The following is a 72,089-nucleotide window of genomic DNA, read 5'->3' as shown; positions in this document are numbered from 1 at the left end:
AAAGTGTGCGAAGAAAGCCCGTGCTGTGCCCCGCCCCTGGGCGTGGCTATCAAGTGAGCGTATCACAACCGAAAGAGAACTTAAAATCACAGTTGTTTCCGGGGGGACAGAAAGTAGGGGCTACACCGATGACGTTCTTCCGGCCAGCAGCCATTTTGGTGAAGCCCAGTATAAAGGGAACCCTGCACAGCGACCTCTTCAGTCTGCACAAAGGAGAGCCGTAAGGTACAGACATGGCAGAGAGCAGCGTTCCACGTGGCATGCACACTAAGATGGCACCGGAACAAAGGAAAGTTGCGGCGCTCGCAGCCCAACTGTTCCACGATCTTGCCGACCGTTTGCAGTGGTTGTCATTGGATGAATAGGGGGCCTGCAATCTTCCCCCACTGCCCGATGATAACGACGACTGGCAGAATACCCCTCCAGGGGACACTGCAGGGACACCTGGGTGGTCCCCTCATCACCGAATTTGGGGTTCGTGGGCTGAGATCCCGTTGGAGGAATCCTCTGTAAGCACCCCATCAGAGGCAGCTTTCTCTTCCTCCACCAGCCCTGAGCCAGAAATACCCCTGTCCGTCCTGCAGAATGCACGACCTTGCTCACCAAAATTGCCCCAATGGGTCTTTGGGGATGAACCTGACTTCATTCAATACATGCATGATGTGCTTCAACCCCTGCCTGGGAAGCCCCTTCCATCAGTTCCTAAGGCACAGCAAGAAAGGGCCCATCAGGAGGCCGAAATAGCCGACTTGATGGACAAGCTAAAGGCCCGACACCGAGAACTTCATGCCCCCAAGCATGTACATCTGCCTCTTGAGAAAAAGATCCGCTACCAAGAGAACACCATAGAGATGGAGGCACTCTTCATTCGCAAGTGGGATCATCCCCGAGAAGATGAGAAGCCCTTGGAACGTCGTAGAACAACAGTGGCAAAGTTCAACAAGGTCAGAGGTTATGGTACCCTCATTGATTGCCACACAGGCTATACCATCCTTGTGAACCGGCGAGCTGTACAGATGTCATATCTTCACAAAAAGTTCCATTTCCTGGTGGTGGCTGAGCTAGTGGAATACACCCCCATCTGGGGCCTGCAAGGAGAGTGGGCAGCCGCAGTCACCAGGCCAACCGCTCTAACCCAGTTGCCCTTCAAGTACTTTCCCTCTGATGATTGGGAAGCGGACCCCTTCCATCTGAGGCCGAAATGGCCTGCTCCTGATGCCTCCACCAACATACTCAAGGAGGAGGAGTCTCTACAGCAGCAGCCACTTCCTTCTGCCTTCAACAAAGTACCCTGGCCTACTCCTATCCAGGAGATTTGGCCTTTACCGCGGGTACCAACCGAAGTACCAGGGCCTACTCCCGACAAGGAGGTTTGGTCTGCCCACCAGGTACCAACGAAAGTGCTGCGGCCCACTCCCGACGAGGAGGTGGGGCCGAATCAACCAGCACCAACTGTTAACCTCAATCCTTCAGTGTCACACTCTACCCTTACTAATGTGGTGTGGGAGAGCCACATTAAAGGGGTATTCCAGGCAAAAACTTTTTTTATATATATCAACTGGCTCCGGAAAGTTAAACAGATTTGTAAATTACTTCTATTAAAAAATCTTAATCCTTCCAATAGTTATTAGCTTCTGAAGTTTTCTGTCTAACTGCTCAATGATGATGTCACGTCCCGGGAGCAGTGCATGATTGGAGAATATCCCCATAGGAGCTGCAAAGCTCCAGGGACGTGAGTCATCAGAAAGCAGTTAGACAGAAAACAGCAACTCAACTTCAGAAGCTAATAACTATTGGAAGGATTAAGATTTTTTAATAGAAGTAATTTACAAATCTGTTTAACTTTCTGGAGCCAGTTTATATATAAAAAAAAAGTTTTGGCCTGGAATACCCCTTTAACTCTTTGCCTGCTCATGATCCTGAGAGGGGTAGATTCTCTAAGCGAGGAGCAGGACAACATCGCAAGAGTTTCATCTGAGCTGTGACACCAATCTTGCTTTAAAATTTTCTTTTTGTTATCTTTACAGACTTTTCTGCAACAGTTCAAGAAGTGTGCCTAGCAGGACTTTGCTAAGACTGTTCAAGTTGTAACGTAACCATCAAGCTTTTGTGCCTGGTCCTCAGACCAAGAGACTCCTAGCGGTAGGAGATTCGTAAGTGTGTGCCTGGCTACAGCTAGTAGCCATGAAGTTTAGACTCTAAGTGAAGGTGGACTGCGGATCCTTGCTTGCTTACGTGTATATACCTCAATAGTATCATGACATTCTTCGTGAAAGTTGCACTTATCAGGTGAATGCACCTGAACCCTGTTGGAGTGTTTAATAAATGTTTATGCTAGAGTAACTAAATGTAAATGGTTATTGTACACAGAAAAATTAGCCTTGTACACATGTACATTAAAAAATGTAAATAATAGGTGTTGTAGTAGTTTCTAGTAGGTGACTTCCTCAGCTCCTCTTGGGGATAGCATTTCTGTCACCCATCACTAACACCTTCTCAAAGGTCCACTCAAGGGAAACTACCCCTAAGGTATCAAGACTGACCTTACACATAATACTACACACATAGTACCTCAAAAAAAAAAAATCACTTAAGTGTTCTTACATCACTTAAACTTAGTACACCAAAAAATAAACAAACAAAAATGTCTCACATTAAAGTAAATGCCTTGAGAATTGTAGCTAATGTAATTTTCCAATTCCTGCCACTGTTATGTACACTAATTCTCTCTTTTCTTATACGTGTGCGAGATGTCCTGCCTGGCCAGTAGATGCTCTTGCGAGCTAAACGTAATACACGTAATTAAAGGTAACCTAGGAAAGGTTTATCTGTTGTGTTCTAGGGATAAGAATGTGTAGCCAATGGACCCTAGTAGCCAGTCTTATTGGTAGAAAGCCTCAGGCAAGCCAATATACCCTCAGTGTACTAAACAGGTAGCTAACATGGCAAAAATGTATAGTGAGATTTAAATTGTCTAGTGAGATTATGAAAAATGTTAAGTAGGATGTATCTCATGTGAATAATATCATCCTGTTACTAAATTTATGAGCCAACAATACTGTTCGTGAGTTTACCCAAACCAATGTATGTACATCAAAGAAAATGTTAAGTAGCTTTATAGTGTTGTACCCGACCTTCACTTTGTCCCTCTGTCTTAGGGGACTGACGTTGAGGCCGACTTATCTTAAGTAAGGGGGTTTGTGGTGTCCCAGTACAGTATTGCATACCGTGTAGAGGTCCTCAAAGTCAGAGTAACTACGTTCAGGTAGGGTTCCTTAGGTGGGACAGCCCCTAGTCGCCTCTCCTCAAGTCTATCTCTAATGCTGATATATGTATATATCTAATAATTATATATATTTTATAGTAATGTATAGTGCTTACCTTGTTCAGCACCTTAGGTCATGTGACCATGCTAATAACCTCTATGGTATGTTGGAGGACTTCTGGAGGTTCTTGGGTCACTTGTTACCCACAAATCTTTGTAATGGTGATTGACATCAGTATGGACCAATTAGCATTAGTCCAGCCCCTGCTCATATAAGGGAGCTGCGTCCAATTATCGCTCTCTTGGGTTGCTGCTCTCGTGGATGCCGAACTAACAGGACGGTGCTATGCAACTTTCAAAGACACGCTAGGCCTGAAAACCTACGGCCGCAGCAGAACCAAAACCATGAGTTCAAATCTAAATCCCTGCTACTGCTAGCGTGACTACTGGACCACAACTAAACCCCTAAATCCATTGGAACAACGTACAGTACTAAAAGACACTAAATGCTAAAGTCCCAACTTTTTTCAATCTCCAAGGAAAGCCGTTGTTATGCTTAGAGACTGTTTTGTAATTGAAGCTTGCAGAACACCTTCAGTAAAAGTGAATACTGTTTCAGAAAACTCTCCGGTTGTGGACAATCTAGTATTATCTACCTCCCTTTCGCTCTTGGGAAGGGTGGCGGTAGGTCAAGCATTACTGAGGAGCCCTCACCCTGGCGTCACGAATAGCAAGGGTTAACAAGCCCCCTTTAGTAACTGCACAGCTACACTCCCCATACCCTACATCCCCCAGGCTATCACATTACCATCCCCAACAAGTAGAGATGAGCGAATTTACAGTAAATTCGATTCGTCACGAACTTCTAGGCTCGGCAGTTGATGACTTATCCTGCATAAATTTGTTCAGCTTTCAGGTGCTCCGGTGGGCTGGAAAAGGTGGATACAGTCCTAGGAGAGAGTCTCCTAGGACTGTATCCACCTTTTCCAGCCCACGGGAGCACCTGAAAGCTGAACTCATTTATGCAGGAAAAGTCATCAACTGCCGAGCCGAGAAGTTCGCGACGAATCGAATTTACTGTAAATTTGCTCATCTCTACAAACAAGTCATTGGGTCAGTTATAATATGTGGCAGGAGAGGTGATTATATAAATTATAGATGTTTTAATTACCCTTATTGCACCCCACACTAGGGGGATAACTTACTTGACCAAAAATTGGTTGGGTTCACAAGAAAACATCAGGCTACTATCTACATTTCTGAAGGGATACTACATAGGGGGAGGTGATTTATGAAGGAAAGCGGGAATTTATAAGCTGTTTTGAAGCTTTTCTGTAGGACTTTTCTGTTGTTTACAAGTGTAAGGCAAATTGCGCAATCGCTTTCTTAAAGGGGTACTCTGCCCCCAGACATCTTATCCCCTATCAAATATATAGGGGATAAGATGTCTGATTGCAGGGCTCCCGCCACTGGAACCCCTACCATCTCTGTGCAGCACCCGACATTCTAAACCGGATGTTTAAAAGGCTGGGTTTCGCAGCTGGAGACATGACGCCCCCCTCGTGACGTCATGCAACACCTCCATTCATGTCTTATTCATATATAGGTGTTACCTCTCATTTTTATCTTGCTTGTGATGAGAAAAAGAAGAATGAAGCAACGTTATCTCTACAGAACAGCCAGTGTCATCCTTGGCTTAGCGGCCATTATTAAAAGAGTAAGATTTCAGAATTATTCAAAAATTGGGGGGTGGGGATCTAATGAAATAAATGCCATGCTAGGTAGGGCAAAAAGTGCCAAATTAATTAAGAGGCACTGACCTCTTAAAAATTTGAAACATCAATGGATGTACATGCACCACAGTTTGGTATCTTTCTATCTTTCCAAATTTGAATTTGATAAGAACTATCACCTTCTTGGCTCTCCAAAACATGTCATTACCATTTTACTATCAACTAATAATTCTATGTCTTAGTTAGAAATTATGAGTGTTGTTCCTTCCATGACACCTTATGCACAGTATAAAGAGCATTTTTTTTTTGTGGCAATGGACCCCGTGCCTGCTGGGCCCCATATGCTATGTCTGCTGCTGCATCTATACCCCAAGCTTTTACTTACTAAAGGTTTCCTCTTGAGTACATTGAAGAGAACTATATACTTGACAAGGTCCATTAGAGCTACAAACCCACTTCTGTCAGTCAAAGTCATCAACATAGCAACATTATGGTAGTTATGGTAGCAGTAACTATTTCCAATCTACATTTATATGATTTTATTTAGTTTACTTTGTTTCTTTTATTGAGAATTTTACAACCTACTCAATATGTTCATACAATCAAGTATGTGAGAATTGACAGTGTGCCTAGAATCTGAGAATAAGACTATACATATTGCCTGAAAATATAAGGAAACAAATATATAATAGATCACCGAGGCCTTTTCTGTACTGTTTCATTTAATCTCTGTATTATATCTCCACCCACCAAGAGGCCAATAACTTTCAAGCATATGGTTTGTTTTAACTCTGTATATGTGAAGAGTGAATACAAACACAACCTTCTGGGATTATAATTTTCATGTTAGTAAAACTGAGAAACAAATGTGAACATAGATTTATGGGACTGGTAGGAAAATGTGAGTTTCTAGCCTGAACAATGCTTGGATAAGGAAACAGTTGTTTGGTTGTTGACAGAGTATTTGTACTGGTCATTTTTCTAATAGTAGGGACACATAGAACAAGGGCCAAGATCCATCCATTATAAATAAATGTATGCCACAGAGGTAATGATATTCAGGGACGTAGCTATATGGGGTGCAGGGGTAACAGTCGCATCAGGGCCCCGATGCCTAAGTGGACCCAAACCACATTTGCTCCATAAGAGACCAATATTGCAAAATTTTGCTTTGGGGCCCAGAAGCTACAAGATCCGCCTCTGATTATATTGTCTGCTGTTAGTACTTTTCAAGGCTGTGTTCCATAATAAAACTATTGGTAAATGGAAGATCAATATAAAGTTTTAGTATTTTTCAAAGCGTCCACTTTGTGCTCTAATACCCACCAGGATAACACACCAGTGGGCTCTCTTGACCTATCTGTATTAGATAGGTCCCTCCTGGCCTAGTTTAGTAAAAACAGTGAGGGAGATTTATCAAAACCTGTGCAGAGGAAGAGTGGTGCAGTTGTCCATAGCAACCAATCAGATTGTTTCTTTCATTTTTCACAGGCCTCTCTAAAAATGAAAGATGCAAGCTGATTGGTTGCTATGGGCAACTGCACCACCCTTCCTCTCCACAGATTTTGATAAATCTCCCCAAGTATCTATTTTCCCCCCAATAAAAAAAAAGTGCAGGGACATATTTTCCTATAGCTCTGTGTTGTGCTGTTAGTCTTAAAAAGAGATGTACAGATAATGTATGGACGACTGCAAATGACTAGCCATGCGTACACATAACTGGTCACCTATACAATAGTTTCTGTAATGCTTTACACAATACAAATGGGAATCTGTGCCCCAGCTTAGGAGTAAACTGGTGATACTTTATACATTGCTAGCGTACTCTGTAATCTGGTAAGGCACAGGTTTTCCTTTTCCAGAGCAGAAGATTGTGGTTCACAATCCCTGTGTGAATTATAACACACACTGGCCCAGATTTATGAAACTGTGTGTGAGAAAAAATGGAGGGATTTTTCCACAACAACCAATCACAGCTCAGCTAATGAGCTCTGGTAAAGTGAAAGCTGAGCTGTGATTGGTTGCTGTAGGAAAATCCCTCCACTTTTTCTCTGACACAGTTTCATAAATCTGGGCGACTGTGTCTCCAGAAATTATGATAATACACAGTGTGCCCCCTGATAGAAATTATAATACACGCTGTGTCCAATGAAATTATTTATAATACACACTGTGCACCCTGAACTGAAGTAGCATGTCATGCAGAAATGTAAAAAATGTTGATAATTCTTAGATTATTACCGTAGATTATTAGTCTTAGACCCCCACCAATCTTTTGATATAGCGAAGTGAAGGACATCAACTCAGCACTCATAGCAGGAGATGGGCTCTAATATAGTCTCAGAAACCCTCGATCAAAACCTTTTGACATATCTGCATGACATGACAAACATTCTTTTCAATGGCAGAAATAATTAAAATGAATTATAATACACTCAAGAATTTTTATTACACACTTTACATTCCAGAAGAAAAGAGGGCCTGTGGTCAAAGTACTGTAAAAAATACTTACCTCTACTTATCTGTGCTAACAAATACGTTCTTGCTATTTTCATACTGATCTGCAAATTAGATTAGTACTTAAAGGGGTACTCGTCACCTAGACATCTTATCCCCTATCCAAAGGATTGGGGATAAGATGTCTGATCACTGGGGTCCCACCACTGGGAACCCCCACGATCTCTCTGCATCGCCAGTCATCAGGCACGGAGCGAAGCTCGCTCCGTGCACCAGATGACAGAGGGTACTGTAAGAGAGATCATTGGGGTTCCCAGTGACAGGACCCCGGTGATCAGACATCTTATCCACAATCCTTTGGATAGGGGATAAGATGTCTAGGGGCGAAGTACCCTTCTAATAACATGCATAGCTACACTAAAAACTACATCTTGAAGAAGCAGTGGCACTCCAGATAGGGAAGATGTGGTCTTTATTCACTCTTTAGTGAGCTATGTTTCGGCAACCTCACGTTGCCATTATCATGCTTGGTAATGGCAACATGAGTGAATAAAGACCACATTTCTTCACTATCTGGAGTGCCATTGCTTCTTCAAGTTGTTGCTATTTGGATTCCCTGACCCAGATCAACAACAGGAGGGACCCAATCACATTTATATCTGGGAGTGCTGCTTCCTTTGGATATATATATATATATATATATATATATATATATATATATATATATACGGTATATATACACACTAAAAACTAGCATTACATGGTATGAATATACAGAACAAAGACCATTATACAGTGTGAGAGTTCAGCTCAGCAGAAGGAGATCACATTGTTTTATATTACACGGCCCTTTAAAGCACAAATGGCATTAACAGTGCATTACTTGGATGATCTGCTATGGTCAGTCAGTGTAGTCTGGCCGAGAACCAGTGAAAACATCTGCTGAGGGATCAACAATCTCACTGTTCGAGTTGCTCCGCCTCAGAATTTGGCAATGCTTTTTTAAATGCCACCCTGCCCAGGGACATTCACACCCTAAGCATTTGCCTTGCTCTGACGCAAGGCTCAGGCCTCCTGGTGAGGTTTTAGGCGTCGTTGTGGCTTGTTGCGTCATGGTTAAACTCTGTGGAAAAACTTGTTCTATTATACGTTAGCCTTTGGGTCTTAACTACAAGCTGCTCCAGTAATGTGGAAACATAGTCTCAGTTTGTAGTTGCATTGTTTTGGCTTTGCACACTGGGAATATTTTGGAATTGTAGAAATGTTCTTATAAAACTGTCACAGGAAGTATTAAGAAAGTCTTAAAAAGATGCTAAACATTTGCATGGTATTTATGGCATAGCTATGCCAGAAATGTGAAGATTGGATTGACACTCCTGTGTTATTCTTTAAATAGGCACTGTCATTTGAACAAACTTTGGCATAGATCAATAGTACAAGTAAATATGAGAAACTTTTTAATATATCCTGTTAAAAAAAATTGAATTTTTTTCTCGTGTCATCAAACTTTTTTCCTCCCCCACCTGCTGCTCAAATCTCTTCTTAAAATCAGCTTAGCTTTGTCCTGTGTCTGCAAGACAAGCAATACAAGTCTATGGAGGAGTAGGGGGAGCTCCACCCACCAGTTCTGGGGAACTGCAAATCATAGATGAAGCTTGCAGAGCAGAAATCTGCTGTAAATGTCTTATACAATTTTTATATAATGGCCTGAAATAGTGCTCCTCGTCATGTATACACACAGGGAAGCTCATCCTGAAAAGTCACATTAAATGACAGGTACACTTTAAGTTATTTTCACAAATATTCTGTAAAAAGATAAAATAAAGAATTTACCAAAATTAACCAGTTTGCCCACACCCAATAAGAACTTGAATTTTACAGGAGTACAAAGGCCATGTTTATAAAAGACATGTTTTTATGCCAAAAGTAAGTATATTTTATTTATTTCCTGTTGCACATATAGCGTTAAAGAAATAAGTGATTACCCAAGTTGAGTGGAGTTACACTGCATGCAAGTGATTTTATTTTATTACCCTATGCAAATATACAGTGGTCCCTCAACATACGATGGTAATCCATTCCAAATGGACCATCGTTTGTTGAAACCATCGTATGTTGAGGGATCCGTGCAATGTAAAGTATAGGACAGTGGTCTACAACCTGCGGACCTCCAGATGTTGCAAAACTACAACACCCAGCAGCTGTCCGGGCATGCTGGGAGTTGTAGTTTTGCAACATCTGGAGGTCCGCAGGTGGAAGACCACTGGTATAGGAAGTTGTACTCACCTGTCCTCGCCGCTCCGGACTGTCACCGCTCGTCACCGCTGCCCTGGATGTCGCCTTCTGTCGCCGCGTCCCCGGGGTGTCCCCGACGCTCCGGCAAGGCCTCTGCTTCCCCGGCATCCTCGCTCTCCGTCGCCGCCATCACGCCGCTACGCACGCCGCTCCTATTGGATGACGGGATGGCATGCGCAGCGATGTGATGACGATGGAGAGCGCCGACCATGCAGGGGATCCCGAAGAGGACGCGCCGGAGCCCCGAGGACAGGTGAGTGATCGTCAGTGGACCACAAGGGGCACCGTAAACGGCTATACGGCGGCAGCTGAAGCAGTCTGCGCTGCTGGATAGCTGTTTATGCGATGGCCCTGACATACAAAAGCAACGTATGTTGATGCTGCCTTCAACATGTGATGGCCTCTGAGAGGCCATCGTATGTTGAAATGATCGTATGTCGGGGCCATCGTAGGTCGAGGGGTCACTGTACAGGAAAATAATATGAAATGCGTGTTGGGGTGTCAGGTAGCATAGTATACTGGAATATGGGTAAGATTGCACTTTTATAAGTGATGTTTTTTTTGAGTTGTTACCATCTGTTTCCAAATATACTTATGGTTAAATTGGTTAGGGGCAGTGTGATTTTAATACTGATGTTATGTTGTGCTGCTGAAAAATAGGCACTACTCTGTGCTTGTATATTTGGACAGCATTACATGTCATGCACAAATAAATACAATTTAGGACAGTTAAAAAAAAAGACATATTTGTAAAAGGCGCCAACACCTCATTTGTGTGTGTTTGAACAAAAGGCCATTATACTATTGAGTTTATTAGAACTAAATAGTAAAAAATACATCTCAAAAAATGACCAAGAATATTGATTGAAAACATGACCTCAAAGTAGGCACACACAAAATTTTTTTGGCTGAAGTTGCATTGTCATATTGTTCTATTTCAAGGTGCTACAAAAACCAAGTTTATAATAGTGCAGGTATGTTATTAATGTTATTTTATATTGTATATATTGTTTTCATATATAGCACTATTTGGGGTAAGTATATTGTTGGATTCTTATAGGGCTGGGCGGTATGAGGAAAAACGTGTATCACTGTATTTTTTTAAGTGATGGCGGTTTCACGGTATTTAACGGTATTCCCCCCGCCCCCCATGTGACCTGGGTGCCGCTTCTCTCCCAACACCCCCCGCCCCCCCTCACAATTAATTATCAGCTGCGCTGTCCCCACATCATGTCACCCGCGTGTGCTCCTCTGCTCATCCTCCTATGAGTTGCGGGCCGCATCGCTAGAAATCTGTACTACAAATAACGTTTCCCAGGCTGAAAAAATAAACAAAATAAACTTTAACTAACCTGCCTATGTTCCCCCGTTGCTCTGCTACCGTCTTCACTGTCCTGAGCTGTGGTCCTCTTGCAGTTTCCTTGGGACAGGAAAGTCACAGAGCCGCCAGCCTATCATCGGCCGGGGCGGGACATCGCTGCGGTCGGTGATAGGCTGAGCGCGCTGTCATGTATGCTCATTACATGACAGTGGGCTCAGCCTATCAGCGGCCGAGGCGGGACATCGCTGCGGCCGGTGATAGGCTGACGGCTCTGTGACGTTCCCATCCCCAGGACCTCAGCGGAGGGACCATGAGGAGGGACCACGTCGGAAGGTAAGTTAAAGTTTGTTTTGTTTATTTTTGCAGCGTTATTTGTAGTACAGATTTCTAGCGCTAGCGGCCCGCAAATCGTATGAGGATGAGCAGAGGAGCACACGCGGGGGACCTGATGTGGGAACAAATGTGGGAACAGCGCAGCTGATAATTCATATGGGGGGAGCAGAATAGCGCTCGCGGGTCAAATATGATTAGTTCCCTGATGTGGAGACAGCACGCTGCGGCGGATAATTCACTCTTTCGTGGGGGGGAGGGGCCCAACCGATATTGCGGTATGGGCAAAATTCATATCGTGAGGGGGAAAAAAATCAGTATTCGGTATGAACCGGTATACCGCCCAGCCCTAGATTCTTATAATATTTTGAAAGGAGTCACGCAGATTAAAAAAAACAATTGTGCCATTAGTTTTTTTTCCATCTTTTAAAGGGGTACTCCACCCCTAGACATCTTATCCCCTTTCCAAAGGATAGGGGATAAGATGTCTGATGGCGGGGGTCCCTCTGCTGGGGACCACCGCATTCTACCATGCAGCACCCAGCTGTAACTGCTCCCGGAACTGCTGGAGGCCCTCAGACTAATACCATCCCGACCACGAGAACGGAAGATTGTGACATCACGACTCCGCCCCCGTGTGACGTCACACCCGCCCCCTCAATGCAAGTCTATTGGAGGGGGCACCCTCCCATAGACTTACATTGAGGGGGCGGGTTTCTACTACAGAAGCATCATGTCCATCTTCATTGACCAGAAGGTACTGTTTGACCAACCTACTGACAGCCTAAAAAGATGAATGTTTACATTGATGGTGATTTTTGGTTTACAACATAGATATTACATGGACTAAAAAATAAGGGAATAAAAAACAATACTTAGGAATTTAATTTTAAACCCTTTATATTGCCCCTTCAATTTCTCAGTTACTGACAGAGATTATACCACGGACCTGTTATTCATACAAAAATATTGGCAGGGCTTCCTACAATGAAATTGGAGACACATTTAGACACTTCTCCATGAAACTTCCTAAAATATTAGTAAAATGTATTACCCATTGACTTTTCAAGGATTTACTTTAATCTCTTATATCCGGACCCTGAAGGCCTCCATATGCAACATGGCTCATGTTATCAAACCAAATTCAATACTGAAGAATATTCAGTACAAAATATGTAACATATAACTAGGATACAAGGATACAAAGAGAATGTATCAGCTGCAGCATATAATTTATTTTATGGGAATTGTTCTGTTTTATTCTGTATAGTCTGTTTCTGCTGTTGGGTCAATAACATTTTTGTGAATGAAACAAACAGACTTTTTATATAGGAGACTAGAACCAAAAGTATTTCTTATACAATGTGATACTTTCAGATCTGTAATGTTTTACTGCAGTAAGTGGACATTTCCTTCTTGTGACCTTGCAAGGACCCAAGGACATTCTCCCTACACTTACACAGTACTGTAAATGAAGTACACTGGAAAATCCCTTAAAGTTGTCCACATGTTATACAGTGCTCAAAAAAATAAAGGGAACACTTAAACAACACAATGTAACTCCAAGTCAATCACACTTCTGTGAAATCACACTGTCCACTCAGGAAGCAACACTGATTGACAATTAATTTCACATGCTGTTGTGCAAATGGAACAGACAACAGGTGGAAATTATAGGCAATTACCAAGACACCCCCAATAAAGAAGTGGTCCTGCAGGAGGTGACCATAGACCACTTCTCAGTTCTTATGCTTATGCCTGGCTGATGTTTTGGTCACTTTTGAATGGTGGCGGTGCTTTCACTCTAGTGGTAGCATGAGACGGAGTTTACAACCCACACAAGTGGCTCAGGTAGTGCAGCTCATCCAGGATGGCACATAAATGCAAGCTGTGGCAAGAAGGCTTGCTGTGTCTGTCAGCGTAGTGTCCAGAGCATGGAGGCACTACCAGGAGACAGGTCAGTATATCTGGAAACGTGGAGGAGGCCATAGGAGGGCAACAACTCAGCAGTAGGACCGCTACCTCCGCCATTGTGCAAGAAGGAGCAGAGGAGCACTGCCAGAGCCCTGCAAAATTACCTTTAGCAGGCCACAAATGTGCATGTGTCAACTCAAACGGTCAGAAACAGACTCCATGAGGGTGGTATGAGAGTCCAACATCCACAGGTGGGGGTTGTGCTTACAGCCCAACACCGTGCAGGACGTTTGGCATTTGACAGAGAACACCAAGATTGGCAAATTCGCCACTGGTGCCCAGTGCTCTTCACAGATGAAAGCAGGTTTACACTGAGCACGTGACAGACGTGACAGAGTCTGGAGACGCCGTGGAGAACATTCTGCTGCCTGCAACATCCACCAGGTGAGTCAGTAATTGTGTGGGGTGGCATTTATTTGTGCTTGCCAGAGGTAGCCTGACTGCCATTAGGTACCGAGATGAAATCCTCAGACCCCTTGTGAGACCATATGCTGATGCGGTTGGCCCTGGGTTCCTTCTAATGCAAGACAATACTAGACCTCATGTGGCTGGAGTGTGTCAGCAGTTCCTGCAAGAGGAGGGCATTGATGCTATGGACTGCCCTGCCCGTTCCCCAGACCTGAATCCGATTGAGCACATCTGGGACATCATGTCTCGCTCCATCCATCAATGTTGCACCACAGACTGTCCACCTCATCAGGAGCATGCCCAGACGTTGTAGGGAGGTCATACGGGCATGTGGAGGCAACACACACTACTGAGCCTCATTTTGACTTGTTTTAAGGACATTACATCAAAGTTGGATCAGCCTGTAGTGTGGTTTTCCACTTTGATTTTGAGTGTGACTCCATATCCAGACCTCCATGGGTTGCTAAATTTGATTTCCATTGATCATTTTTGTGTTATTTTGTTGTCAACACATTCAACTATGTAAAGACGAAAGTATTTCTTACGGTTAGTTCATTCATTCAGATCTAGGATGTGTTATCTTAGTTTTCCCTTTATTTTTTTGAGCAGTGTATAACATGGTAAGCCTAAATTTTCACTACATCTGTGGTACACCGTCAGGGTTTATGGTGACATGCCAATAGACATTAACAGGCAGGCATACCAAAAGGATAACTATAACTATGGCTGGGATATGTCGTGATCCTGCAGTCTCATTTGTGTAGAACCACTTTTCAATACAACTCTTTACAAAAAAAAAATTGATGGCGTGCATCTTTTGATAATGTAAGTTGCATACATCTGTGCGTAACTTTTACAGGATGTGATTCAATGTGCTTTTAGCCTTACTGAGAAGTAGGCCACCCTTGACCCACCTTGCGAAAGATATAAGATAAAGGAGACAAAAACAAGTCACAGTACCATATATTCAGCAAAGGTTTTGCTGCCACAAGCAAAGCTGCATATCTATACATTGGGTCAGCTATGTTAATTATTAGGGACCTTTGATGGTATTAGGAGGGGAGCTGATACAGCTGTTTTCTCCTGTTAATAATTCTCATTTTTGTCAGTGCATGCAGACATTGTTCCACAGTACTAAGGCCAAAGAGAGGAACTGATGGAAAGTTTTACTCTAGGACCTTATTTAACCAGGCATTCCAATGTATCTAATGTGCTTGAACTTAGATTCAACTTATTGTATAATCTACCATCAATAGTAATCCTATTCTTTACATGGAGAATGTAGTGTGGTATAGGACCACTATTCTGTAGAAATATTACTATACACAGTAGAATAGAATATTAGAGCAAGTCCCAACTTTGCTGTTTCCCTAGGCACTACTCAGATTGGTAACATGTAGTTGGAATTTACTGCAGATGAAACACATCATTACATAAGCATTAAGTCAACTATGAGGCCTCTTCAATCTCAGGAATGGTTGGGGTCCCAGTTTGACCCATAATTAAGTACTGGTATACTCTATTGATATTTCCCAATAGAGTGGAGTAACACTTTAAACAGTTATTTCACAAAGATGTCATAGAGCTGGGTAACCTTGCCAATAGAGCTTACTCTGGCAGACTTGGGTAATCTTCAGTATGTATGACATGGTCACCCCGTTTATTCTAACGACCACATGTAATATTACACTCCCATTGCAGTTGTTATTTCAGATAAATGTATAAATTATATATATAAACAGGGATTTTTCCACCTACAAGGGTTACCTTACAAACTACAAAAATATATAAAACCCCAAAATATGTCTTATCTTTATAATTCTTTATTAAAAAGATAGTAAAAAATACACTAAAGAAGAATCTACAATAAACATGCAGAAAATGTCCATTATAAAGCAAGGGCTTGTAGTTAGTATGATGAAAAAAAAACAGGGTAGAAAAAAGTATAACATGCTCAAATCTAATAGACATACCATAGCACAGCTCGACCACAGGTTGATGCAAAAAGAAGCATTTCAGTGCTGGTAAACAAACCATCCAAAATATACAGATGGGCACCTCCAAATTGGATTAAATGGAAAAAAAAGTAAACAAACCATTGCAACCACCATGCATGAACTCCCGAGATAACTAATGCATTGTATACAGACCACTGATTCAGTCCCATATTGGTGGTCTGTATATCAAGTATTTTTAAGACATAATGCAGACTGGTTGTCATGGTTCATGTTTATTGGCTCTATGCACTTTACTTGCAATGTTGTTTTGTTTGCAAAAGGCCGTGATCAAGCCTTCTGCGATTCAATTGGGTATACATTATAGGTAATAGTGCTATAGTACATCTTTTAGACATGTGTACATTTATACCCATATTATACTGTTTTGTTGTTTTTTATTTACCATATTTTTCTTTTATATCATACTGACTACATGGCCCTGCTGTATAATGGACATGTTTTGTGTACAGTCCTATTCTGAGGATTTGTTTATTTTTTCCATATTGTGGGAGATCCACTTTCGCATAATACCTGGTCTCCCACTCTAACTACCAGAAGTGGAGAAACCTTTGCTACCTATAGGCTAGCCCCTTACATGCTTTATTCCAAAGGTGATTGCAGCATGTAAGCCATTCCTGTACCTCTTTCACTCCACTGGTGTCCTGGCAGCACGATAGTTGGGTGTTGGGGGTTTCAATGGCAATAAGAAGACTAATGAAGGCCCTCAGATCTACCACCCACAGTGTGAGTACCTGTCCATGTTCGCTGCATGGCTAAGCATCTTTCCTATCAACATTATGTTTTTTTTTATATAACTGTTTATTTATGATTTTACAATTTTACAGTTTAAAGACAGTAAACAAGAACAAAGTAACAAATAAAAGGAACACAGGTATCTATGGATTTCACATTTCCTTCAATCCGCTACTGTTGTTAGTAAAGTTGATATTAATTAAGAACATAGTTAATCTAGTTTCACATAAACATCGCAGTATAACTCTATTAACACAATAGTATCAAGACTATTTCGTAGGCTATATTCCAGCAGTGAGCCAGTAAATACATATCTTAGTTATGACTTCATATAGATCACCTGTATGGAGAAGGGCATTAGGCCCTGAGATAATTAGAAATGCTTTATTAGGTATATAAACTAGAGGATAAAGAATAAAAGGAAAAATTAAAAGAGAAAAAGGAAAAAGCATCAAAGTGTTATTGCATTACTACAATACTGCATGGTCCCCGCCGAGTCACTTACATCCCGACCATCATGTCTAATGGGCTTCATATATCTCCCAATCAAGCCAAATGTTATTGAAATTGGTTAGGTGATTATCAACAACTGCTGAGAGATGTTCCATCCTGCGCACCTCTCGAATTCTATTCATAAGAGCGCTGAATGGGGGAGGACTGGTTTACACATACATTTACCATCAGGATTTCCATTGTGAGAAAAAAAACTGTTAATGAAATAAAATTGAATCTTCATAAAACATTTCCATGACAAATTTTGCTTAAATAAAACATAAAAATAAATACCTGCCAAGTCTATAACAACCCAAACTATAAAATGATCTGACTGTTAAATAAATGAAAAAATGTCAATGTGCTAAGAGTTGACAAAGCGAGCGCAGGAATTGGGGATGCTTCAAAGGTAGTAAGTGATGGCTACTATCAGTAGCCGGACACTAATCACTAATTACGGGGAGCAGCGATCCTGTTGCTGACCATCATTAACCCTATAGACACCTAAAGGTATAAATTACAGATGCCAATTAGTTCAGTGGTCTCATCAGACCCCCCTTACCAGAAATTTGTTGCCAAATCGTCACTCCAATGATGCAGCCTGACTGAAACAGGATGTATCAGAAGAATGCCAATCACACTGTGCAATCAATGTTCAATGGATTGTACAGGGAATGCAATTTAATGATTGCATATAATAGCCCCTATGGAGACTTAAAAATTGTGGGTACCTGTGAATAGTGCGGGAGACGCTGAACATTTTGAGTCCTACCTTGCCCGGATCCGCTACGCCGTTCGCCCTTTACAGCTGGTTTTCAGTATATTCAAATTAGCTGCTAACTGGCACGGCGGGGTTACTGCCTGCAACTGGCACTGTGACGTAACCGCCGCCAAACCCGCAGGACCGCCCGGCTAATGAATATTCATACGTTGTCTTACACTCTCTGTGTCATCTCGGCCGAGTCCTGGACGATACTGCGCATGCGCGGGATTTCCTACTATACCCGGAAGCTGTCTTCAGCATTTGAAGCAACACTGAAGACAGCTTCCGGGTCAATCACACTTCTGTGAAATCACACTGTCCACTCAGGAAGCAACACTGATTGACAATCAATTTCACATGCTGTTGTGCAAATGGAACAGCGGGCTGCCTGTTTAACTCTGTGCGCATGCGCATAACTTTATTTGTATGCACAACAGTGAACACTATACAAGGAACATGTGATCTGATTCTCATCTGTGGATTGGTGCTCTGACATGCTAGGGACAGCACTATTGTGGACTGAGCTTCCGGAACGCCAAGACGCCCGCACTAAATGCCGCACATGGTCCACAGTACTGTATGTTTATAATATTTTAATTAGTGGCTCCTTTGGTTGATGTTTGCTTTTAAACCTTGTTTTTAATATTGTACACTGTATTGTTTAATCGCTTGGGTATAGGGTTACACTATTGTACACCCAATGTATTGTCTATGTATGTAATCACTTGAGATTGTACAAGATTTTCATACTGTAACTTAATTGCACTATGACACTTTATTTGCACTAATTGATTGATAATTATGACTCTGCTGTGTATAAAATGCACCCCTAATCTGTTGTTAGTTGCTTGAGAGAGATCCTGGAGAGGATTGAAACGTCAATGCTGTTTTCACTTTTTTTGATGGAATAAAACTTCACATGTTTCCATATTATTGAGTGCTGCACTGAATTCTATTTTTATGGACATTAATGAATCAAGGGACTTGGTTCTTACCAGTGGCCTGCACCCTGTACTTTATCTTTTTTATAACTTGGATGCTGCTGTATATATATATATATATATATATATATATATATATATATATATATATATATTATATACACATATGAATTTATTTATTAATTGAAGCACTTTTGGCACCTGGTTTTCTATGGAAAATAACTGACTTTTAGATTCTGGAGCTGATATTTATGAACTTGGAATTTTTTATGAACTTGGAATTGAATATATTTTATTGAGAATTTATTATATTATATTATTTTATGGTGGTCACAATATAAACATATTATATTTTATCCATATATTTTAGTACTTACAATTTTATTATTATATATAGTCGATGCCGTGTTTTCACAAGGGCCCTGTGTAACACGGACACCACTATCCCATTTAATTAACATTTTATTGTGCATAACATAATTACTAATAAAACTCTTATTATTTAATGTCCTTGACCTTGAGCCCTAATATTTTTTCCTTATATATTTATTTATATTTTTCGACACTGTGGGTATAAGTGTCTAAATTGGGTAGCCCAGGTCGACTTGGTAATTAGACTGACAGGAGCCTCTCCATATTTCTGATATATATATATATATATATATATATATATATATATATATATATATATATATCTATAGAAAACTCCAAGAGAGCAGCACTCCTAGGTTCAATGCAGCAGTGATAGGGTGCGTCCAGTTGCTATAGATCCTGGTTACGAATCCCTCCACATAGAAAACGAACGGCAACCGCACTCCCATATGTTGCAAAAAAGGTGGTCTTTATTCACACAAATGTGAAAATGGCGACGTCGCCATTTTCACGTTTGTGTGAATAAAGACCACCTTTTTTGCAACATATGGGAGTGCGGTTGCCGTTCGTTTTCTATATATATATATATATATATATATATATATATATATATATAAAATTTTCTTTTAAAGGTCTACTCCGGTGGAAAACAATTTTTTAATATCAACTGGTGCCAGAAAGTTAAACAGATTTGTAAATTACTTCTATTTAAAAATCTTAATCCTTCCGGTACTTATCAGCTGCTGTATGTTCCAGAGTAAGGAAGCAAATCCCCATAGCAAACCTTTTCTGCTCTGGACACTTCCCAAAACAGACAGAGGTGTCAGCAGAGAGCATTGTGGTAAGACTGCAAAGAACTCCTGAAAGAAATACAACTTCCTGTGGAGCATACAGCAGCTGATAAGTACTGGAAGGAATAAGAATTTCAAATAGAAGTATTTACAAATCTGTTTAACTTTGTGGCACCAGTTAATTCTAAAAAATGTTTTTTCCACCGGAGTACCCCTTTAATAGGGCAGGGCTTAGTGTAGGTATGATCACTGCTATTTTATTCATTGTTTTCCTATGCCTTATCTTTATGCAGTAAAAAAGACTAGTAAGAGGGGAAAAAAAGTTTATTTCTTGAATATAAAACCAAAATTCTTACAATTGTTTGTATTATTGTATTGTGCAAAGTTTGTTTTCATGGCAGTGATCATTTGAATATGGTGGGCATATAATTGAATAAAGTAATCCCTCAAGTTACAACAAATTCAGATTACAATATTGTTAACATGCAATGCTATAGAGTCTGAGGCATATGTAAATTACTGGGAGTGAAAGACTGATTGGTTGTTTGGTCAGATCCCTCCTGCTAGCTCACAGACACTCCCCTCCTAGCTCTACTCGTATGTTGCTGCTGCTATCTACATGGGAACAGGATATATAGATGATATACACCAATCCTGAGGCTGTGTTTACACATTGCAAGTTTTTTTGCAATGACTTTTCTAAAGTTGCAGTAAAAAATGGTGCTGTTTACAACATGCCAACACAGCCTAAATACTTTAAACCTGCATAAAACACCTCAATTGTGATGATAGAGCAAATACCTTTTACCTTAATGGCAATATTAAGAAAATGTATCAAAACTGTTGCTGTAGCCCATCTCCTTCAAGACTTGACGTGTTGTACATTTAGAGATTTTATTCTGAACTTGGTTGTAGCGAGAGGTTATTTAATTTACTGTTGCCTTTATGTAATCTCAAACCAGTTTGCCTATTTTCCTCTGACATCAACAAAGCATTTTATTCCACACAACAGCCATTTACTTGATATTTTCTCTTTTTCAGACCATTCTCTGTAAACCCTAGAAACCCTGGTTGTGCATGAAAATCCCAGTAGATTAACAGTTGCTAAAAAAAACTACATGTCTTAATGCATTAACTTGATGCCATGTGATTGGCTGATAAACTATTTGTGTTAACAAGCTTTTAAGCAGGTGTATCTTAAACCCCAGGACTGGTGCATGGCAAATGTGGTACCAATATTTAAAAAGGGATCAAAAGGTGACGCCGGGAATTATAGGCCTGTTAGTTTAACCTCTGTTGTATGTAAATTGTTTGAGGGTTTTCTAAGGGATGCAATTCTGGAGTATCTTGATAAAAATAAATGTATGACCCCATATCAGCATGGCTTTATGATGGATCGGTCCTGTCAAACTAACCTGATCAGCTTTTATGAGGAGGTGAGCTCCAGACTGGACCAGGGGCAATCGCTGGATGTCCTATATTTGGATTTTTCCAAAGCATTTCATACGGTACCACATAAAAGTTTGGTGCATAAAATAAGAAGAATGGGGCTGGGGGAGAATGTGTGTAAGTGGGTAAGTAACTGGCTCAATGATAGAAAACAGAGGGTGGTTATTAATGGTACTTATTCTGATTGGGTGACTGTTACTAGTGGGGTACCACAGGGGTCCGTCTTGGGTCCTGTTCTATTTAATATATTTATTAACGACCTTGTTGAGGGGTTGAATAGTAAAGTAGCAATCTTTGCAGATGACACTAAACTCTGTAAAGCGGTAAACACTATAGAGGACAGTGCACTGTTACAAATGGATCTGGATAGGTTAGAGGTTTGGGCTGGGAAGTGGCAGATGAGGTTCAACACTGATAAATGTAAGGTAAAGCACATGGGGAAGAAAAATCCGGGCTGGGATTATGTATTAAATGGGAGAACACTTGGGATGACTGACATGGAAAAGGATTTAGAAGTCTTAGTTAACAGTAAATTTAGCTGTAGTGACCAGTGTCGGGCAGCTGCTGCAAAGGCAAATAAAATCATGGGGTGCATCAATAGGGGCATAGATGCCCACGACAAGGAAATAATTCTACCGCTGTCCAAATCACTAGTCAGACCACACATAGAATACTGTGTACAGTACTGGGCACCAGTGTACAAGAAAGATATAGTGGCGCTGGAGAAGGTTCAAAGATGGGCAACCAGAGTAATATGGGAAATGGGATGACTACAGTACCCAGAAATATTATCAGAATTAGGGTTATCTAGTTTAGAAAAAAATAAAGCTTAGTGGCGACCTAATAACTATGTATAAATATATCAGGGGACCGTACAGAGATCTCTCCCATGATCTATTTATACCCAGGACTGTATCTATAACAAGGGGCCATCCTCTATGTTTAGGGGAAAGAAGGTCTCTACAACAGCACAGATGGGGGTTCTTTACTGTAAGAGCAGTGAAACTGTGGAATTCTCTGCCTGAGGAGGTGGTCATGGGGAACTCTGTAAAAGAGTTCAAAAGGGGTCTGGATGCTTTTTTTTTCTAGAGTAATAACATCGCTGGTTATGTATATTAGATTTATAGGGACATAACGTTGATCCAGGGATTTATTCTGATGCCATATTTGGAGTCGGGAAGGAATTTTTACCTCTAGTATAAGGTTTTTTTGCCTTCCTCTCAGTAGGGACTCTGGTCAACTCTGATCAACTCAGTAGGGACTGATTAGGGTTATAGGTTGAACTTGATGGACTCTGGTCTTTTTTCAACCTTATGAACTATGTTACTATTGTACTAACTTATTACATGGATGTTTAGTGCTTGAAAAGGACCTATCACAGATTTGACTTCTGACAAGTTGTAATTCTTATGTAAGTATCTGGCCAATCTTATCTACATATCTCTAAAGAAGAAAAATCAGACAACTCAATTATCAACATATTTCTATCTTTAGGGCAGGGTCAAACAGGGTGCATCCACAGCATGTTTCATGCTGCGGATGCACCAACAGCAGTTACAGAGAAACTGCAAAGCGAACTCGGATTTTTTGGGGTAAGAGTATTCTTAAAAATCTTTTAGGCCCCTTTCACACAAGAAAAGGCCCATTTACTATTATGGGGCTGATGAGCACTGTTGTTTTGTGATGGGAATAGCGGGAGAGAAAGACGGAGCAAGCATTTTTTCTCCCGCTATTAGCCCCAGCTCCCCGACAGACATCACACTGCTGTGTCCTAATGGCAGTGTGAAAGAAGCCTTAGAGTGAAGTTTGCCTTTAAATCTACTACACCACTACTATTTTTTGTACACTGGTATACAAAACTGTACACAGTATTTGAAGGGGTCTGAATAGTGATTTTTCCTGTGGTAGAACTACCGTATTTTTTGCCGTATAAGACGCACTTTTTCTTCCCCAAACTGGGGGGAAAAGTCGGTACGTCTTATAAGGCGAATACACCCCTATCGCGGCGGTCCCTGCGGCCATCAACGGCCGGGACCCGCGGCTAGTACAGGACATCACCAATCGCGGTGATGCCCTGTATTAACCCTTCAGACGCGGCGATCAAAGCTGACCGCCGCGTCTGAAGAGAAAGTGACACTAACCCGGCTGTTCAGTCGGGCTGTTCGGGACCGCCGCAATTTCACCGCGGCGGTCCCGAACAGCCCGACTGAATAGCCGGGTTAGTGCTTACAGGACACCAGGAGGGACCTTACCTGCCTCCTCGGTGTCTTCTCCATTCAGGGATCCCCTGTATGGCCGGCGCTCTCCTTCCTCGTCATCACGTCGTCGCGTACCTGCGTCGGCGTGCGTAACGACGGCGACGGAGAGCGAGGATACCCGGCCGGCAGCAGAGACGTTCCGGAGCGACGGGGACACAGCGACAGGGATGGAGCGACATCCAGCGCAGCGGTGACGGGTCCGGAGCGACGGGGACACGTGAGTATTAAATCCTATGCAGTGGTCTTCAATCTGCGGACCTCCAGATGTTGCAAAACTACAACTCCCAGCATGCCCGGACAGCCGTTGGCTGTCCGGGCATGCTGGGAGTTATAGTTTTGCAACATCTGGAGGTCCGCAGGTTGAAGACCACTATTGGGTTCAAAATCTTAAATTTTTTAGATTTTGCACCTAAAAATAGGGTGCGTCTTATACGCCGGTGCGTCCTATAGGGCGAAAAATATGGTACTTGTCATGTTTACCTATGCTCCTTTTAATGCACCACATTATCTTTTTTTGTCTTGGCAGCAGTTGTCTGTTTTCATGTCAGTTGTACACAGTTTTGATCCCATTTAGTAAGTAATTCTGGCATGGATTTTACTTTCCCATGTGTTATCTTAAATGTATCAGTGTTAAACCTCATTTGCCTCCAGCTTATCCATATGCAGTTTTCCTCTTTCATGGTAACTATTAAGCACAGTTTTTTTATTATTAGGTGAAAATAGCTAACTGTGTAAACCCTCTACAAGTACATTTATAAATATAAGCTTTTAATCTGCCCTGCTAAGTGTAAGATACCTTGGCTAAATGTATTTCTCTCTTTTATAGATAAAACTCATTTCTTAAATGTTACCCTTGAGATGTGTTTTCTCCAAATAAAATTGGAAAAAAAAATAGTTGGCAGATCTTACAAGGAGTAAGATCTTTGGGCAACAAACCATTTTGTAAGGCTGGGTCCACACTACGTTTTCTCCCATACCACAGTTTTAGGTCCGGTTGTAAAAGCGCATACGGCGCAAAAATGAGCCGACCGGACCGAACGTTTCACTCCGGTCGGCTCATTGAAATGAATGACATACGGGAGCGCATACGGTGACATACGGGAGTGCGAGATTTTAGCTCCCCCCTGCCGTATGCGCTCCCGTATGGGAGAAAACGTAGTGTGGACCCAGCCTAAGATGGCATTTATCTATCACTGACAACATATTTCAATTTTTTAGCATTTCAATATGTTTTTATAATTACAAAAAATAAGGATATATTGGGAGATTTATCAAAACCTATGCAAAGGAAAAGTTGTCCAGTTACCATAGCAACCAATCAGGTCACTTCTTTCATTTTTAACAAGGCCTCTGCAAAATGAAAGAAGTGATCTGATTGGTTGCTATGGGCAACTGGGCAACTTTTCCTCTGGACAGGTTTTGATAAATCTCCCCCATACTGTACATCCCATTCCTATACATGGTTAAATATCCAAACTATTTAGTGTATCTCTAATTAAATTAAATCTCAAATAATCACTAACATTTCAAATATGCAATGTGTTTCTAAATTCAGAGTAACACTATTTCTGTCAGTATATAACTTCTATTTGTCATTTTTACAGGTTTTCCTCTGAATGGTCCATCAATGATTTTCAGTTATTGCTGAGCTAGTAGGTAGAGACTAGCTGCTATAATGTCCCCTGTACACTGCACACAGAGAGAAGATAAAAGTGGAGGGGATGTTTAAAGATGTTTCCGCTTTTTTGGGGGGGTTGTATATTGCAACATATATAATGAAATAGGGGCATGTGTATGCCACATTCTCAAATGGTTTGCACCTAATTTTCATTCACCGTGTTCATGCCTAGTGTTGAGCGGCATAGGCCATATTCGAATTCGCGATATTTCGCACATATATGGAAGAATATTAGTCATATATTTGCTAAATTGTCATATTCGTAATATTCACATTTTATTTTTGCACATGCGAAAACTAGCATATACAAAAATTTGGCATATGCTAATGCGAAAATTTGCATGCCAGTCTCACACAGTAGTATTAGAGCCTTCTTTACACCACACAAGCTGGAAGCAGAAAGGGATGATCACTGATGTGTACTGTGAAAAAAAAAACAATATTCGTCATTGCGAATATATAGTGCTATATTCGCGAATATTCACGAATTCGCGAATATGCGATATTCGCGAATAAAATTCGCATTGCGAATATTCGCGAGCAACACTATTCATGCCATGCACACCACTATTTTATTTTTTATTGGTGCGGCCTCGATTAAAGGGGTAGGGCTTAAAATGCACAAAAAATTTGGGGCATTCAGTAAGCCAGTTGATAGGCGGTGCAGACTTAAAGTAGACAGTGTAAAATGTGCCAGATTTTCAAAGAGCTTGAGCCACTGTTAAAAATCTAGCTCAATCTTAGACTGCCTGTATAAGTTTACACTTTCTCAGAATTAACCTTTTTTTTTTTTTTATTTCTCCAAAACCCTGCTTCCCTGTATCTAAACTTCTCTATATCTATCTATTTATCTATCTCCTATTTATCTATCTATTAGTGATGTCGTGAACATAACATTTTCGGTTCACAAACCGCGAACGCGAACTTCCGCAAAAGTTCACAAACTGGCGAACCATCACATAGTTAGATACCCCCTTTAGGCAGCACATAGTTAGATTCCCCCATGTTGGACAGCACATAGCGGGAATTGAACCCAAGGCCCCAGCGCTGCAAGGCAGCAGTGCTAACCTCTGAGCCACCATGCTACCCTCAGCATACATCTAATATCCACGGTTGCTAAAATGGACAGAGATGTCAGCAGAGAGTACCAGAAAAATTAGGCATGTACACATTGATGATGAAAAATTTGGTATTGTCGCAGCCGCAGCTGTAGCAGCGGCCAGAAAAATTGCAGCACCAGAAAAAGTGCAGCAGCAGAGGCCAGAAAAATTAGGCATGTACACCTGGCTGGAAAATGTGGTATTGTTGCAGCTGTATCAGCGGCCAGAAAAATTGCAGCACCATAACAAGTGCAGCAGCAGAGGCCAGAAAAATTAGGCATGTACACATGGATGAAAATTTGGTATTGTCGCAGCCGCTGCTGTAGCAGCAGCCAGAAAAATTTTGGTTTGTTTCGCCATGCAGAAAGTGCCCTAAAACATTGCAGCTTGAACCCTACTTGGTGGCGGATAAGTCACGCAAGTCATCCGGCATTCAGAGTTCAAATACAGCAGCGTGTGGACCATTTTTAGCCCAAGGCAGCTCATCTGATCAGGCCTTGTTCAGTCAAATGTATCACCCAGTGTCAGTCCCTCCGGGATCCATCCCTCATTCATCTTAATAAAGGTGAGGTAATCCAGACTTTTTTGACCAAGGCGACTCCTCTTCTCAGTGACAATACCTCCTGCTGCACTGAAGGTCCTTTCTGACAGGACACTTGAAGCGGGACAGGCCAGAAGTTCTAGCGCAAATTGGGATAGCTCAGGCCACAGGTCAAGCCGGCACACCCAGTAGTCAAGGGGTTCATCGCTCCTCAGAGTGTCAATATCTGCGGTTAAGGCCAGGTAGTCTGCTACCTGCCGGTCAAGTCGTTCTCTGATGGTGGACCCCGAAGGGCTGTGGCGATGCGTAGGACTTAAAAAGCTCTGCATGTCCTCCATCTGTAAAGCATCCTGTCCTTACCGGCGTGTTCGTGGGAGGAGGAGGATTACTTTCACCTCTTCCCCTGTTAGATCCCTGTTGTGCTGGGACATGACCCTTATAAGCTGTGTACAGCATACTTCTTAATTTATTTTGGACCTGCTGAATCCTTTCTGCCTTGCTGTAATTCGGTAACATGTCAGGCACTTTATGTTTATACCGGGGGTCTAGTAGTGTGGACACCCAGTACAGGTCGTTCTCCTTCATCCCTTTTATACGAGGGTCCCTCAAAAGGCACAACAGCATGAAAGACCCCATTTGCACAAGGACGGATGCCGAGTTACTCATGTCCCCTTCCTTGTCCTCACTGATATCAGAGAAGGTATAATCTTCTTCCCCCCAGCCACGTACAACACCACGGGAACCAGATAGGTGACAAGGAGCACCCTGGGATGCCTGATGTGGTTGGTCTTCCTCCTCCTCTTCAAAGCCACATTCCTCCTCTGACTCCTCTTCCTCACAATCCTCTTCCAGCGTTGCCGCAGGCCCAGCAAGCGATGCTGATAAGGCTGTTTCTGGTGGTGATGGTGTCCACAACTCTTCCTCTTCACGCTCATCTACTGCCTGATCCAGCACTCTTCGCAGTGCACGCTCCAGGAAGAAAACAAACGGTATGATGTCGCTGATTGTGCCTTCGGTGCGACTGACCAGATTTGTCACCTCCTCAAAAGGATGCATGAGCCTACAGGCATGTACTTGAGCACAAAGAGTTGTACAATCAGATTACACACATGTGCCATGCACGGCACATGTGTCAACTTGCCTAACCTCAATGCTGCCAACAAATTTGTTCCGTTGTCACAAACCACCTTGCCGATCTCCAGTTGGTGCGGAGTCAGCCACTGGTCAACCTGTTCGTTCAGGGCCGACAGGAGCGCTGGTGCGGTGTGACTCTCCGCTTTGAGGCAAGTCAACCCCAAGATGGCGTGACACTGCCGTATCCGGGATGTGGAATAGCACCTGGGGAGCTGGGGGGGTGCCGGTGATGTGGAGCAAGACGCAGCAGTGGAAGAGGACTCGGCTGAGGATGTTATGGAAGAGGATGGAGTAGGAGGAGTAGAGGAGGTGGCAGCAGGCCTGCCTGCAAATCATGGTGGTGTCACCAACTCGTCTGCAGAGCCACGCATTCCATGCTTGGCAGCCGTTACCAGGTTTACCCAATGCGCAATGTAGGTGATATACCTGCCCTGACCATGCTTTGCAGACCAGGTATCAGTGGTCAGATGGACCCTTGCCCCTACACTGTGTGCCAGACATGCCATAATTTCCTTTTGCACAATGGAGTAAAGGTTTGGGATTGCCTTTTGTGCAAAAAATTTTTGTCCGGGTACCTTCCACTGCGGTGTCCCAATGGATACAAATTTTTTAAAGGCCTCAGACTCCACCAGCTTTTATGGTAAAAGCTGGCGGGCTAGCAGTTCCGACAAGCCAGCTGTCAGACGCCGGGCTAGAGGGTGACTTTGAGACATTGGCTTCTTGTGCTCAAACATCTCCTTGACAGAAACTTGACTGTGGGCAGATGAGCAGGAACTGCTCAAGGTGAGAGACGGAGAGGCGGATGGTTGAGAGGGGGCAAGGAGGGCAGCAGTGGTTGACCTGGCTGAAGATGCTGGACCAGGAGGAGGATGGCGGCTTTGACTTTGTGTGATGCTTGTACTAACGTGTTCCTATGGCTGCCCGGGCTTGCTGGGAGTTGTAGTTTTGAAACCTCTGGAGGTCCGCAGGTTGAAGACCACTGAGGGCGAATGATGAGAAGAGGATGATGAAGGGGGGGTGTGGGGATGATGAAGGGGGGTGGGGATGATGACAAGGGGATGATGAAGGGGGGGTGTGGGATGATAAGGGGATGATGAAGGGGGGGTGTGGGATGATAAGGGGATGATGAAGGGGGGATGTGTGGGATGATAAGGGGATGATGAAGGGGGGATGTGTGGGATGATAAGGGGATGATGAAGGGGGGGTGTGGGATGATAAGGGGATGATGAAGGGGGGGATGTGTGGGATGATAAGGGGATGATGAAGGGGGGGATGTGTGGGATGATAAGGGGATGATGAAGGGGGGATGTGTGGGATGATGACAAGGGGATGATGATGAGGATGTTAATGACGGGTCTGGATGATGACAGGGGGGGATGAGGTATTTCCCACCCTAGGCTTATACTCGAGTCAATAACTTTTCCTGGGATTTTGGGTTGAAATTAGGGGTCTCAGCTTATACTCGGGTCGGCTTATACTCGAGTATATACGGTATCTATCTAAGCATTTCCCAATGTCTTTCTCTGTCTCTCTCTCTGCACCTCCCTTCTTCTCCTCCCCAAACAAAATAGCTACCGTAGGTACATTGGTGAGCTAGGTAAATTGACCTACAGTGAAGATTTTTAAAATATACTATGGGTTGCTGATTTTTGTGGACTTTGCCCAGTGGGTCCAATGCTGCATTCAAAATTCACAATAGTAATGTATTGTTGGCTATTTTTGTCATATTCTGCAGGAAAATCTGTAACAGCAAACCAGCGTGAAATCCACAGTAAAAATTGCCTCAAATCTCACCAATTGTTTCAGGATGTGATGTGTAAATGTCCTTGATCCCATATAAAACTGGATTATTAACACATTGTACATTATTTATTTCATAGCCTCTCTGCCATTTTTCAAGTAATTAAAAAAAAAGTTTCTGTTGTGACAAAACAGAGTAAATCTCAAGGAATTTCTATTTTTGGATGCAACAGTTTTATGTTAACATTTAGTGATGATCAAACTTCTATAATTCTTTACTTTGTTTAAAATATCAATAATATCTTTTTGTGTTTTTAAAGACAAGACACTTATGAACATCTTATCCATTGGTTATAAACTTGCTGCCAAGAAAGCAGGTTGAACTGGCACCATTCCCAAAATGTATCTGGCTTAGATTATATACTCCTGGTTGACAACCATGGGAAACTAAAAGTGTGGAAAACTTAGATATGGGTTGTGCAAATATGATTAAAATGACATTTTTAAGTCTATGTATACGTAAAAGAATATCCTAAAAAGCCTTTTACAAATTGTCAATCAACACTTGTTATCAAAGTTATTTTCTGCAAGGAATGTAGATTTCAGTATGTGGGTTGCACCACCAAGACATTAATGAAATGTATAAGTAAACGTTTTCACTTGATATTCAAGACTCTGGTTCCAGGAATTTGTCAGGAGCTTATAAACATTTTACGTTTAGAATTTGTTAGGAGCTTATGAACATTTCATGTTTATAAACAATTATGACAGTTTGAGGCTATGTTCACATACCATGTTTTGAGTTTCATCTTCATCCATTGTTTTTTTTTTTTTTTTTAATAGCCTCCTAGAGGGGGCGGTAGAAGATGGTCACCAATAGATAGGCCTATTGCATATTGATGCTTGACACCAGATTTCCTTGTGGTTTGTCATATACTTTGATATTACTGTATAGGCTGTACATGTTCAAGAAGTGGCATGAATACTATGATGTACTTGTAAAGAGGAAAACTGAGTTTGTAATGGTAAAAGTTTTTTAGCCATGAATCCCCTGTGCAGCTGAATGATTGGCTATACAATACGAATTTCCTGTGTATTATACATACTATAACTAAAAATCCCAGGATGAAGTTCAAAAAGCATAAGCACTAGAGATGAGCAAATTTTGGGGAAAAATAAATTCGGACTATTTGCTGAATTTTCCGAAAAATATCGGTTCGGTCGTGAATCGCTATTAAAAACAACTATTTATGGGCTACAGAGAGCCTCAATAGGGGTGTAGAACACTTTGCCTTGTCGTAACACGCATAGAATGTGTGCTGTGTTAGTGAAATAATACTGTTATTCAGTATGACATGCAGATTACAGGCATCACTATTAGATTCACTGCCGCAGAGCGTCTGAATGTGGCTGTAGGGTCGGGAGACCATATGGCGTCACAATTGAAGAGATTAAAGAGAATTTTTAATTTAAATTTTTTTTAATTTAAAGGGGTACTCTGGCACTTAGACATCATATTCCCTATCCAAAGGATAGGGGATAAGATGCCTGATCGTGGGGGGTCCCGCCGCTGGAGACCCCCGTCATCTTGCACGCCGCACCCCGTTTATAATCAGTCGCTCCTGGTCTGATTACTGTCGATCACGGGGCCGGAGCGTTGTGACAGCTGTCACGCCCCCTCCCATAGGCTTGCATTGAGGGGGTCGGAGGGTGATGTCACACAGGGCGGAGCCTTGACGTCACAACGCTCCGGCCCCGTGATCGACAGCAATCAGACCCGGAGCGAACACGCTCCGGGGACTGATTATAAAGGGGGTGCGGAATGCAAGATCACGGGGGTCCCCAGCAGCGGGACCCCTGCGATCAGGCATCTTATCCCCTATCCTTTGGATAGGGGATAAGATGTCTAAGTGCCGGAGTACTCCTTTAATTTGAATTTCTTTAAATTTAAAAAAATCTTTTTTTGAGGATCCATTCTGGGGAGCATCGAGCTGGCGGTCCGCTTGAAGGCGAGCTACCACCTGTTCCAGCCCCTGCCTCTCAGCCCCCCCCCTCAATTTGAATTGAAGATTTTTATTACATTCACAAGTTTAATGTCCCGGGTGCTCTAAGTGTTTACTTTGAATTAATACTGTATGATGACAAAACCCAATATAATAAGGAGTCACACGCTCCGGACCATCACCGCTCGTCACCACTTCCTTGGATGTCGCCTTCCATCGCTGTCGCCGCATCCCCGGGGTGTCCCCGACACTCCAGGAAAGGCCTCTGCTTCCTCGGCATCCTCGCTCTCCGTCGCTGCCATCACGTCGCTCCGCACGCCGCTCCACACACCGCTCCTATTGGATGACGGGACTACGTGCACAGTGACGTAATGACGACAATGGAGAGCGCCGACGATGCAGGGGATCCCGAAGAGGACGTGTCGGAGCCCCGAGGACAGGTAAGTGATCGTCAGTGGACCACACGGGGCACCGTAAACGGCTATCTGGTGGCAGCTGAAGCAGTCTGCGTTGCCGGATAGCAGTTTATGCGATGGCCCCAACATACTAAAGCATCGTATGTTGATGCTGCCTTCAACATGCGATGGCCTCTGAGAGGTCCTCGTATGTTGAAATGATCGTATGTCGGGGCCCTCGTAGGTCGGGGTGTCACTGTATTAGACTACAGAAACAAGTGTCTAGCTTTGGCTGGCCTTTCACAGTAACTCGGCCCAAATTAGTTTAACATGAAAATATATAAAAGACACCACGTAAGTCTACATACAGTTTAAACTTATAAGAGGACTATGCACTCCACTACAAACTGTATAAGGCTACAAAAACAAGTGGGTAGCTTTGGCTGGCTTTTCACAGTAACTAGGCCAAAATTACTTTTTCAGGAAAAAAAAACATACACCACATAGGTGTATGTACAGTTTACACTTATGAGAGGTGAACAATATGCTCCATTTAAAATTGTATTAGGCTACAAAAACAAGTGTGTAGCTGTGGCTGGTCTTTCACAGTAACTAGTCCCAAATTAGTTTTACAGGGAAAAAAACTTACACCACGTATATGTACGTATAGTTTACACTTATGAGAAGTGGACTATACGTTCTCCTTAAACTGTATTAGGCTACAAAAACAACGGTGTAGCTTTAGCTGGCCTTTCACAGTAACTAGGCCCAAATTAGTTTTACCACTTATGTACGCACAGGTTACACTTATGAGAGGACAATAAGCTCCGCTACGCAACCTGTATTAGGCACTGTAATCAGGTGACTATTGCTTTTTGTGCTCACCCTAACTGGCCCCTGTTAGCTTTACAGTTGTTGTACAACCAACTGCAGCAGTACAGAACTTTTACGCTGTGTAGTAGAACCCAGTAACATAGAAACATAGAAACATAGAATGTGTCGGCAGATAAAAACCATTTGGTCCATCTAGTCTGCCCAATAATCTGAATCCTATCAATAGTCCCCGATATTATAGAGGCCCTGCCCTTATAAGCTTTAGAGTTGTTGTACACCCACTGCAGCAGTTTAGTCTCTGTGTATTACACCCAAAAGTGTACTTTCTCTCTCTTTCTCCCTGTCAGTGCTTTTCTCCAGTGATTTTGGCTTGTGCTTTATTGCTGCTGTCAAGCTGTTTTCCTGTGCAACAAACAAACTGTTCTACCTCTCCCTGCAATGAAACACTCTCTCTGAAATACAATGCTGGAATGCCTTGCTGCAAGATTGCTGCTGATTATATAGGGCTGTGACATCACAGGCATGGCGGGCTGCTGATAGGCTGCATGCTGCATGTGATTCAAGGTCATCCCACCTACCTGCCTTCCTTGCCGCATGTCCTCACATGTGGATCCGCCATTTTAGATGCCCTGGAGCCTGGACCGCACTAAATGGAGTTTAATGAAGTAATTCGTGCAATCGAATCACGGGGATATTCGGATTGGTTGCAAATCTAATTTTTCCTGAAATTTGGATTTGTCAGATACGATTCGCTCATCCCTAGTAAGCACCTTTGTTAATGGTATAGTTTACATTTTTTTTAACCAGATTATTTTGATCCACTGCCAACATTGTGTCACTTCCCTGCACCAATGTGGACTGCGTCTTTGCTATACTGGTGAACTGGATTACATTTTCTACTTTGCTATCTGGAATGTTTATCCTTTTGGTTTCCTTCAGTCATACATTTTGCAATGGATTACTTTGGTCTGGAAAAAAAAAAAGAAATTGCCACATAAAATGGTAACTTTATTGTCCTTCATGATCTAGTTTTTGTGGCCTTTTTCTCTGACAATAGTGAGTATTAGTACATGTTTTTGTGGCATTTTATCACCTCTGTTTTTTCATTACTTCATGTGATTCTTTGGTCATATGATTCACAGATTTCTACTGGAGATTGTGAGGAAAAAACACACACTTTTACACATGCATATTTTATTTTAACTTATGGGGTCCTATAAAAAGAAAAAACGCTGTAAACTGGGGAAAAAATGACATAGCACGCTGCTTTTTGAAAAATATATGGCCAGAGGCAAAAAAGAAACTTTATTAGTCCTCTGTACTGACAATAGTAGATTTGAATGTTCTAGCAGAGCGCAATTGATGTAATGCAATAGCCTAACATTGAACAGTGTAAACAATTTATTGATTTTTTATAAAAATTCCCTGAGGGTGCTTAAAAGTATTTAAAGAAATTGTTTTAAGGACATATATATATATATATATATATATATATATATATATATAACATCCCCTAAAAAACAATTCTATTCACCCCTCTTCAGCCTTGTAGATTAAAAAAAAAAATGTTTTATTGATGAGAATGTGGCAAGTTTAATCACTTAAGGAAGCAGGGCATACAAGTACCAATGGCGCCCTGGTACTTAAGGACTCAGGGCGTACCTGTACACCCTGGTCCTGTTACCGGGGTTTAAAGCGTTCTCACGAGTGGAGAATGCTTCAAACCCAGTGAGTGGGTCCTCCCGACTGCTATCACAAGCCAGGACCCAGGGTTAATGCCTTTAGATGCCATGATCAAAGTTTATTGCAGCGTCTAAAATTAAAGTGAAAGTATCCCGGCAGCTCAGCGGACTATTGCGAAGAAATCGCGATGTCCCGATCAGCTGAGAGGACAGCGGGCGAGTGCTTACCTGCCTCCTTGCCTTCCGATCGGTTGTCTGCTGCTCCAAGCCTTCATGCAGGCTGGAGCATGGGAGCACTGATAACGTTGATCAATGCTATGCTATGGCATGGTATAGACCCTATGTGGGCTAAAAAAAAAAAAAGTAATAAAAGTTTGAACCCATCCCTTTCCTATTGAAAAAAAATAAAATGTCATAAAAATAATCATATGTGGTACCACCGCGTGTGAAAATGTCCGAACTATTAAAATATAAGGTTAGCTAAACTGCACAGTCAATGGTGTACACGTAAAAAAGTACCAAAGTCCAAAATTGTGCATTTTTGGTCACTTCATATACCATAAAAAAAATTATAAAAAGCGATCAAAAAGTCCCATCAAAACAAATGGTACCAATAAGAACTACAGACCATGGCGCAAAAAATTAGCCGTCATATAGCCCAGTTTGTGGAAAAATAAAAAAACTATAGGGGTCAGAAGATGGCAATTTTAAACATACAAATTTTGGTGCATGTAGTTATAATTTTTTTTAAGTAGTAAAATTTAATTGGGTATCCTTGTGATCGTATGGACCTACAGAATAAAGATAAGGTGTCATTTTTACCGAAAAGTGCACTGCGTAAGCCCCCAAAAGTTACAAAGTTACAAAAGTTTTTATTTTTTTAATCTCACCCCAATAAGTGATGTCATTACAAAGTACAATTGGTGATGCAAAAATCAAGCCCTTATATGGGTCTGTAGGTGCAAAATTTAAAGTGTTATGATTTTTAGAAGGTGAGGAGGAAAAAGACGAAAATGCAAAAACGAAAAATTTGCTGGGTCCTTAAAGGAGTACTCCGCCCCTAGACATCTTATCCCCTATCCAAAGGATCCAAAGGATAGGGAAAAAGATGTCTGATCGCGGGGGTCCCACCGCTGGGAACCCCCCGTGATCTCTCCTGCAGCTTCGCTTTGCTCCGTGCCTTATAACTGACGATACAGGGGCCGGAGGATCGTGACATCATGGCCCCACCCCCTCGCGACATCACACCACGCCCCTTCAATGCAAGTCTATGGGAGGGGGCATGCTGGCCACCACGCCCCCTCCCATAGACATGCATTGAGGGGACGGGGTGGTATGTCACGAGGGGCAGGGCCGTGACGTCACAATCCTTTGTTTTCTGTATCGCCAGTCATTAGGCACCAGATGACAGGGGGTGCTGCAGGAGAGATCGCGGGGGTTCCCAGCGGCGGGATAATATGTCTGGGGAAGGAGTACCCCTTTAAGACCAAAATGGGCTGAGTCCTTCAGGGGTTACGCATATTTATTTAAAAAAGTTAACTAAAGCCTATGTGTTGGGAATTTTTATATTCATGCTGATCAACAGAATAAAGATAATCATTGGGGAAGGATTTATCAAAACCTGTCCAGAGGAAAAGTTGACCAGTTGCCCATAGCAACCAATCAGATCGCTTCTTTCATTTTTAACAAGGTCTCTGTAAAATAAAAGAAGCAATCTGATCGGTTGCTATGGGCAACTGGGCAACTTTTCCTCTGGACAGGTTTTCATAAATTTCCCCCAATGTGTAACTCATTGTACATTTTACAGTAAAATGAAAAGTATCACTACAAAGTACAATTGGTCCTGCAAATAAAGCCCTCTTCTATTCTGTAGGGGGGAAAATAACAGAGTTATGGCTTTTAAAGGGAAGGAGGAAAATTAAAACACCACTGTCTCAGTGGTCATTCCCTCTGTGATCAGACATTTTTCCCCTATCCTGTGCATATGGGCTAAGTGTCTGATACGTTCAGTTCCCTGGAGTACCCCTTTAACCTGTTGGGGACGAAGGGTGTATGCATACGCCCTTGTGTCCTGGTACTTATGGATGAAGGGCGTATGCAGACGCCCATGGGAATTTCGGTCCCCGCTGCGAGCCGGGCGGGGACCGGACCGGGGTGACTGCTGATATCGATCAGCAGGCACCCCGCGCAATTGCCCATGTAGGCGATTGGCGCAAATCGCCAATGAATTCACACTTGCGATTTGCAGCTATTCCGGGTCATACGGGTCTATGGTGACCCGGTGACCCGGAAAATAGGGGGATCGCAGTTGTCCAAGACACCCACGATCCCCCTGAAGGGATAGGAGTGAGGTGGCAGGGGTGCCACCCCTCCTTTCCCTGCTATTGGGCATCTAGAAGCGACGTCCAATAGCAGATCGGGGGCAGGAGGTTAACTTTCGTTTTCCCCGTTCTGCCCACCCACAATAGGAGGGGCAGAACAGGGAAACCGAAGGGGACCGGCGACGAAGTCCACTTACCCTGCGGGCGAGGTTGTGGGCGACGATCGGTGTCAGAGATCGGCGGGCGGCATGTTGTGCGGCTGGCTCCCTGGATCCGACGGAAGCCGGTAAGTTGTCTAGCAATATCTAGAGGGCTGCAGTTTGAGACCCCTATACAGCGATCTCCTCCTATCCCCTGCCATTAGTCAGAAATTAATTCTGACCAATGGCAGCGCACAACAGGGGGTTGCCATGGAAACCCCCCGCTCTGCACACCCCTGGATGTCGGGCAGAACGGGGGGGAGAAGATGGCTGCGGGTACCTGAAGAGAAGATGCCGTGGGGACCGCCGATCATTGGTGAGACTGCGGAGATCAGCGGCGCAGGTAGGGAGGTGACGGTGGGGGGGGGGGGGGGTTTAGGAAGGGGGCAGTAAAGAGATCTTTACTGCTGCCCTTCTAGTGGTTGCCAAACTGCAACTGCAACATCTGGAGGGTCACAGTTTGGAGACCACTATTACATTGGTGCCCAAACGGTGGCCCTCCAGATGTTGCCAAACTACAACTCTCAGCATGCCTACACTGCCCAGGCATGCTGGGAGTTGTAGTTCTATAACATCTGTCCCTTCAGATTTTGCAATTTTCATGAAAATTTTGAAAATTGCTGCTATACTTTGAAGCCCTCAAATGTTTTCAAAAAGTCAAAATATGTCCATTTTACGATGCCAACATAAAGTAGACATATTTATGGACATTTATCAACGGGTTTAGTCAGGTTTTCTTTACTAAAATTGTCGCAACTGCGACTACGCGATTTTTCGTGCGACATTTTGACTGGAAAGCGAGAAAAGCAAGTTTTCCAAAAATTAACTACGTAGTAATAATTTTAAAATGGACTATGGGTAGTCAGGTATTTATTAACTGCAACAGTCGCAACTGCGCAAAAATAAGTCGCAACAGGGTTAAAAATTGACTAAATTTACTCCAGCTCAAACATGGAACAGAAAAAGCTACTACCAAAGTAAAAAAGGAAAAATTGCTTATGTGAAAGAAAATTATCAACAGGCTGAAACCAGTTGATAAATAAGTCACACATACGCAAAAAAAAAGTAAGGAAAAAATTACTAAAAAAAGAATACATAAGCAAACATTGATAAATGTCCCTCATTGTATTTGTGAATCAATATAACATTTATTTTGAACATCCATTTTCTTTACAAGCAGAGAGCATGCAGTAATTTTTCCGCCATGATGTCCCGTCACTATATAACGCCCGTAATGAATTACGGGCATATGCGGGTGTAAACGGGCAGTTACAAAACCCCATAGGCTGCAATGCAATTTAGTCACGGCGGTCAGGGGTTTTGTAACGGCCGGGTTTCGCCGATATAGTGACGGAACTTCTGGCAGAAGTTCCTAAACGGAACTATTTCACAGTGTGAAAGCAGCCTAAGGGGTTAAAGTGACAGTGGTCAGATTTGCAAAAAATGCCCCTGTCCTTAGGGTCATAATGGGCTCCGTCCCCAAGGGGTTAAGGAAATACCTATAGGAGACCCAGCAGTTGCAATTTTCCCAGTTTTTTTGTGATTATTCCTTATTTCTCGATTCCTCTCTAGTTTTGTGAGGAGGCCTCTTTTACCTTCGTTTACAGTAAGTAAAAATACAATTATTGCACATGAGAAATCCTGTTTTCTTTGAAGCTGATAAAGTAATGTACTTGGAAAAGAGTCATGAACAGTTGTTTACATGCAGATTAGCTGGCAAGAAGTTAACAATCAAAAAGTTTATTGATGAAATCATTGTTTACCGCAAATCCATCTTGTGATTGCAACTGACAAAACACAAGTACAAATATACAAAGTTGCACCAGACATCTATCTACACTAAACTGTGAAGCCATCAAGCCTCATTTGTCCCTTACTTATGAATGAAGCAACCTAAATGCTTTTTCATGCAATTACTACCCATGTAAAGGGGTTAAATTAATCAGCACTTGTCCCTCTACACAATTTATATTGTGCACGAATCTGATACCATGTGCTTAAAGAGTATGTGCACCCCTTGGCAGAGTATGGTGTTGGTGAATTTTTGTTGCAGAGGTGTCACCTTTCCTGTGTTTGTTGATGATAACAAGACAAGACAAAGGATAGGGGACAAGATGTCTGATCACGGGGGTCCCGCCGATGGGGACCCCCACAATCTAGCATGCAGCACCCACCTGTAAGTACTGCCGGGAGAGCTGGAGGTTCTCAGTCTTTTGCCTCCTGACCACAGGGAGGGATTATCGTGACGTCACGACTCCGCCCCTATGTGACGTCACGCCCCAGGAGCGGAGTCTTGACGTCACGATAATCCCTATGGGATATGTTTTCCCTATGGGCTGGGGTAAGTAGCAGCAAGACAGCTCTAGTGGTGGTTTATCACACAAGGGTCAGGTGGTGAAGAGTCAGCAAGTTCAGCCAACTTTAGTATAATGTGTATGGGCACCTTAAAAGAAGGTATTCAATTTCTGGACTAGGACTTAAACTGTGGTAGTGGACTGCACTCTTACTGTCCCTCTCACTGTCCTGAGGTACATCCTGGAAAAGATAGCAATTTTGTGTCAATAGGACCCTTGATGGTGTCTCTGGAGCATTACAATGCAAGTGATAACCTCACAGCCTGTGACAAGCTGTGGTGAGGGCTAGACCCATTAGACCCATACTAATTAGACACATAGTGACATGGAAGACTCGGGCAAGACCCCTCACCCATCCTGAGCCTTCAGGTCTCAGTTAGATACTACAGGTAAAATAGTTTTAAACCTGTTCTAAAGTTCACTTGGTCAAGAGATATAACCCTTTAAGTGTGGAAAAAACTATTAAAGAAAAAACAAAAGTATTTGCCTATAAATATGTCTCCATATCATGCTTAGCAGAATGATGGTCCTCATGTACCATGTTTCCTTTTTTTCCCTTTTATAAAGTGAATTTAAATAAATTTTCCCTTGGTAGGTATGCATGTGTTTATACATGTCATGAACCTTTGCTGGTTCCAAAAAGTAGCTGAAAATGGTTAAACAGGGTGGAAAGACAAGAAACCTTTGGTGCATGTTTGGCCCACAACATTAAAGGGGTTATCCACCATGAAATGATTTTAGCACTCCCTTGCCAGACAGTAATGGACATGTAACAGGAAAATACGCAAGAAAAATAGGAATGTCCAGCGCAAGATTCAGGAATGATGGATTTATTCACAAGCCACAGAAGACATCACACACACTCTGGTGCAGGTGAAGTCCTTAGTCATACACATAGTAATGGACATGCTTAGGAAGGATCTGCACTTGTCTTTGGGTTAAATAGCTATGTTGTGAGATTACCTTAAAGTTGTGGCTTTCTTTTTGTGAACTGGTTATTTCCTGTTGGAGTTTTCTCTTTTACTACAAATCCCATAATTCCACTTTTTTCCCTCCCACACATCAGCCACACCACCAATTGAACCACAAATGAGCTGAATTCCATGCAAAAGACCAGTGCTTTCCAACCAGGGTGCTTCCAGCTGTTGCAAATTCCCTTTTGGTCGCTCCATCCATTGAGGCAGAACAGGCTCCCTGTTATCACCTGACTAGTGAGATAGTGTCTCGGCCGCATCCTGGGAATACCTGAGAGTATGCTGTTAAAAATGAACATCCAGAGCAAAAATCACATAAGAATGCAAGAACAGCCATCAGAGACAGGTACAGACACTATATTATGAACCATACAAACATTACAGCCCCTGTAGCATAGTTAAATAAATAAAAAAAATCCTGGTATATCCTTTTAATAAAGAAAGTGAAATGTAGTTCCCATATTTTTACCTAATATACCTATAGAACTCGATTAGCACATGAAGCCCTAAATGTCCACCTTGTTCGGTAATTCAGGACTAGCTGTCCACTATCGAGCTGAGCTTGACCCCTTAACGACGCAGGACGTAAATGTACGTCCTGGTGAGCTGGTACTGAACGCACCAGAACATGCATTTATGTCCTATGCATAACCGCGAGCATCGGAGCGATGCTCGTGTCATTCGTGGCAGGTCCCGGCTGCTGATAGCAGCCAGGGACCCGCCAAATAATGGCGGACATCTGCGATCGCATGGATGTCAGCCATTAACCGCTCAGATGCTGTGATCAATACAGATCACGGCATCTGCAGCATCGCAGTACTTTGAATGGATAATTGGATCACCCGTAGCACTGCCGCGGTGATCCGATCATCCAGCATGGCAGCCAGAGGCCCCCTCACATGCCTCCACCGCCTTCCACGGGTCTTCTGCTCTGGTCTGCGATCGAGCAGACCAGAGCAGAAGATTACCGATAATACTGATCAGTGCTTTGTCCTATGCATAGCACTGAACAGTATTAGCAATTGAATGATTGCTATAAATAGTCCCCTATGGGGACTATTAAATTGCAAAAATAAAAGTAAAAAAAGTAAAAAAAAAAAAAAGTGAAAAACACCCTCCCCCAATAAAAACGTAAATTGTCCCAATTTCCATATTTCACCCCCAAAAAGTGTAAAAATATTTTATATACATATTTGGTATGCCGTATGGTAAACGGCGTGAACGTAAAAAAAAGTCAAAAATAGCTGCATTTTTATAAAATGTTATTCCCAAAAAATTAATTAAAAAAGTATTAAAAGTTTTATGTAAGCAAATATGGTATCAATAAAAATTACAGATCACGGTGCAAAAAATGAGCCCTCATATCACCGCTTATATGGAAAAATGATAAAGTTATAGGACTTCAAAACAGGGGGATTTTAAACGTTCTAATTTGGTTAAACTGTTTGCGATTTTTTTTAAAGCACAACAGTAATAGAAAAGTATGTTATCATGGGTATCATTTTAATTGTATTGACCCAAATAATTAAGAACACATGTTATTTTTACCATAAATTGTACGGCGTGAAAACGAAACCTTCCAAAATTTGCAAAATTGCAGTTTTCTTTTTATTTTCCCCACACAAATAGTATTTTTTGGGCTGCGGCATACATTTTATGGTAAAGTGAGTGATGGCATTACAACGGACAACTGGTCGTGCAAAAAACAAGCCCTCAAATTAGTCTGTGCGTGAAAATATAAGAGTTATGATTTTTTGAAGGCGAGGAGGAAAAAACGAAAACATAAAAATAAAAAATAAATTCCTTAAGGACACAGGGTTTTTCAGCTTTTGCATTTTTTTCCTCATTACCTTTTAAAAATCATAACCCTTTCATTTTTCCACCTAAAAATCCATATTATGGCTTATTTTTTGCGTCACCAATTCTACTTTGCAGTGACCCAAAAATCCACAGCGAAAAAAATTATTGTGCGACAAAATCGAAGAAAAAATGCCATTTTGTAACTTTTGGGGGCTTCCGTTTTTACGCAGTGCATATTTCAGTAAAAATGACACCTTACAATTATTCTGTAGGTCCATACGGTTAAAATGATACCCTACTTATATAGGTTTGATTTTGTCGTACTTCTGGAAAAATCATGACTACATGCAGGAAAATGCATACCTTTAACCCCTTAAGGACTAAGCTCTTTTTCACCTTAAGGACTCGGCCATTTTTTGCAAATCTGACCACTGTCATTTTAAACATTAATAACTCTGGAATGCTTTTAGTTATCATTCTGATTCCGAGATTGTTTTTTCGTGACATATTCTACTTTAACATAGTGGTAACATTTTGTGGTAACTTGCATCCTTTCTTGGTGAAAAATCCCAAAATTTGATGAAAAATTTGAAAATTTTGCATTTTTCTAACTTTGAAGCTCTCTGCTTGTAAGGAAAATGGATATTCCAAATATTTTTTTTTTATTCACATATACAATATGTCCACTTTATGGTTGCATCATAAAATTGATGAGTTTTTACTTTTGGAAGACACCAGAGGGCTTCAAAGTTCTGCAGCAATTTTCCAATTTTTCACAAAATTTTGAAACTCGCTTTTTTTCAGGGACCAGTTCAGGTTTGAAGTGGATTTGAAGGGTCTTCCTATTAGAAATACCCCATAAATTACCCCATTATAAAAACTGCATCCCCCAAAGTATTCAAAATGACATTCAGTAAGCGTTTTAACCCTTTAGGGGTTTCACAGGAATAGCAGCAAAGTGAAGGAGAAAATTCGCAATCTTCATTTTTTACACTCGCATGTTCTTGTAGACCCAATTTTTGAATTTTTGCAAGGGGTAAAAAGGAGAAAATTTTTACTTGTATTTGAAACCCAATTTCTCTTGAGTAAGGACATTCCTCATATGTCTATGTTAATTGTTCGGCGGGCGCAGTAGAGGGCTCAGAAGGGAAGGAGCGTCAAATGGTTTTTGGGGGGCATGTCAACTTTAGGAAGCCCCTATGGTGCCAGAACAGCAAAAAACCCCACATGGCATACCATTTTGGAAACTAGACCCCTCGGGGAACATAACAAGGGGTAAAGTGAACCTTAATACCCCACAGGTGATTCACGACTTTTGCATACGTAAAAAAAAAAAAAATGCTTGGTTTCCCAAAAGTTTTACATTTTTAAAAAGGGTAATAGCAGAAAATACCCCCCCAAAAAAAAGTCCAATTTCTCCCGATTCAGAATACACCCCATATGGGGGTGAAAAGTGCTCTGCTGGCGCACTACAGGTCTCAGAAGAGAAGGAGTCACATTTGGCTTTTTTGATGGAAATTTTGCTCCGGGGGCATGCCGCATTTAGGAAGCCCCTATGGTGCCAGGAGAGCAAAAAAAAAACACATGGCATACCATTTTGGAAACTAGACCCCTCGGGGAATGTAACAAGGGGTTAAGTGAACCTTAATACCCCACAGGCGTTTCACGACTATTGCATATGTAAAAAAAAAATATTTTTTTACCTAAAATGCTTCTTTTCCCAAAAATTTTACATTTTTAAAAAGGATAAAAGCAGAAAATACCCCCCAAAATTTGTAACACAATTTCTCCAGAGTACGGCGATACCCCATATGTGACCCTAAACTGTTGCCTTGAAATACGACAGGGATCCAAAGTGAGAGCTCCATGCGCATTTGAGGCCTAAATTAGGGATTGCATATGGGTGGACATAGGGGTATTCTATGCCAGTGATTCCCAAACAGGGTGCCTCCAGCTGTTGTAAAACTCCCAGCATGCCTAGACAGTCAACGGCTACTGGGAGTAGTTGTTTTGCAACAGCTGGAGGCTCCGTTTTGGAAACCGCGGCGTACCAGACGTTTTTCATTTTTATTGGGGAGGGGAGGGGGGCTGTGTAGGGGTACGTGTATATGTAGTGTTTTTTACTTTTTATTTTATTTTTTGTTAGTGTAGTGTAGTGTTTTTAGGGTACAGTCGCACGGGCGGGGGTTCACAGTAATTTCTTGCTGGCAGTTTGAGCTGTTGCAGAAAATTTGCCGCAGCTCAAACTTGCAGCCAGATACTTGCTGTAAACCTCCGCCCATGTGAGTGTACCCTGTACATTTACATTGGGGGGGGGGGGGGGGGGACATCCAGCTGTTGCAAAACTACAACTCCCAGCATGCGCTGACAGACTGTACAAGCTGAGAGTTGTAGTTTTGCAACAGCTGTAGGCACACTGGTTATGTATCACTGAGTTTGTGACCTTACTCAGTGTTTCAAAACCAGTGTGCCTCCAGCTGTTGCAAAACTACAACTCCGTGCATGTACGGTGCATGGTGTAAGGTGACTCCTGGGAGTTGTAGTTTGCAACAGCTGGAGGCACACCAGTCGTGAAACACTGAGTTAAGTAAAAAAAAACTCTGAGTTTCACAACCAGTGTGCCTTCAGCTGTTGCAAAACTACAACTCTCAGCAGTCACCGACAGCCAATGGGCATGCTGGGAGTTGTAGTTATGCAACCAGCAGATGCACCACTACAACTCCCAGCATGCACTTTAGCTGTTTGTGCAAGCTGGGAGTTGTAGTTATACAACAGCTGAAGGTACACTTTTCCATAGAAAAAATGTGCCTCCAGCTGTTGCAAAACCATAAGTCCCAGCATGCCCATAAGGGAATGCTGGGAGTTGTGGTGGTCTGCCTCCTGCTGTTGCATAACTACAGCTCCCAGCATGCCCTTTTTGCACGCTGGGAGCTGTTGCTAAGCAACAGCAGGAGGCTGTCACTCACCTCCTGCTGCTGCTCAGGGAACAGGTCAGTCCCGCCGCCGCCGTCGCTCCTGGGACCCCGATCCCAACAGGGACGCCGGGGATCGGGGTCCCCAGCACCTGGGGTCGTCTTCCCGCACCCGCTCACGTCCTCCGGAAGAGGGGCGGAGCGGGTGCGGGAGTGACACCCGCAGCAGGCGCCCTGATTGGTCGGCCGGTAATCCGGCCTACGAATCAGGGCGATAGTGAGGTGGCACCAGTGCCACCTCACCCCTGCAGGCTCTGGCTGTTCGGGGCAGTCAGAGACGGCCCCGATCAGCCAGTAATTCCGGGTCACCGGGTCACTGGAGACCCGATTGACCCGGAATCGCCGCAGATCGCTGGACTGAATTGTAAAGCGATCTGCGGCCATCGCCGACATGGGGGGGCATAATGACCCCCCTGGGCGATATGCCGGGATGCCTGCTGAATGATTTCAGCAGGCATCCGGCTCCGGTCCCCAACCGGCTAGCGGTGGGGACCGGAATTCCCACGGGCGTATGGATACGCCCTGCGTCCTTAAGAACTCAGAATGCAGGGCGTATCCATACGCCCTGCGTCCTTAAGAGGTTAAAATTTTTTATCGGTACCATTTTTGTGATGATCGGACTTTTTGATCACTTTTTATTCATTTTTTAATGGCGTAAAAAGTGACCAAAAATACGCTTTTTTGGACTTTGGATTTTTACGCGTACGCCATTGACCGTGCGGTTTAATTAACAATATATTTTTATAGTTCGGACATTTACGCATGCGGCAATACCACATATGTTTATTTTATTTTTATTTACACTCTTATTTTTTTTATGGGAAAAGGGGGGTGATTCAAACTTTTATTAGGGAAGCGGTTAAATGCTTTAGTAACCCTTTTTTTTTACTTTTTTTTTTTGCAATGTTAGCTCCCATAGGGACCTATAACACTGCATACACTGATCTTTTACATAAATCACTGGCGTGTATTAACACGCCTGTGATCACTGTTATCGGCGCTTGACTGCTCCTGCCCTCCCGATGTTCTGTAAGCTGTTCGGGACGCCGCAATTTCCCTACAGCGGTCCTGAACAGCCCGACTGGGCCGCCGGAATACTTTCACTTTCGCTTCAGACACGGCGGTCAGCTTTGATCGCTGCGTCTGAAGGGTTAACCTCTTAAGGACCCATGACGTATGCATATGTCATGGGTCCCGGTCCTGCGATATAACGCGGGGTCACACGGTGACCCCGCATCATATCGCGGCGGGCCCGGCGTCATAGTGAAGCCGGGACCCGCCTCTAATAGCGCGCGGCACTGATCGCTGTGCCGCGCGCTATTAACCCTTTAGCCGCGCGCTCAAAGCTGAGCCGCGCGGCTAAAAACTAAAGTAAAAGTAACCGCCCCCCCCCCTGCGATTGGTCGGTTAGTTAACCGACAGATCGCAGGGAATAGGAGGAGGTGGCAGGTTTGCCACCTCACTCCTATTCTTTAGCATGGTCCTGGCTGTCTGTGACAGCCGGGATCATGCAAAATTACCGGGCGGTCGGGTCCCAGAGACCCGATCAGCCCGGTATCGCCGCAGATCGCAAGGGCGATTTCCCTTGCGATTTGCGGCGATCGCCGACATGGGGGGCCCCTGAGAGTCCGGAGAGGACGGGAGGAAGACCGGAGGACGCTGCGGGGGGCGGGGGAGTGCTGGGGACCGGCCCCGGTACTTACCTCGTCCCTGAAGACCCGGATCCCGGCGAGGAAGATGGCGGCGGCGGCGACAGGTGAGTAGATCTTCAGCCGCGGCCGGGCCCTTTACAGCAATGCACGTCGCCGTAAAGCGACATGCATTGCTGTATTGGGACCCTGTAAACTACAACTCCCAGCATGCCCAGACAGCCCTTGGCGTCTGGGCATGCTGGGAGTTGCAGTTTTGCAACATCTGGAGGTCCACAGTTTGGAGACCACTGTGCCCTTCCAGATGTTGCAAAACTACACATCCTCAGCATGCCTTTACTGTCCAGGCATGCTGGGAGTTGTAGTTCTGTAACATCTGGCCCTTCAGATGTTGCAGAACTACAACTCCCAGCATGCCTGGACAGTTTTGGCATACTGGGAGTTGTAGTTTTGCAACATCTGGAAGGGCACAGATTGAGAACCACTGTATTAGTGGTCTGCAAACTGTAGTCCTCCAGATGTTGCAAAACTACAACTCCAAGCATGCTGGGAGTTGTAGTTCGGCAACATCTGGCTCTAAAGATGTTGCCAACTACTACTCCCAGCATGCTTGAGAATGCTGAGAGTTGTGGTTTTGCAACAACTGGTGGCACACTGGTTGGGAAACATTGTCTGTTTCCTAACTCAGTGTTTCCCAACCCATGTGCCTCCAGCTGTTGCAAAACTATAACTACCAGCATGCACTGATAGACTGTGCATGCTGGGAGTTGTAGTTTTGCAACAGCTGGAGGTCCCCCCCCCTGTGAATGTACAGGGTACATTCACATGGGCAGGGGGCTTACAGTGAGTATCAGGCTGCAAGTTTGCGATGCAGCAAATTTTGCGCGGCAGCTCAAACTCGCTGTAACCCCCCACCCATGTGACTGTACCCTAAAAACACTACACTACACTAACACAAAATAAAATAAAAAGTAAAAAACACTACATATACACATACCCCTACACAGCCCCCCTCCCCTCCCCAATAAAAATGAAAAACGTCTGGTACGCCAGTGTTTCCAAAATGGAGCCTCCAGCTGTTGCAAAACAACAACTCCCAGTATTGCTGGACAGCCGTTGACTGTCCAAGCATGCTGGGAGTTTTGCAACAGCTGGAGGCACCCTGTTTGGGAATCACTGGCGTAGAATACCCCTATGTCCACCCCTATGCAAATCCCTAATTCTGGCCTCAAATGCACATGGCGCTCTCACTTTGGAGCCCTGTCGTATTTCAGGGTAACAGTTTAGGGTCACATATGGGGTATCACCGTACTCGGGAGAAATTGCCTAACAAATTTTGGGGGGCTTTTTCTCCTTTCACCCCTTATGAAAATGTGAAGTTGGGATCTACACCAGCATGTTAGTGTAAAAAAATAAAATTTTTACACTAACATGCTGGTGTTGCCCTATACTTTTCATTTTGACAAGAGGTAAAAGGGAAAAAAGCCCCCAAAACTTGTAATGCAATTTCTCACGACTACGGAGATACCCCATATGTGGGCTCAAAGTGCTCTGGGGGCGCACAACAAGGCCCAGAAGGGAGAGTGCGCCATGTACATTTGAGGTGATTTGCACAGGGGTGGCTGATTGTTACAGCGGTTTTGACAAACGCAAAAAAAACTAAACCCCACATGTGACCCCATTTTGGAAACTACACCCCTCATGGAATGTAATGAGGGGTGCAGTGAGAATTTACCCCCCACTGGTGTCTGATGGATCTTTGGAACAGTGGGCTGTGCAAATTAAAAATGTTGTACAGCCCACTGTTCCAAAGATCTGACAGACACCAGTGGGGGTAAATGCTCGCTGTATCCCTTGTTACGTTCCTCAAGGGGTCTAGTTTCTAAAATGGTATGCCATGTGGGGTTTATTTTGCTGTCCTGGCACCATATGGGCTTCCTAATTGCGAAGTGCCCCCCGAGCAAAATTTGCTCTCAAAAAGCCAAATATGACTCCTTCTCTTCTGAGCATTGTAGTTCGCTCGTAGTGCACTTCAGGTCAACTTATGGGGTACCTCCATACTCAGAAGAGATGGAGTTTCAAATTTTGGGGGGTATTTTTTGCTATTAACCCTTGCAAAAATGGGAAATTTGGGGGGAAACACCCATTTTAATGAAATTTTTTTTTTTGTTACGTATGCAAAAGTCGTGAAACCCGTGTGGGGTATTAAGGCTCACTTTATTCCTTGTTACGTTCCTAAAGGGGTCTAGTTTCCAAAATGGTATGCCATGTGGGTATTTTTTGCTGTCCTGGCACTATAGGGGCTTCCTATATGGGACATGCCCCCGAGCAAAATTTGCTCTCAAAAAGCCAAATATGACTCCTTCTCTTCTGAGCATTGTAGTTCGCTCGTAGTGCACTTCAGGTCAACTTATGGGGTACCTCCATACTCAGAAGAGATGGGGTTACAAATTTTGGGGGGTATTTTCTGCTATTAACCCTTGCAAAAATGTGAAATTTGGGGGGAATCACACATTTTAGTGAAATTTTATTTTATTTTTTTACATATGCAAAAGTCGTGAAACACATGTGGGGTATTAAGGCTCACTTTATTCCTTGTTACGTTCCTCAAGGGGTCTTGTTTCCAAAATGGTATGGCATGTGGGTATTTTTTGCTGTCCTGGCACCATAGGGGCTTCCTAAATGCAACATGCCCCCCAAAAACCATTTCAGAAAAACGTACTCTCCAAAATCCCCTTGTCACTCCTTCGGTTCTGAGCCCTCTACTGCGCCCGCCGAACACTTTACATAGACATATGAGGTATGTGCTTACTCGAGACACATTGGGCTGCAAATATAAGTATACATTTTCTCCTTTTACCCCTCGTAAAAATTCAAAAATTGGGTCTACAAGAACATGCGAGTGTAAAAAATTAAGATTGTGAATTTTCTCCTTCACTTTCCTGCTATTCCTGTGAAACACCTAAAGGGTTAAAAGGCTGACCGAATATCATTTTGTATACTTTGGGGGGTGCAGTTTTTATAATGGGGTCATTTGTGGGGTATTTCTAAGATGAAGACCCTTCAAATCCACTTCAAACCTGAACTGGTCCCTGAAAAATAGTGAGTTTGGAAATTTTGTGAAAAATTGGAAAATTGCTGCTGAACTTTGAAGCCCTCTGGTGTCTTCCAAAAGTAAAAACTTGTCAATTTTATGATGCAAACATAAAGTAGACATATTGTATATGTGAAAAAAAAATTAAAATATTTTGAATATCCATTTTCCTTACAAACAGAGAGCTTCAAAGTTGGAAAAATGCAAAATTTTCAAATTTTTCATAACATTTTCAAATTTTTCACCAAGAAAGGATGCAAGTTACAACATTTTTTACCACTATGTTAAAGTAGAATATGTCACGAAAAAACAATCTCGGGATCAGATTGATAACTAAAAGCATTCCAGAGTTATTAATGTTTAAAGTGACAGTGGTCAGATGTTCAAAAAATGGCCGGGTCCTAAGGTGTAAAATGGCTGGGTCCTTAAGAGGTTAATAACCTAGTTAAAACCTGAGAGAGAAAACTGGCCAGCTTGATAAGTTTTTGAAATTCATCTACAGTATGTGAAATACAATGACTAGATCAATATTTTCCAAGCAGTGTGCATCCAGCTGTTGCAAAGCTACACCTTCCAGCTTTCCCGGAAAGGCTTTAGTATTGCAACTCATTGTAATGCAACTAAGGACTCATTCACACTTCTGGCATGCTCCAGTAATTAGAGCTCAGTCGGCCAGTCTGTCAAAACGACAGGAGTTAAAGGACATCTGCAGTGCTGGGCAAAAAACCTTTCCAACGATGTCTCCCCAGTCAACATTGGCCCAGACGTTCTCCCGTTATCAGCACACAAATTACTGAGAAGTGAAAGTAAAACTACATCTTCCATCATGCCTTGTGCTTACTTCCTGTAAGCTGCTGCCCTCCCCCTGCTCTATCCCCCGAGCAAATTATAATATTGTAACGCCCCAATCTCCCTCCCCTATGCATATACCCTCCCCTTCTGCTTATCTCCCCCTCCCCACGCTGGCTCCTGTCCAGTGATGAAGCAGCTGCCTCCATGCTCATGTTAGATCTTAACTATATATACAGACAGCCTGCATAGCTAGAATCAGCAGTGTCTGCACTGGAGAGTGGATAGTGAAAGTAAAATGGTAAAAAACATAATTGTTTGTCTATAAAACTGTCCTGATAGGGGTCCCTCCATCTTTTTCACAACTACAACTCCAAGCATGCCCAGTTATGCTATTCGGGCATGCTGGGAATTCCAGTGGTGCCTCCAGCTGTTGCAAGACTACAAATCCCAGCATGCCCTGTCAGCTTTCTGCTGTATGTGCATGCTTGGAGTTGCAGAGGTGACTCCAGCTGTTGCAAGACTACACATCCCAGCATGCCCTGACAGCTTTCTGCTGTATTTGCATGCTTGGAGTTGCAGAGGTGACTCCAGCTGTTGCAAGACTACACATCCCAGCATGCTCTGACAGCTTTCTGCTGTATGTGCATGCTTGGAGTTGCAGAGGTGACTCCAGCTGTTGCAAGACTACACATCCCAGCATGCCCTGGCAGCTTTCTGCTGTACGTGCATGCTTGGAGTTGCATTTGTGCCTCCAGCTGTTGCAAGACTACAAATCCCAGCATGCCCTGTCAGCTTTCTGCTGTTCTTGCATGCTTGGATTTGCAGCGGTGCCTCCAGCTGTTGCAAGACTACAAATCTCAGCATGTGTGATCCAGTGTATACAGCAGAGCTGGATGTGTGATCGAGTGTTTACAGCAGAGTCGAGTGTGTGATCATATGTACACAGCAGAGCCGAGTGTGTGATCGAGTGTATAAAGCAGAGCCAAGTGTGTGATCATATGTATACAGCAGAGCCGATTGTGTGATCACATGTATACAGCAGAGCCGAGTGTGTGATTGCGTGTATACAGCAGGGCCGAGTGTGGGATCGTGTGTATACAGCAGAGCTTACTGTGCAATCGAGTGTGTACAGTAGAGCCGAGTGTGATTGTGTGTATACAGCAGAGCCGAGTGAGTGATTGTGTGTATACAGCAGAGCCGAGTGTGTGACTGGGTGCATACAGCAGAGCCGAGTGTGTGATCGTGTGTATACAGCAGAGCTGAGTGTGTGATCGAGTGTATATAGCAGAGCAGAGGCTCTGTTGTATACACTGGATCACACACTTGGCTCTGCTGTATACACATGATCACACACTCGGCTCTGCTGTATGCACCCGATCACACACTCGGCTCTGCTGTATACACACAATCACACACTCGGCTCTGCTGTATACACACAATCACACACTCGGCTCTGCTGTATACACACAATCACACTCGGCTCTCCTGTATACACTCAATCACACAAGTAGTCTCCTGGGAGTTTTAGTTCACCAACACCTCTATTGTATCTCAGTAGTCTCCTGGGAGTTGTAGTTCACCAATACCTCTATTATATCTCAGTAGTCTCCTGGGATTTGTAATTCACCAACTCCTCTATTGTATCAGTAGTCTCCTGGGATTTGTAGTTCACCTACACCTCTATTGTATCTCTGTAGTCTCCTGGGATTTGTAGTTCACCAACACCTATATTGTATCAGTAGTCTCCTGGGATTTGTAGTTCACCAACACCTATATTGTATCAGTAGTCTCCTGGGATTTGTAGTTCACCAACACCTATATTGTATCTCTGTAGTCTCCTGGAAGTTGTAGTTCACCAACACCTCTATTGTATCTCAGTAATTTCCTGGAATTTGTAGTTCACCAACACCTTTACTGTATCTCAGTAGTCTCCTGGGATTTGTAGTTCACCAACATCTCTATTGTATCAGTAGTCTCGTGGGAGTTGTAGTTCACCAGCACCTCTATTGTATCTCTGTAGTCTCCTGGGAGTTGTAGTTCACCAACACCTCTATTGTATCAGTAGTCTCGTGGGAGTTGTAGTTCACCAGCACCCCCATTGTATCTCTGTAGTCTCCTGGGAGTTATAGTTCACCAACACCTCTATTGTATCAGTAGTCTTGTGGGATTTGTAGTTCACCAACACCTCTATTGTATCTCTGTAGTCTCCTGGGAGTTGTAGTTCACCGACACCTCTATTGTATCAGTAGTCTCCTGGGGGTTGTAGTTCACCAACACCTATATTGTATCTCTGTAGTCTCCTGGGGGTTGTAGTTCACCAACACCTCTATTGTATCTCAGTAGTCTCCTGGGGGTTGTAGTTCACCAACACCTATATTGTATCTCAGCAGTCTCCTGGGAGTTGTAGTTCACCAACACCTATATTGTCTCTCTGTAGTATCCTGGGATTTGTAGTTCACCAACACCTCTATTGTATCAGTAGTCTCCTGGGAGTTGTAGCTCACCAACACCTATATTGTATCTCTGTAGTCTCCTGGGAGTTGTAGTTCACCAACACCTCTATTGTATCTCAGTAGTCTCCTGGGAGTTGTAGTTCACCAACACCTATATTGTATCTCTGTAGTCTCCTGGGAGTTGTAGTTCACCAACACCTCTATTGTATCTCTGTAGTCTCCTAGGGGTTGTAGTTCACCAACACCTATATTGTGTCTCTGTAGTCTCCTGGGAGTTGTAGTTCACCAACACATCTATTATATCTCTGTAGTCTCCTGGGGGTTGTAGTTCACTAACTCCTCTATTGTATCAGTAGTCTCCTGGGAGTTGTAGTTCACCAACACCTCTGTTGTATCTCAGTAGTCTCCTGGGGGTTGTAGTTCTCTAACTCCTCTATTGTATCAGTAGTCTCCTGGGAGTTGTAGTTCACCAACACCTCTATTGTATCTCTGTAGTCTCCTGGGAGTTGTAGTTCACCAACACCTCTATTGTATCTCAGTAGTCTCCTGGGGGTTGCAGTTCACTAACTCCTGTATTGTATCAGTAGTCTCCTGGGAGATGTAGTTCACCAACACCTCTATTGTATCTCAGTAGTCTCCTGGGGGTTGTAGTTCACGAACTCCTCTATTGTATCAGTAGTTTCCTGGGAGTTGTAGTTCACCAACACCTATATTGTATCTCAGTAGTCTCCTAGGGGTTGTAGTTCACTAACTCCTCTATTGTATCAGTAGTCTCCTGGGAGTTGTAGTTCACCAACACCTCTATTGTATCTCAATAGTCTCCTGGGGGTTGTAGTTCACTAACTCCTCTATTGTATCAGTAGTCTCCTGGGAGTTGTAATTCACCAACAGCTCTATTGTATCTTTGTAGTTTCCTGGGAGTTGTAGTTCATCAACACCTCTATTGTATCTCTGTAATCTTCTGGGAGTTGTAGTTCATTAACTCCTCTATTGTATCTGTAGTCTCCTGGGAGTTGTAGTTCACCAACACCTCTATTGTATCTCTTTAGTCTCCTGGGGGTTGTAGTTCACTAACTCCTCTATTGTATCAGTAGTCTCCTGGGAGTTGTTGTTTCACCAACACCTCTATTGTATCTCTGTAGTCTCCTGGGAGTTGTAGTTCATCAACACCTCTGTTGTATCTCTGTAGTCTCCTGGGAGTTGTAGTTCACCAACACCTATATTGTATCTCTGTAGTCTCCTGGCAGTTGTAGTTCACCAACACCTCTATTGTATCTCTGTAGTCTCCTGGGAGTTGTAGTTCACCAACACCTCTATTGTATCTCTGTAGTCTCCTGGGAGTGTAGTTCACCAACACCTCTATTGTATCTCTGTAGTTTCCTGGGGGTTGTAGTTCACCAACACCTATATTGTATCTCTGTAGTCTCCAGGGAGTTGTAGTTCATACACCAGTGTTTCCCAACCAGGGTGCCTCCAGATGTTGCAAAACTACTACTCCCAGCATTCACTGGTTGGGAAACACTGGCATACACACACACACACACACATAACAGGGACTACAACTCCCAGCATGTGTCATTCAGTAGTCCCCCCTCCCCCTCTCACACTCAAAATCATCTCCAGTATGATATTTATTCCCTGTAGTCTATACACCACCAGCCCCTGCAGTGTAATATGTCTCCTTCACACACACGTCCTCACCCTCCCCCCTCCCTGCTCCGTGGTTTGCTCTGTGTTTCCCCTGTGAAAACTTGAAACCTCCCCGTGACAAGCGAGGTCCTGTGTAGACAGAGCAGGGGAGGGGGGAGGAGCTGTCGACATCCTTATTCTCCCCCTGCTTGAATCTTACAGATAGGGGCGTTTCTGAGGCTGAGCCTATGGCTGCCTCAGAAAGCACCCACTTATGCATATGCATAAGCAGGGAGGACCCGACGGAGGCTAGGGGGAGCACAAACACTGCTGGGAGGAAGAGATCTCCCCAAGATGGCGGCTGCAATGTAATGAATAGGGGACGGACGCAAGACTACTGGGCTATGCTGGCAACTCTAATATCTCAGAAACTGCTGCATATAGTTAAATAGAACTAATTGACTGAATTGTATAACTTTTGTTTGGGGAACATTTGGGCAGGGATTTTTGACCACTACAGTTGTCCTTTAATTGGAGAAAAAAATGCTGCATGTCATTTTTTTTTCTGCTTAACTCCGTTAAAATACCAGATCTCTGAAGACCCCATTCAAGTCAATGGGATTTGTTGTGTCAGTTGGGCTTCGACCCGTTCTGGGTCCATTTGGCACAAAAAAAAAAAAGAGCCAAACAGACCCACAAAGGGGTAGTACATAACATAACATATTCTTAATACACAATGGCCGGCATGTATCATTGTAGGTGTAAGTGAAGCATTTTCTACACCTTTTTTGTGTGTGCTGGTAATGTGTAGGAGCACCAAATATATTAAATGGTCACAGACCATTGGATACATTTTGTGCAGGTCACATTTTCTGAAATTTCTCTCTTCACATACACCAAAAAGCTAAGCCAAGTCTGGGCTGGTGTAGTTTTGAAGACTGTTCAGTGGCTTTGCGAGTTTTTTGCGCCTTTTCACAAAAAGGCGCAGTTCATAAAACCCTTCCATACCATGTGTATTGCCAAAATCAGTGGATTGCAACTCAAAATCAGCAGAAGTGTGTAACCCAAAAGGCGCAAAAAAGGCACAAATAAACCCTGCTTGCGCCATTTTTGCACCTTTTGTAGACACAAAAAACAGTCTAAAGACAATGATAAATGTCGGCCAATGTCTTTCCTTTAATACACAGCACAATGATGACATGTTCTTATACATTCTATTTGGAGAAAAGTGAACACTTAAACATTATAATTCCCTATGTTGTTTCCATTTGCAGGGTTGGCATATTAAGAGGATTTTCTTTCATTGTCTCTTGTCGCTCATTCTTTTGGTTTTGCCTGTGGCACATGGTCAACCACACTTAACTGTATTAAGAGAAATTTCCTTTATATCCAGTTTTTTAAAAATTGTATCAACATCCCTCATCTTTTTTCCATTAGAATAACCACTAAGACATGCATGGATCACACATAGTCTACACTGGAACATATACAAAACACTCTTTTTCGAGGTCAAAAATAAATAAACGAACTTTCCCAGAAAAACAGTTTATTGTAGGCAACCAGCCGTATATGCCAAATGGACATTTATTGCTAAAAGCAGTTTTTTTTGTAATTCCCTTATTGAAATGTATATTAATGACAAATGAAATTTCAATCTTCATCATTTAGGCTTTGGGTCCTGACTTATACCAGTATTACTCTTTTTGATAGGAATGTGACATTGATTTAGGACCATGGTCTGTGCAATAAGTAGGGCATTCTTCATTAGTGTTGCTCACGAATATTCGAAATTCAAATTTTAATCGTGAATATCACATATTCGCGAATTAGCGAATATAGTGCTATATAACGAATATTAGCTTTTTTTTTCTTTGTTCACACTACACATCACAGTGATTGTAACGGACCGTTTCCACAGACAAGGGGTTAAAATCCGTTTAGGCGATATGCTCCTTTTTGTGAGACAGGCACAGCTACTGCAGAACACCAAACTCCCCAGCTGGATACACAATAGCACTCCAAACTGGAACCTCACGAAAAGCTGCTAGCGGACGAACAGGAAAAGCTCCCCAAGCGGCTTACACTCCTGGCAGTCAGTCCCTCTCAGCATACAGTGAACGAGACAAGGCTCTGTGTTGAAGGTCAAGCAGTGGTCTCTTTTTAATGGGGCTACCTGCCCGGTATTTATGCAGGTCTCCACCAGGTGGACACTCCCCTAGGGGACCTGAAAGAAGACTTAACACCTAGGTGACAGTAGCCAATCACAGTGGCTTCAACATAAACCCTTCCCACTGCACAAATCAAGTGGACACTCCCCTAGGGGACCTGACGGAAGACTGTGGAACATAGTGGACAATAGTCAATCGCAGTGGCTTCAACATAAGCCCTTCACACTTTACTCATACCTCCCTCCCCCCAGATGACTGGGAAGAAATCCAATTATCACCCAGGACAAAGAAATCCAATTATCTCCAGGGATAGAGGCAGACTCCATTGTCCTCACCATGTGCCTCTGATAAATGAAATGATGGCCACCCAGTAACTCCACAGTATGTCCCCAGATGGTTCTTAATTGGGCCAGTAGCTGCATAATATAATACAACATGCCCAAATCAGTTATTTCAAAGTACAAATTTAACAGGTGCCATAGTCAGCAGGTAGGAGGCGGGCAACCAGGCTTCTCCAGTGAACAGTGGCGAGGTTGGTTCCGCCACAGTGATGTCTAGTGGTACGCCCCCCCCGCACCTGAGAGCTTTGGCTCTCACTCCCCGCACCTCCAGCTATTGACTTGCCGTCTGCTGTATGGACACTTGGAATAAAGCATTGTTTGGCAAATACGTCAGTGGGTGAGTGCAGCTTTTTTCAAGTCTTCTGCTTTTCATGTTTTACACATCACAGTGATCACTGCATCCCTCTCTGCTCTTCGCATATGTGCATATTTGCGAATATTGAGCCCTCTCTTCTTTAATGGTATAGGGAACTAATGAGCTAGTGCAGTGGTCTCCAACCTGCAGACCTCCAGATGTTGCAAAACTACAACTCCAGCATGCACAGACAGCCAATGGCCTGTCACGATTCGGCTGGCTGGAGGTGGATCCTCTGTGCCAGAGAGGGATTGGCGTGGACTGTGTTGGTGGACCGGTTCTAAGTTGCTACTGGTATTCACCAGAGCCCGCCGCAAAGCGGGATGGTCTTGCAGCGGCGGTAGCAACCAGGTCGTATCCACCAGCAACGGCTCAACCTCCCTGACAGCTGAAGATAAGCGCGGTACAAGGGAGTAGACAAGAGCAAGGTCGGACGTAGCAGAAGGTCAGGGCAGGCAGCAAGGATCGTAGTCAGGGGCAACGGCAGGAGGTCTGGAACACAGGCTAGGAACACACAAGGGAACGCTTTCACTGGCACAATGGCAACAAGATCCGGCGAGGGAGTGCAGGGGGAAGTGAGGTATAAGTAGGGAGTGCACAGGTGATAACACTGATTAGGCCTGCTGCGCCAATCAGTAGCGCAGTGGCCCTTTAAATTGCAGAGACCCGGCGCGCGCGCGTCCTAAGGTGCGGGGCCGCGCGCGCCGGGACAAGACAGACGGGGAACGGGTCAGGTACGGGAGCCGGGATGCGCATCGCGAGCGGGCGCCTCCTGCGTCGCGAATCGCATCCCGGCTGGGAGTGATATTGCAGCGCACCCGGTCAGCAGGTCTGACCGGGGCGCTGCGAATGAGAAGATGCTGCGAGCGCTCCGGGGAGGAGCGGGGACCCGGAGCGCTCGGTGTAACACGGCCATTAAAGAAGGGAGGGCTCAATATTCGCGAATATGCACATATATTTTCGCATATGCACAAAAAAAAAAAAAAATAAATAACGAATATGCAAATTTTGCGAATATATGACGAATATTCATCCATATATTCGCAAAATATCGCAAATTCGAATATGGCCTATGCCGCTCATCACTATTCTTCATGCAATATGCAGTGTTTCAAAGGAAATGTTCTAAATCAATGACTTGCACCAAGGTCCAAATAGGATCACACTGGACCACCAGAGTATCAGATCTTTATCCAGTGGGCTAACACTGCGATACAATAATGTAACTCTAACTTAGTGCCCCAAAGATCTATAACCTTATTTGTAACTGACTTTAAAACCAGTCTCCAAATAAAATTATTATGTTAAATAGTCACTGTCTTTTTAAACAACTTTCCTTCAATCAAAAACATTTGTAATTCCTATCATATTTTTTAAATCGCTTCATTTACCAAGAATTACTGCTTACCCCAGAAAACAGGCTTAAATGCTTGGACAATACGTGTCTCACTTCAATGCAATCTGCTGTTCACTGTCTGTTGTTAGGCTCTAGTAAAATAGAGAACAGGAGAAAGCACAGGTAGTAGGAGCAGGGCTTAGATAGGTTTTATGCAGTACTGTGATTGGCCAGAGAAGTAAGAGAAAGGAAGTAACAGTGTGAGTATGGCTGGCAAACAGCCCAGCTGTGGTCCCATCCCTGAAAGAAAGAGAATGAAAAATAGCTGTGCACCATGGAGGAGACTCTTGGCGGTTCAATAACAGCAGTGAGTCCACTAATATCACCTTTTCACCCCTCTTAAGCTGGGTTCACACAAATGTTTAATTTCTGGCTCATATTGTATTTTACGCAAGGATATCCTGCAAAATGCAGAATTTTTCCGGTTATGGCCACGGTTTTGAAGCAAATCTGTGGGTAAAAAAAATTAGCGCCAAATATTATGCAGTGTTAACCTTACTTTAACCACTTAGTGACCCAGGTACGCCCTCGTTCCCTGGTACTTAAGGACCAGGGTGTACCTGTACACCCGGGCAGGGGTTTAGAGCGAGTTTTCTGCTGCAAGTTTGAGATGCGGCAAATTTTCCTCCGCAGCTCAAACTCCCATCAAGAAGCTCACTGTAAACCCCCACCCGTGTAAATGACCCTTAAAACACTACACTTCACTACACTACACAAAATAAAAAGTAAAACACTACATTTACACCCCCTTATACAGTCCCCCCCCCCCCCAATAAAAAAAAAACTTCTTGTACGGCACTGTTTCCAAAACAGAGCCTCCAGCTGTTAAAACACAACTACCAGTATTGCTGGACAGCCACTGACTGTCAAGGCATGCTGGGAGTTTTGCAATAGCCGGGGGCACCCTTTTTGGGAAACACTGCTGTAGGGTATTTTGGTGGCAAATGCAAATCCCCAAAATAGGCCTCAAATGCGCATGGTGCTCTCTCACTTCGGAGCCCTGTAGTATTTCAAGACAACAGTTTAGTGCCACATATGGGGTATTTCCAGGAGAAATTGTGTCACAAGTTTGGGGGACTTTTTTTCCTTTTACCCCTTATGAAAAGGTAAAGTTGGGTTCTATACCAGCATGTTAGTGTAAAAATAAAATGTTTTTTACTCAAACATGCTGGTGTTGCCCCATACTTTTAATTTTCACAAGCGGTAAAAGGGGAAAAAAAGACCCCCAAAATTTGTAACGTAATTTCTCCTGAGTATGGAACTACCCCATATGTGGGTGTAAAGTGCTATGCGGGCGCACAACATGGCTCAAAAGTGAGAGCGCCCCATGTACATTTGAGGTCTAAATTGGTGATGTGCACAGGAGTGGCTGATTTGACAGAAGTTCTGACATAAAAGCAAAACAATAAATACCCACATGTGACCCCATTTTGGAAACTACACACCTCATGGAACGTAACAAGGGGTATAGTGAGCCTTAACACCCCACAGGTATTCAACGAATTTTAAGTTAAAGTTGGATGTGAAAATGAAAAAAAAAAACACTAAAATACTGGTGTTACCCTAAATTTTTCATTTTCCTTATTAAATTCTGTGGGGGGTGTAGTTTCCAAAATGGGGTCACATGTGGGGGTGGTCCACTGTTCTGCCACCACGGGGGGCTTTGTAAATGCACATGGCCCCCGACTTCCATTCCAACCAAATTCTTTCCAAAAGCTAAATGGGGCTCCTTCAAATCTGAGCATTGTAGTTTGCCTGCAGAGCACTTTACATCCACATATGGGGTATTTCCATACTCAGAAGAAATTTACCACTGACAAAGTAGAATATGTCACAAAAAAACTATCTCAGAATCAGAATGAAAAGTAAAAGCATCCCAGAGTTATTAATGCTTAAAGTGACAGTGGTCAGATGTGCAAAAAATGCCCGGGTCCTTAAGGTGAAAATTGGCTGGGTCCTTAAGGGGTTAAGGGTTAATGTAGATTTAAAAAAATCTTTTGTAATGACAGATACACATTAAAGTAGACATACTCTAAAACATAACTGCTCATAAATGCAGAATATCATAGAAAAATAGTTTTACAAAAAGGTTCCGCTTTTATTTTGTTGACTACAATATAATTCTGGATCAATTTGCTACAAGGCAGATAGCAACACTTAAACAACAAAAACAACCAAGTGAAGTTATCAAGAATAAAGCACTTTATTGTGAAGCCAATTTGATGCTTTGGAAAGTTGAAAAAAATACTTTTATAGGCATAATGGATGCCTGATTCTAAAAATGTTACTGTCAAACTAGAAAAACTATATTAATTGAAATGTTTTATGCCTTGGTGGTCTATGATTATAAAACTGGAAATTTAACTTCCAATATGTTTTGTATCATAGAAGTGGATCAAGCAATCATATGTGCAAGTTTGGGGGTTGGTGAGGAGGGTGTTTAATATCAAGGACTTACTTGAAAACACAGTTATATTGACTCATTGCAAAATTCTGATGAAAAATGAAAGATATGTCAGTCATCACAATCTATTTGTATTAGGTTTATACTGTTTTGAAGCCAAGCTGTCAATCAATAGGACTATTCAACTCTTGGCACTAATTCAGCTGTGGCTTCTTTCATTTAGGGATTCCACTTCTCAGAGAAAACAGACATAGGCTGGGTTCACACTACGTTTTGTCCCATACGGGAGCGCATACGGCAGGAGGGAGCTAAAACCTCGCGCTCCCGTATGTGACCGTATGCGCTCCCGTATGCCATTCACTTCAATGAGCCGACCGGAGTGAAACGTTCGGTCCGGTCGGCTCATTTTTGCGCCGTATGCGCTTTTACAACCGGACCTAAAACTGTGGTCAACCACGGTTTTAGGTCCGGTTGTAAAAGCGCATACGGCGCAAAAATGAGCCGACCGGACCGAACGTTTCACTCCGGTCGGCTCATTGAAGTGAATGGCATACGGGAGCGCATACGGTCACATACGGGAGCGCAAGGTTTTAGCTCCCTCCTGCCGTATGCGCTCCCGTATGGGATAAAACGTAGTGTGGACCCAGCCATAGTTCTCAATGAGAGAAGCAAATTCCCTTCTCGCAGCACAGATGTAACATTTCATTCTGCCTGTGACTAGCTCATGACATTATATCTTGTATCACTTCTTTGACATGCCAAGAAATAATGGTGAATTTGGAATGAAACATTCAAACAGAATGGTAAAAACGTTGCATATTTGATGGATTATGATATTGTTGTTTGAATGCTTACAGCTGTATCCTTCACCGAAAGTTAATACGTTATGTACTCATACATTGCAGTACATTCACATTGTGATAGCTACTGTATTATGATACATTTGTGTATAATAAAACAATATCACTTCATAAAAGGCTGCATTTAAAAGCAAAGAAGCTAGAAATTGAGAAATTGTGGAAAGTGGTTAATAGTGATCTATGTCAATTAAGTCTGACAAAAAAAAAAAAAACATGACATGTGGTTGGACTAGCAGCCCAAAGAGGGCCAGTGTATACACCAGGGTATGTATACTTAAAATAACACACCCACAAGCAGAGGACAAACCTTTTGGAGCTGGCTTTGGAGCAAATCATCTGCAACTAGAGTCTATTTCCTATCAATGGATTTATCCTATTGAGGACATGTCCGATACCTGCAACAACAACAATAATATTAATAAAAAATAATAATAAAAAGCAGTGATGTTTTGAACCCAGTACCCCAGACCCAAGGAGAAGCATCCCTTTTAAAATGTCAGGATGCACACAAGTCATCAGCATCCCAATGAGATCAGTTCTTTGACATAACTGTATTGCACCATATGTGTAGTATTGCTGGTACACAGACCAAAAAAGTCCTGTTATTTTGCTTTTCATGGAATCAGGGTCAGGTAAGTATCATTTTTTTCATTCTCTAGAAAACAAAGGGGGCTCTATTACTTTTTAGATAACTGAAAAGTTGCCAATTTTACTGCATGGGGGGGGATTGAGCATTATAAGGGAGTACAAAACAGGCACTATTGTTATGTAAAGCATGAATGGTGCTCTCTAGGGGTAATGAAAATATCAATATTACTGTAGGGATAAAAAATAATATTACTTCATGGGGCTCAAAGGGAGGCACATTCAGTGTATGGTGAATCACTAGTGTCTGCATCACCAGTCCTGTCTGAGGAACAATAAAGGGCACTATGGAAAATTATTGTTTCTTGATGTACTGTCTGACACTACTGCTATCAGGAGCATTGTCTGTAAAGCACACTTGTTTGCAGAATAACTATATTTATTACATCATTTTACACTGTGCAACACAGCAACAGCAGAAATAGAGGCAAATGGGCCACCAAATAGCACAGAATTAGGGTTAGCAGCAAGATAGGAAATGTGTGTAGGTGAAGAAAGTTAGAAAGGATGCTTAATAAGCAATGAGCCCAAAATGTCTGGATAGAAAACCCTAAAAAACTCAAGTAATGGCGGGAAGAAATCTTCTTAGAAGTCTGGGTCAGATTAAGAAGACAGGAAAAGTGTTTGACTATAATTAGATAAATGCAGATAAAAGTAGACATGTGCACGTTCTAAATGAGTTAAAGGGGTACTCCGCTGATGGGGACCTCCGGGACTGCCACTGCGGCACCCCGCTGTCATTACTGCACAGAGCGAGTTCGCTCTGCACGTAATGACGGGCAGTACAGGGGCGGGAGCATCGTTACATCACGACCCCGCCCCTCGTGATGTCCCGACCCGCCCCCTCAATACGAGTCTATGGGAGGGGGCGTGGTGGTCATCACGCCCCTGCCATAGACTTGTATTAAGGGGGCAGGCCTGATGTCCCGAGGGGCGGAGCCATGACATCACATTGCTCCATCCCCCGTATCGACCGTCATTACGTACAGAGCGAACACGCTCTGTGCAGTAATGATAGCGGGGTGCCGCAGTGGCAATTCCGGGGGTCCCCAGCAGCGGGACCACGGCGATCTGACATCTTATCCCCTATCCTTTGGATAGGAGATAAGATGTCTAGGGGCGGAGTACCCCTTTAAGGGTGGGCCATCACAGTCATTTCATCTCTTTCAACTCTTAAAGCGTTATTGTCATTAAAAATAACTTTTTGTTGATCGCACCAGGTCTCACTCCTGAGATCCTATTGCAAACCTGAATTATTAGCTGGGAAAGACAGTGGCATAAGACTCCACTCCTCGGACAGCTTAGAGATACATCCATTTCTCTTCATAGACTTATAAGCAGAGAAATGTACGGATCTCTCAGCCAACCGAGGAGCTGAATGCAATTCCACCCTCTTCACCAGCTAATAACTCACGTTCGCAGCAGGTCTCCGGAGTGGGACCCGGTGCAATCAGCAACTTTTCACATGTCTGAGCGACATGTCAAAAGTCGCTTTTAAGGTCAGAGCTACTTTAGTGAACGTACTAAAGGTTTAGAGAAGGTACTATACCTTTAAATACATTTAGCCTTTTCTGACTTCCTTAATTGCCCTAAAATGTGATCCTGGTATAAAGATACCAGCTAAAGTGATATCTTCTGAATAGACTATTCTTGGAACAGAGAGAACTGCAATTAGCAATGTGTCCCTTCGACAACAAACTACTTTCTCATGAAGAAATATGTCCTGTTTGTTTGCAGGTAAAATATGTTCTACAGGTTTCCTTTTCATTGTACGGCAGAAACCATTAAGGAATGTGTCGGATTGCTATGTCATTGTGTGTAAACTCAATAATACTCACCCTGTGTTTTCTTCCCGTGTTCCCTTTTTCGTGTTTAATGTTCTGCAGCCAATTTCTCCCTGGGAAAACAAAAACCTGGAACAGTAAAGACAGATAGAATTAATGTGACAAAGATTAGTGAAAAGCATTCCTACCCCCTGAAGAGATGGCGGATGGCCTAGAATATGAGTGGAGATTAGGGAGGAAATATTCTGAGCAGGGGATCTCCATTTGAGGTTTAGGCCAGACCGTTACAGGGCGGGGATACCCACAATACTTAAAGACGGAGGCCAGCAGGAGAGAAGCAATTGGAGGCTAAGCCAGCAGCATTTTAGTGGTTCACAGTCTGTGATATATAAACCATTGGAACTGAAACCAGACTGGCCATTCCTTGTGCAAACTGATATGTTGTTGGCCCAACAAATAAGGAAATGTTTGACTTTTCAAAAATTGTGCCAAACGGCTTTTCTAAGGTGAAATAGGTAAAAAGAACAAACTTTAACCCTTTGTTTTCTGAATTATTCTTTTCCGCATATGATATAGCATTTGTAAGCAGCTATACATTACTCAAGACATGCAACTTAACTGATATTTTTTTAGCACAGACACATTGCCAGTTTTCTACCAGTTTCCTGGTTATATATTTTTCTGGAAAAAGTGGGTGACAATGAATTTTGCCCTATTATGGATCTCACAGGTGTTTTCAGACAGCTTTCTCATACTTCTAAAAGACAAATTTACATTGTTATGCGGTGATAGTAAACCTCCCTTATTTAACAGCATTGAGAAGTCTGGGAAAACTAAGTGACGGCCCCCTTGGGAGCAGTAATGGCAGCCATTTCCTGCTGTCACTTTTTAAATATGCGTGGGTAGAAGCAAGTAAAATCTGAAAGAGCCAAAAATAATTTTTAACAACTTGACAGAAGAGAACAAGAAAAAGGTTTATACTTAAAGGGGATTTTCTGATTTTATGTGGAAATTTTCTCTAATGATAGTCTGTGGCAGAACCCTTATAAAAAGTAATGCAAGGACGGAGCAAGATGACGCCTTCAATCACATGACTCAACAGTTGTGCTTAAGTTGCATTTAAAGGACTGTCTTTAGCTTCTCATATGATTTCATGTATAGAAGTTGAATTTTTAAACAACTTATGTGCTTATTCATATAAAATCCTAATAATATAATAAATAAAAAAACACACAGTCCATGAGTCCATGCTAAGAGGTGCACCCAAAAATTTTATTAAAATAGCCAGCTTTCACAAAAGAGGTGGAACCCAGCATACACTGCATCCTTGCCTCCATCCCCTCTGCTCTGTCACATACCTGGATGCGGAAGTTACAAAACAGGTAGTGGATCCTCTACCTGTGTGGCTGATGACTCGGACCGAATCAAGGAGCAGAGTCTAAGGTGCCGCTGGTCTTCACCAGAGCCCGCCACCAGGCAGGATGGATTTGCTGCAGCAGGCAGCACCCAGGTCACTACCCCTGATATGGCTCGACCATACAGGTACTGGGCAAGGCGAGGTACAGGAGGAAGAGACAGAGGCGTAGTCAACATAGCAGAAGATCAAGGCAGGCAGCAAAGGTTCGTAGTAACACAGGTAGGCAAAACAGGCAATGGGAATGCTTTCTCTTAGGCAATGAGCACGGAAGATCTAGCAGGGATGTGTGGGTGGTGCAGGGATTTATAATGTAGTGTTCAGGTGCACTTACTAATTATGGGCGCACTAGCTCTTTAAATTTCAAAGCTCCGGCGCGCACGCCCTAAGGGACGGGAACACGCGCTCAGAGGCTGAGATGAAGCAGCAGCAGGAGTGAATGTGAGTAAGTGACGAGCCGGGATTCACATGCGGGCGTGTCCTGCAATGCGAATCCCGGCCCCGCCGGTGACCGGGGACACAGGGCTACTGCGCTCATGGCCGGTACTAACCGGCGGAGCGCAGTATGTAACAGTACCCCCCCCCCTTTGGTCTCCCCCTCCTTTTATGACTCAAGAATCTTTTGAGAAGATCCTGATCCAGGATGTTATCTTGTGGCTCCTAGTGTTGCTCACGAATATTCGCAATTCAAATTTTAATTGTGAATATCGCATATTCGCGAATTCACGAATATTGCGAACATAGCACTATATATTAGAATTTGCGAATATTTGTTTTTTTCCCGCCTATGCGCATATTCGCATATGTGAATATTTGCATATGCGCATATTCGCGTATGTGAATATTTGCAAATGCCCATATTCGCATATGTGAATATTCGCATATTCCTTCTTTTCATTTGTGTACCAATTAGAATGATGCAAATACACTTGTCAGAGGTTATCAACAACATCCCTAGCAACCAATAGTAAATTTCCCCACCCCCTCACTGTATTCTTCCTCGAATACGTGAATATTCCCATATGAGAATATTCGCATATGCGAATATTCACATATGCGAATATAATGAAAACGCAAAGTTTGCGAATATAGGACGAATATTCGTCTATATATTCACTAAATATCGCAAATTCGAATATGGGCAATGCCGCTCATCACTAGTGGCTCCCAGGACCTCTCCTCAGGACTGAATCCCTCCCAATCTACGAGGAAGAAACGTTTACCTCTGATAAGTTTGGAGTCCAGAATTTCTTTGACGGAGTAAACATCTGAGGTAGTAAAGCGATTATAGATAACTGGTTTCAGGAGGGAGACGTGGAAAGAATATGGGATCCGGAAGAAGGAAGGCAGATGTAGGAGGATACAACCCCACTTTGTCTCCACGGGAAAATTTAGGAGGAGGACACCTTTTCTTGTCCGCTTGACATTTAATTTGCATTGTGGCACAAAGAAGGGAGAGCCGAGTCTTCTTCCAGATGGTGGTAAAGTTCCGTACTAGTTCATCTGCCATAGGGACACCGGAGGGAGTTGACAAGGGCAGAGGCGGACGAGGATGAAGTCCATAGACTATATAAAAGGGTGAAGTTCCAGTGGATTCTGTATCCCTATGGTTGTATGAAAATTCGGACCAGGGTAGAAGGTCAGACCAGTCGTCTTGGCGAGCGGAGACAAAGTGTCAAAGATAATCTCCCAAAATCTGATTCACCCTTTCAACTTGTCCATTAGACTGGGGGTGATAGGCAGAGGAGAAATTCAACTTAACTTGAAGCCGTGAGCAGAGTGTCCTCCAGAATTTTGAGACAAGCTGGACTCCCCGGTCAGCGACTATATGCATCGGCAATCCATGGAGGTGGAAAATATGAGTAAGGAATTGTTTGGCAAATTGAGGTGCGGATGGTAACCCAGGCAACGGTACAAAATGTGCCATCTTAGAAAACCGATCCACCACGGCCCAGATGACCGTATTGCGCAGGAAGAAGGGAGATCCATAATAAAGTCCACTGCAATGTTGGACCAGGGCTATTCAGGAACAGGCAATGGATGTAGTAGACTGGCAGGCTTGGTGCGAGGAGTTTTGTCCCAGGCACAAACAGAGCAGGAGCGGACAAAGTCTATGACATCCCGTTTCAAAGTGGGCCACCAATACTGTTGGGAAATTAATTGCATGGATTTTCGGATGACCTGCCAACAGAGAAGAAGGACCCCATTTCAGGATTCGGAGTCTCAAACGAGTTGAAACAAAAGTCTTCCCTGGGGGCAAATTCTGAAGACCTGCTGCTGCTGTGGAAATAAGACGATCCGGAGAGACAATGTGTTGCAGATGAGGTAGGGTGAGTCTAAGGTGCCGCTGGTCTTCACCAGAGCCTGCCGCAAGGCAGGATGGATTTGCTGCAGCAGGCGGCACCCAGGTCGCTACCCCCAATACGGCTTGACCACACAGGTACTGGGCAAGGCGAGGTACAGGAGGATGAGACAGAGGCGTAGTCAACGTAGCAGAAGGTTAAGGCAGGCGGCAAAGGTTCGTAGTCAAAAAACGTAGCAAGGAAGTATGGTAACACGGGTAGGCAAAACAGGCAATGGGAACGCTTTCTCTTAGGCAATGAGCACTGAAGATCTGGCAGGGATGTGTGGGAGGTGCAGGGATTTATAATGTAGTGTTCAGGTGCACTTACTAATCATGGGCGCACTGGCCCTTTAAATTTCAAAGCTCCGGCGCGCGTGCCCTAAGGGACGGGGATGTGGCTGAGACGAAGCAGCAGGAGTGGATGTGGGTAAGTGACGGGCCGGGTTTCGCATGCGTGCACATCCCGCAATGTGAATCCCAGCCCCACCAGTGACCGGGGACACTGGGCTACTGCGCTCACGGCTCAGTGCAGTATGTAACATGCTCCCATATGCCCATCCACCTCATGAATATTCATGGATCCCCCTTCACCCATCTCAGCAGCATATCAGAGCAGAGAGGAAGGAGGCAGGAATGTCGGGTCCCACCTTGATACAGTGATACCTCATTTTAACCTGGTTCTAAGGCCCTTTATTGGGTTTAGTGTAAACCAGCTGTCAATTATTCTTTAAGGCTGTGTTCACACATAATATTTTACTCAGTATTTTTAGGCAAAACCAGGAGTGGGTTCAACATACATGAAAAATAAGCATACTTTCCTTTATAGTTTTTCACTTCAGGTTTTGGCTAAAAATACTAAATTAAATTGACCTAAGCACTGTGTGTGAAACCAGCCAGAATGTTCAATAACGATTCAACTTTGCATGAATCAATGGTAAATATAAGACATTTCAATTTAGAAATAGGAATCTTACATTTATTCAACCAGTGAAACCCACCATTTCAGCTCCTCTATGGAGCCAATTTCCAAGTAATGTATTAATGTATTTTCTGATTTAATTACTATTTTGCTACATATTTGCTGCTGCATATTTTCCTTTCCATTAAAGCCAGTGGGTAGCAAAATCAGCTACAGAAAATATGCAGATAAATATGCAGCAAAATATGATACGTGTGACCCTACCCTTAAAATGACAGCATAAATTCCTCAAATAATGCTGCAAAATGCTGTGTGTGAATCCAAAGCAACAACTCTTTTTTTTTTTAAACTGCTGGGGCCAGATGTTACCTATAAGCTTCTAAAAAATTCTGGAAAAGTTGTGTCTTCTTTGTTATTCATTTTGACAAAACATTATTGTTTATACCAAAACCAGAGTGAGTTTAATGTTTTTCTGTGCCTTAATGTGTTTCATATGTAGATAAGTGTCATGACTAGTGACAGCTCTCATAGGAGTATACACAAAAACACAAATTACATAATTCACTTCCTACTTTATACACAAATGTAACCATCTTGTTTCTGAATGGCCGGACCATCCAGGTACAAATGTAACAGTTCATTTAAAGTGGTATTCTTGGATTAGAAATGTATATGTTTGAACCAGAATTGGACATTAACCCCTTAAGGACCCAGCCATTTTACACCTTATGACCCGGCCATTTTTTGCACATCTGACCACTGTCACTTTAAACATTAATAACTCTGGAATGCTTTTAGTTATCATTCTGATTCCGAGATTGTTTTTTCGTGACATATTCTACTTTAACATAGTGGTAAAATTTTGTGGTATATTGCATCCTTTCTTGGTGAAAAACCCCAAAATTTGATGAAAAATTTGAAAATTTTGCATTTTTCTAACTTTGAAGCTTTCTGCTTGTAAGGAAAATGGATATTCCAAATATTTATTTAATTTTATTCACATATACAATATGTCTACTTTATGTTTGCATCATAAAATTTATGAGTTTTTACTTTTGGAAGACACCAGAGGGCTTCAAAGTTCAGCAGCAATTTTCCAATTTTTCACAAAATTTTCAAACACTATTTTTCAGGGACCAGTTCAGGTTTGAAGTGGATTTGAAGGGTCTTCATATTAGAAATACCCCACAAATGACCCCATTATAAAAACTGCACCCCCCGAAGTATTCAAAATGACATTCAGTCAGCGTTTTAACACTTTAGGTGTTTCACAGGAATAGCAGCAAAGTGAAGGAGAAAATTCACAATCTTCATTTTTTACACTCGTATTTTCTTGTAGACCCAATTTTTGAAATTTTACAAGGGGTAAAAGGAGAAAATGTATACTGATATTTGTAGCCCAATTTCTCTCGAGTAAGCACATACCTCATATGTCTATGTAAATTGTTTGATGGGCTCAGTAGAGGGCTCAGAAGCGAAGGAGCGACAAGGGGATTTTGGAGAGTACGTTTTTCAGAAATGGTTTTTGGGGGGCATGTTGCCTTTAGGAAGCCCCTATGGTGCCAGAACAGCAAAAAAAAAAACATGGCATACCATTTTTGAAAACTAGACCCCTTGAGGAACGTAACAAGGAATTAAGTGAGCCTTAATACCCCACAGGGGTTTCACGACTTTTGCATATGTAAAAAAAATAATAAAAATTCACTAAAATGTGTGTTTCCCCCCAAATTTCACATTTTTGCAAGGGTTAATAGCAGAAAATACCCCCCAAAATTTGTAACCCCATCTCTTCTGAGTATGGAGGTACCCCATAAGTTGACCTGAAGTGCACTACGGGCGAACTACAATGCTCAGAAGAGAAGGAGTCATATTTGGCTTTTTGAGAGCAAATTTTGCTCGGGGGCATGTCACATTTAGGAAGCCCCATGGTGCCAGGAAAGCAAAATAACCCCCACATGGCATACCATTTTGGAAACTAGACCCCTTGAGGAAGGTAACAAGGGGTACAGTGAGCATTTACCCCCCACTGGTGTCTGTCAGATCTTTGGAACAGTGGGCTGTACAAAATTATTTATTTGCACAGCCCACTGTTCCAAAGATCTGTTAGACACCAGTGGGGTGTAAATTCTCACTGCACCCCTTATTACATTCCGTGAGGGGTGTAGTTTCCGAAATGGGGTCACATGTTGTTGTTTTTTTTTTTTGCGTTTGTCAAAACCGCTGTAACAATCAGCCACCCCTGTGCAAATCACTTCAAATGTGCATGGTGCACTCTCCCTTCTGGGCCTTGTTGTGCGCCCCCAGAGCACTTTACGCCCACATATGGGGTATTTCCGTAGTCGGGAGAAATTGCGTTACAAATTTTGGGGGGCTTTTTTCCCTTTTACCTCTTGTCAAAATGAAAAGTATAGGGCAAATTTTTTTTTTACATCAACATGCTGGTGTAGACCCCAACTTCCCGTTTTCATAACGGGTGAAAGGAGAAAAAGCCCCCCAAAATTTGTTAGGCAATTTC

The sequence above is a fragment of the Hyla sarda genome, chromosome 2 (genome assembly GCF_029499605.1).
Source record: "Hyla sarda isolate aHylSar1 chromosome 2, aHylSar1.hap1, whole genome shotgun sequence".
In the NCBI taxonomy this organism is placed as follows: domain Eukaryota; kingdom Metazoa; phylum Chordata; class Amphibia; order Anura; family Hylidae; genus Hyla; species Hyla sarda.
Note: the sequence above shows the minus strand (reverse complement) of the source record.